Below are 72,089 nucleotides of genomic sequence, written 5' to 3'. Positions count from 1 at the left end.
CCAAAATATTTTCAGCCCTTAGCCCTTGTCCAACAAAGGGTGATCTAGTCATTTTGCCCTGAAGGCAAGATTCACAAGTTCAAGTAGGCTCAGAGCCCAATGAGGATAAAATCTCCATTTTCTCCAATTTGGCAATCCTATCTTCTACAACATGACCTAATCTTAAGTGTCAAATATATTTTGAATTTTGAGTTGATTTTCATCATGGCATTGCATTCTTTTAGATTACTATACTCTGGACAGTGGAAACACTTTCCTGCTGGCAGTGGAAACACTTTCCTGCTGGTAATGGAAACACTTTCCTTTACCTTTGTCAACTTTGATCTTTGTTTTCCTGTTTGGCTATCTTCATGGAAGGACCAGGAATCTGAGGTTTCTTTTTCTTATTGCCCTTCTTCTTGTTGGACTTTCCAGTAGAAGAAGATGCAATCAAAGCTACCTCTTTTCCTTTATTGCCCGGCATATTCTTTTAGGAAATAACCAGCATGTTGAGTAAACAAGCTAAGGTGCATTCCTGTTTAGTCATATGGAAATTTATCACAAAATTACCAAAAGACATAGGAAGGGACTAAAGGATCAAATCCATCTGTAGTTGGAAATCCATGTTGAAGTTAAGATGTTCCAACTGCTCAATCAGTCGAATCATCTTATGGACATGATCCCCAACATTCTGTCCCTCAGACATCCTCATGCAGAACAGCTACCTAGATATCTCATACCTAGCATTCCTGCTGTGCTCACCATACAACTCTTGTAGGTGAAGGAGGATCTCACTTGCACTCTGCATGTTTTCATGCTACTTCTGTAACTCATTACTCATGGAAGCAAGCATGTAACACTTAGCTCTCATATCATGCTCCTTCCACTTGTCCAAAGTTTCATGTTCCTCTTGAGTGGCCTCTGGAGGTAAGGGACCAGGAACATTTGAATCTAGAACATATCCTATATGTTCAAGGTTCAGGACAAGTTTCAAATTTCTTAGCCAATCAGAGAGATTAGGTCCTATCAACCTATTGCGATCAAGTATGCTTGCAAGGATATTGGATGGTGGTGGTTGTTCTGTGCTCATTATTATCAGAAAATTAACTACAGAAAATAACCAAATTAATTAGTAAATGTATCATGTAATTAACAAAAATGATTATGGTCTTTTTAATCAAATTGGTCCTCCCACTAACTTATCGAATCCTACACTTCCAAAGTACAAAACGGAAATCAAAGTTGGATGGATTTCTAGTGGGTGATTGAATTCTTATAATTCTATTGATCATCCTCAGGTACATCCATTATTGGAATTACAATAAACTATAAGTGAGCAACTCATTGCCCATCACATCTCATGTGAGGTTCAATCCTTTACCTAGCCCCTAATGCTCAAAATCTCAAGTACATCCATTATTGACTTATCTTGCATTAGTTAAGTTGATCCCATTGAGCCAGTAATTATGCAAATAATTTTAATCTCCTCAGGTACATCCAATATTGGCCACCAAACCATTTACATATTTACAACATCTTATGCTTAACAATTATTCTTAAGAAAATCTCTTAAATTAATTGCATCTTATGCAACTATTTAAAATTTCTGAAAATAATTGCCCCAATGGAGGGCCTATGTTATAATTACTTTAATTATAGCATTTCCAACTTAATCATTTGTTTGGAAGATTTTATAGTCATCCTAATTACTATTAAGGTCTCACTTTGTGCATTATCCATTTGGCATGCATATATCATATAATTGCATACATTCCCATACATCTCATGCGTTCATGGATAAGCAGCAAATATGGTATGATCATGGACTTTCTAAGGGATTCAATTCTGAGCCACCAAGAATTGAATCAGGGCATTCCTAGGTGCATTTCATTCATTCATTTTATAAGAGTTGCTGAAGGAGTACATAATCAACACTTGATCTTGAATTCCTCCTACTGGTCCCACCAATGCTCTTGACCTCCTTGAACTTCTTGGAATTCAATTACATAATAATCCTTGGCATATCAAGGCGAATTTACAAGAACTTAAATAAATGAAATTACAACCCAGAAACTATTACAAACTTAATAATACATGCCCAAAATAAATTAAAATCAATTAATTAATTTACAATCCCAAAGAAACATAAAAGAAATAAATCCAATCACATTGGTCTTTTATAGTCCATGATCATCCATCATGCATATCACTATTTAACAATTAAATAAAACATACATACTTAAATTAAATTGAATATCTCATATTCAACTTAAAAATCCAGATTTGAATATGATTCAAATAAATTTAAAAATTCATATTTGAATCTCATTCAAACAAATTTAAAAATTCAAATTTGAATCACATTCAAACAACCTTAAAAATTCAGATTTGAATCACATTCAAACATTTTTTAAAAAATTAGATTTGAATCACATTCAAACATTTTTTAACAAATTAGATCTGAATATTATTCAATCAACTTTAAAAAATCAGATTTAAATATGATTCAAACAACTTTAAAAATTCAGATTTGAATCACATTCAAATAACTTTTAAAATTCAGATTTGAATCACATTCAAACAATTTTTAAAATTCTGATTTGAATCATAATTTAATTATGTGATTAAAACTACTAATTAAACACTTTAATTAGTCAAAGAATAGGCCTTAGATCACAATACAATTGCAGAATTTAAAGCAAAACCTTGAACCACCCATGGAAGCCAAACCATGCACACTATTGATGGTGTTTTTCAAGCATGCCGCCACACCTCCATTGCAACCAGCAATGGATAAATCATCTTATGATAAAAACACACAATTAATTATATAATCAACAATCTAAATGGCAAATATAGTGGCTCTGATACCAATTGAAGGAACGAAAGCGTGAAAAACACAAGTTGATACCATTGAATTCAAAAATTTTCACCTAGGGTCACATGCATCATGCAAGATTTATTTTTATCTATTTGATTTCAATGATAAACAACATATTAAAACTCATTTAATATGTTTTTGGATCTGTATTTGCCATTTAAGATTTTAAAATTAATCAGATTAGTTTTAGAACCCTAGATTAAATCAAGAACGATTACACTAACCTCTTGATGCACTGCAGCGTGTCTGTGCCTTTGAGATTCCTCTTCAGGACACCAGATGTTGTCCCTCTTACTTGTCCACATCAAGAACACCTATGGCAGCTCTTGAACAGCTTCTAAAGCCTTTTTAATTAATTGGAAATTCCTTTTAAGAGATTAAAGATGTAAACAGGACACTAGAAACAATTTCTAGTGTTCTTAATTCAAGAGATTGATGGCTAATCTCTTTGAATTGATGAGAGATGAAGAAGAATAGATGGAGAGCCTCAAAATGGCGTGACAAAGGAGGAGTGGCCGCTGGTTGCTTTTCTTTTTTCATAACAACACTTATATAGCTAGGTTAACACATTAAACCCTTGCCACATGTCACCCTTTGATTAGCTCTAGGTTTAAGTGACCCAATCACATTGTGCCAAGTGTCAAACCTATATTTAATCTTAATATTAATCATCTTACATGATTAAAAACATTTGGCAAGCTTATGTGTAATCCCATGTGTCACCATCTCATGGTGCCACGTGTCACACTGTGAAATGACCAAAATGCCCCTATGTCTTAATTTTGGGTTCTCAATCCAAAATAATTATTTCTCTTCTTCTAATTAATTTATATCAAATATAAATTAATTAATTAATCTCTATTAATTAATTTCTCATTAACTAAATTCATAGTTAAACACTTTAAATATAAATTTAACTTGTACTACACATTCAATAATCTAGATTTGGTTTCAAGTCATGCTAGGGACTTTGCAATCTAATTGCAAACCAAACCTATTTAATTAATCAATTAAACTCTTTAATTAATTAATTAAATCATATTTAATTAGGTGATAACTTGTGTATGTGTGTGACTTACTAGGCTCGTCACTAATTGGCAATGAGACATGATATCAACTCTTAATATCATCAGAACTCTTTCTTACCATAAATGATTTCTCTAAATCATTTTATGCACCTCATAGACCATGGTTAACACCTAGCATAGCATGCCATGGCAGCCCAATTAGTAATAAGGTTTACCTTAAATGAACCTATAATCATGTGTTACCATGCACTAGAATCTCTCTGTTACAAAATCCCAACTCAAGCTAGAGTCATGCTTTATGTCAAACTCCATTTGCTATGAATATTATGTTCTCTTTTAATTCCAGTTCTTGATTAAAAGATTTTTCTCATCATAAACTCTTTTCTGAATAAATCTATCTGTCCTGGCCAGGAACTTGAAACATCAAGAACAATTAAATGAACATAGGATTTTATCTCTATTTACTTAGAGGAACAGATTCCATCTTGATCAACACCTACCTCCATATATAACTAGTAGGAGCCAACACATGCCCATATACCCAGACATTGTACAAGTATGAAAGCAGTATCAAACTCAAACCTCCTATATACAAGATAACTGTGCTATCTCAGGTCTAAAGATTATATGCACTGATATGATTTATGACAATACATTGACAAGAGTAAACTCCATGTGCTTGTCATAAGTGTCACTGGTTCGGCCTACTTATCGTTTATAAGTGCCTATCATGTTTGCTATATGGCATGAGACTCACCATCCATCTTATTTATATCTTATATAAATAACTTGGTAACAAACATGAATACAATCTTTCTAGATAAGTCATGTCCTTATTATGAAGTATCCTCGATTATGAACCTATTTATGATACTTTGTACTAGAAATACTATCACTCATGTTCTTAACAACTTAAGAATAGAATTTCTAACAAAATATCAATGGACCTTTTCTATTACACATAAATATATTATGTAAACGAAAAAGCGGAAATGCCTTTTATTAATAAAAATATGTACAAGATACATACTAAATGATATGCTCTAGGGCATACTACTAACAGGATAAAGCCCTTGTCAAGCAGCTCTTGCAACTGCACTTTCAACTCTTTCAATTCTGCTGGAGCCATTCTATATGGTATTATGGAAATTGGATCCACACCAGGCATGACATCAATCTCAAACTGCACTTCTCTTTCTGGAGGTAATCCTGGCAATTCATCAGGAAACACATCCAGAAAGTCACATACTGTAGGAATGTCCCTTAGTGTTGGTCTCCCCACTTGGGTGTCTATCACATGTGCCAAGTATGCTTCACACCCCTTTCTGATCATTCTTTTGGCTAGTGTAGCCGAAATGATGTTTGATGGCAGTAACTGCCTCTCCCCATGTATTACCACATCACCGTATATAAGGAGATCAAAAGTGACTGTCTTCAGTCTATAGTCAATCATGGCATGATGCCTGGCTAACCAATCCATGCCCAAGATAATATCATAATCTCTGAAGGGCATTTCAATCAAATCTGACAGAAAAACATGTCCTTAGATCACCCCAAAGGACAGTCTCTATAGATTCTATTGACCCGAACCTCTTCTCCTACTGGACTAGTTACTAGCACTTCAAAACCCATTTTGACACACAGAACAGCAAGTGAACTAACTATACTAGCACTAACAAATGAGTGGGTTGAACTAGGATCAAACAACACAAATACTAGTTGATCAAAGATAGAGAATGTACCGGCTACCACATCGGAAGTCTCAGCCTCTTCTCACTATCTCATCATATAAACCCTGGCTAAAGCACTGCTTTGTGCTGACTGGTTAATAGTATCCCTGATTACTAGAAGCATTGCCTCTACCTCTGCCTCTTCCTCTGCTAACCGGTTGTGAACCTCTGATAGCAGGACTCTGAATAGATCCTTCTACAGTAATAGGAGCTGGACCAAATCTAGGGGCACTGGTGCAGTCCTTAGCAAGATGGCCTTTGCCTCCACAGTTAAAGCAAGCTCCTATTGTCCAATAACATTCTCCCCTATGAACCTTACCACAAGTCTCACAGGGGCTGGTAGGATATGAACCCCCGGTCAACTACTGATTAGATCTAGGGGGTCTCTGTCTAGAGAATCTGCCCCTTCCAAACCGTCCACCTCGACCTCTGCTAGGTCCCCCAAATTTATTCTTCTTTTCCAGATGTACCACTGGGACTTTGTTCAACTGATTTTCCCCCTTTATCTTTCTTTGATTTTTTAGTGTTCTCTGATTTTTCTTTTACTGGGGTTGCTTTTGATTTAATTCTTTCCAACTCAAGTGCCTGAGAGATGAGCTCAGAGAAGTTACTGTGTATGAATCCCACTACTTGCATCCTCAAACTGGGCTTTAAACCAGTCTCAAATCTCTTGCACCTTTCCTTGCTGGTAGAAAGGAGATTCCCAACAAAGTGGCTTAAGCGGGAGAACTGTTAGTAGTATGCCCTAGAGCATATCATTTAGTATGTATCTTGTACATATTTTTAATAATAAAAGGCATTTCCACTTTTCCGTTTACATAATATATTTATGTGTAATAGAAAAGGTCCATTGATATTTTGTTAGAAATATTATTCTTAAGTTGTTAAGAATATGAGTGACAATATTTCTAGCACAAAGTATCATAAATAGGTTCACAATCGAGGATACTTCATAATAAGGACATGACTTATCCAGAAAGATTGTATTCATGTTTGTTCCCAAGTTATTTATATGAGATATAAATAAGATGGAATGGTGAGTCTCATGCCATATAACAAACATGATAGGCACTTATAAATGATAAGTAGGCCGAACCAGTGACACTTATGACAAGCACATGGAGTTTACTCTTGTCAATGTTTTGTCATAAATCATATCAGTGCATATAATCTTTAGACCTGAGATAGCACAGTTATCTTGTATATAGGTAGTTTGAGTTTGATACTGCTTTCATACTTGTACTATGTATAGGTATATGGGCATCTGTTGGCTCCTACTAGTTATATATGAAGGTAGGTGTTGATCAAGATGGAATCTGTTCCTCTAAGTAAATAGAGATAAAATTCTATATTCATTTAATTGTTCTTGATGTTTCAAGTTCTGGCCAGACAGATAGATTTATTGAGAAAGAGTTTCGATGAGAAAAATCTTTTAATCAAGAACTGGAATTAAAAGAGAACATAATATTCATAGCAAATGGAGTTTGACATAAACCATGACTCGACTTGAGTTGGGATTTTGTAACAGAGATTCTAGTGCATGGTAACATATGATTATAGGTTCATTTAAGGTAAATCTTATTACTAATTGGGTGGCCATGGCATGCTATGCTAGGTGTTAACCATGGTCTATGAGGTTCATAAAATGATTTAGAGAAATCATTTATGGTAAGAAAGAGTTCGATGATATTAAGAGTTGATATCATGTCTCATTACCAATTAGTGATGAGCCTAGTAAGTCACACACATACACAAGTTATCACCTATTTAAATATGATTTAATTAATTAATTAAAGAGTTTAATTGATTAATTAAATAGATTTGGTTTGCAATTAAATTGCAAAGTCCCTAGCATGACTTGAAACCAAATCTAGATTATTGGATGTGTAGTATAAATTAAATTTATATTTAAAGTGTTTAAATATGAATTTAATTGATGAGAAATTAATTAATAGAGATTAATTAATTAATTTATATTTGATATAAATTAATTAGAAGAAGAAAATAATTATTTTGGGTTAAGAACTCAAAATCAAGACACGAGGGCATTTTGGTCATTTCACGATGTGACACGTGGCACCATGAGATGGTGACACATGGCATAACACATAAGCTTGCCAAATGTTTTTTAATCATGTAAGATGATTAAAATCAAGATTAAATATAGGTTTGACACTTGGCACAATGTGATTGGGTCACTTAAACCTAGAGCTAATCAAAAGGTGACATGTGGCTAGGGTTTAATGTGTTAACCTAGCTATTTAAGTGTGGTTATGAAAAGAAAAATAACCAGCAGCCTCTCCTCTCATTTGTCACGCCACTTTGAGCCTCTCCAGCTATTTCTCTTCATCTCTCATCAATTCAAAGAGATTAGCCATCAATCTCTTGAATTAAGAACACTAGAAATTGTTTCTAGTGTCCTGTTTACATTTCTAATCTCTTAAAAGGCAGAACTTGAATTTCTAATTAATAGAAAAAGCTTTAGAGACTGTTCAAGGGCTGCCATAGGTGTTCTTGGTGTGGACAAGCTAGAGGGACAACATCTGGTGTCCTGAAGACGAATCTCAAAGGCGCAGACACGCTGCAGCACATCAAGAGGTTAGTGTAATCGTTCTTGATTTAATCTAGGGTTCTAAAATTAATCTGATTAATTTTAAAATCTTAAATGGCAAATACAGATCCAAAAACATATTAAAAGAGTTTTAATATGTTGTTTATCATTGAAATCAAATAGATAAAAATAAATCTTGCACGGTGCATGTGACCCTAGGTGAAAATTTTTGAATTCAATGGTATAATCTTGTGTTTTTCACGCTTCCGTTCCTTCAATTGGTATCAGAGCCACTATATTTGCCATTTAGATTGTTGATTATATGATTTAATTGTGTGATTTGATCATGAGATGATTGATTCATTGCTGGTTGGATCAAGAGGTGTGGCGGCACACATGGTGAAGCCACCATTGGTGGCGGCAACAATGGTTCCATGGGTGGTTCAAGGTTTGGCTTTTAATTCTGCAATTATTGTATGATCTAAGGCCTATTCTTTGACTAATTAAAGTGTTTAATTAGTAGTTTTAATCACACAATTAAATTATGATTCAAATCAGAATTTTAAAAATTGTTTGAATGTGATTCAAATCTGAATTTTAAAAGTTGTTTGAATGTGATTCAAATCTGAATTTTTAAAGTTGTTTGAATCATATTTAAATCTGATTTTTTAAAATTGATTCAATAAAATTCAGATCTGATTTTTTAAAAAATATTTGAATGTGATTCAAATCTGATTTTTTAAAAAATGTTTGAATGTGATTCAAATCTGAATTTTTGAAGTTGTTTGAATGTGATTCAAATCTAAATTTTTAAATTTGTTTGAATGAGATTCAAATCTGAATTTTTAAATTTATTTGAATCATATTCAAATCTGGATTTTTAAGTTGAATATGAGATATTCAATTTAATTTAAGAATGTATGTTTTATTTAATTGTTAAATAGTGATATGCATGATGGATGATCATGGACTATAAAAAACCAATGTGATTGGATTTATTTCTTTTATGTTTCTTTGGGATTGTAAATTAATTAATTTAATTTTTTTTTTGGGCATGTATTATTAAGTTTGTAATAATTTTTGGGTTGTAATTTCATTTATTTAAGTTCTTGTAAATTCGCCTTGGTATGCCAAGGATTACTATGTAATATTGGATTGCAAGAAGTTCAAGGAGGTCAAGAGCATTGGTGGGACCAGTGGGAGGAATTCAATATCAAGTGTTGATTATGTACTCCTTCAGCAACTCTTGTAAAATGAATGAATGAAATGCACCTAGGAATGCCCTGATTCAATTCTTGGTGGCTTAGAATTGAATCCCTTAGAAAGTTCATGATCATACCATATTTACTGCTTATCCATGAATGCATGAGATGTATGGGAATGTATGCAATTATATGATATATGCATGCTAAATGGATAATGTGCAAAGTGAGACCTTAATAGTAATTAGGTTGGCTATAAAATCTTCCAAACAAATGATTAAGTTGGAAATGGTATAATTAAAGTAATTATAACATAAGCCCTCCATTGGGGCAATTATTTTATGAAATTTTAAATAGTTGCATGAGATGCAATTAATTTAAGAGATTTTCTTAAGAATAATTGTTAAGCATGAGATGTTGTAAATATGTAAATGGTTTGGTGGCCAATATTGGATGTACCTGAGGACATTAAAATTATTTGCATAATTACTGGCTCAATGGGATCAACTTAACTAATGCAAGATAAGTCAATAATGGATGTACCTGAGATTTTGAGCATTAGGGGCTAGGTAAAGGATTGAACCTCACATGAGATGTGATGGGCAAGGAGTTGCTCACTTATAGTTCATTGTAATTCCAATAATGGATGTACCTGAGGATGATCAATAGAATTATAAGAATTCAATCACCCACTAGAAATCCATCCAACTAGGATTTCCGTTTTATACTCTGGAAGTGTAGGATTCGCTAAGCTAGTGGGAGGACCAATTTGATTAAAAGGCCATAATCATTTTGGTTAATTACATGATACATTTACTAATTAATCTGGTTATTTTCTGCAGTTAATTTTCTGATAAAAATGAGCACAAAACAACCACCACCATCCAATATCCTTGCAAGCATACTTGATCACAACAGGTTGACAGGACCTAATCATCGATTGGCTAAGAAATTTGAAACTTGTCCTGAACCTTGAACATATAGGATATGTTCTAGATTCAAATGTTCCTGGTCCCTTACCTCCAGAGGCCACACAAGAGGAACATGAAACTTTGGACAAGTGGAAGGAGCATGATATGAGAGCTAAGTGTTACATGCTTGCTTCCATGAGTAATGAGTTACAGAAGCAACATGAGAACATGCAGAGTGCGAGTGAGATCCTCCTTCACCTACAAGAGTTGTATGGTGAGCACAGCAGGAATGCTAGATATGAGATATCTAGACAGCTATTCCGTATGAGGATGTCTGAGGGACAAAATGTTGGGGATCATGTCCACAAGATGATTCGGCTGATTGAGCAGTTGGAACATCTTGACTTCAACATGGATTTCCAACTACAAACGGATTTGATCCTTCAGTCCCTTCCTGAGTCTTTTGGGAATTTTGTGACAAATTTCCATATGACTAAACAGGAATGCACCTTAGCTGGTTTACTCAACATGCTGGTTATTGCCCAAAAGAATATGCCAGGCAATAAAGGAAAAGAGGTAGCTTTGGTTGCATCTTCTTCTGCTGGAAAGTCCAATAAGAAGAAGGGCAATAAGGAAAAGAAACTTCAGATTCCTGGTCCTTCCAAGAAAATAGCTAAACAGAAAGGGAAGACCAAAGCTGATGAAGGCAAAGGAAAGTGTTTCCACTGCCAATAGGAAAGTGTTTCCATTGCCACTAAGAAAGTGTTTCCACTGGCCAGAGTATAGCAATCTAAAAGAATGCAATGCCATGGTGAAAACCAACTCAAGTTCAAAATATATTTGGCACTTAAGGTTATGTCATATTGCAGAAGATAGGATTGCAAAATTGGAGAAAATGGGGATTCTATCCTCATTGGGTTCTGAGCCTACTCCAACTTGTGAATCTTGCCTTCAAGGCAAAATGACTAGATCACCCTTTGTTGGACAAGGGCTAAGAGCTGAAAATATTTTGGAACTAATACATAGTGATGTATGTGGTCCATTTAAAGAAATGGCTAGAGGGGGCTTTCATTATTTTATTACCTTTACTGATGATAAATCAAGGTTTGGGTATTTGTATTTGATGAAATACAAACATGAATCTTTTGAAAAGTTCAAAGAATTTAAATCTGAAGTAGAAAATCAAACAGGAAAGAATATTAAAGCTCTTCGATTAGATCGTGGAGGTGAATATTTGAGTACTGAATTTGATGAATACTTGAGAGAGCATGGCATTGTTTCTCACCGACTCTCCAGAACGCCACAACCGAATGGTGTATCCGAAGGAGAAATCGTACCTATTGGATATGGTACGTAGTATGATGAGCTATATTGATATGCCAATCTTCTTTGGGGATTTGCATTAGAATCACTTTGTATATTCGAATAGGATTCCATCAAAATCAGTTTCTTCCACACCTTATGAGATATGGCATGGAAGAAAACCAAGTCTAAAGCATGTTAAGATTTGGGGTTGTCCAGCTTATATCAAAAAGCTGAACACTGATAAATTGGAGACCAGATCAGAAAAAGGTTGATTTGTTGGATATCCAAAAGATAGTTTTGGATATTATTTTTATTTGCCTACTTCACAAAAGGTTGTGATAAGTAGAGATGCCACATTTCTTGAACAACAGTTTGTTCAAGAAGGAGGCAAAGGAAGGCAAATAGAGTTAGAATTGGAGAATTCTGACCAACCAACAGATCAGATGGATATAAATCCATCTAGTCAACCTATACCCATTGATGAAACATCTACAGCTCTTCCTCGTAGAACAACCAGGGTATCTCACCCACCAATGAGATATGGTTTTCTTCATGAAGAAGAACAAGAGTTGTCTACTCATGAAGAAGTAGATCATGGAGATGATCCACTTACCTATGAAGAAGCTATATCAGATATAGACTCTTCAAAATGGATTGATGCTATGAAATCCGAGATTGATTCCATGTATAAGAATCAAGTTTGGGATCTTGTTGACCCACCTGAAGGTATTGTACCTATAGGGAACAAATGGGTTTTCAAGAAGAAAATTGGTTTTGATGGAAAGGTAGAGACCTATAAGGCAAGGCTAGTAGCGAAAGGGTTTCGCCAAAGGCAAGGAATAGACTATGAGGAGACTTTCTAGCCTGTTGCCATGCTTAAATCAATTAGGATTTTATTAGCAATAGCTGCATACTATGATTATGAGATTTGGCAGATGGATGTCAAAACAGCTTTTCTCAATGGATACATTGAAGAAAACATTTTCATGGAACAACCTAGGGGATTTGAATCCCAAGATGGTTCCAAGGTATGCAAGCTAAAGCGATCCATTTATGGGTTGAAACAAGCTTCGAGGAGTTGGAACATCCGTTTTGATGAAGCCATTAAATCCTTTGGTTTTATCAAAAATGAGGATGAGCCATGTGTATATAAGAAGGTTAGTGACAGAGCTATCACTTTCCTTGTCTTATATGTGGATGACATACTGTTGATAGGTAATGACACAGGTATGTTGACAACTATAAGGTATGGTTGTCAAATACATTCTCCATGAAAGACTTAGGGGAGGCAACCTATATTCTTGGGATTCGCATTTATAGAGATAGAGTGAAAAGAATAATAGGTTTATCCCAAAGTCTATACTTGGAAAAGGTGTTAAAGAGGTTTAACATGCTTGATTCCAAGAGAGGATTGTTACCAGTGAGATATGGTATCCATCTTTCTAAAGAGATGTCTCTAAAGACACCCGAAGAAAGAGATAAGATGGCCAGGATTCCATATGCTTCGGCTATTGGAAGTTTAATGTATGCAATGTTGTGTACTAGGCCAGATATCGCATATGCTGTTAGTTTGACTAGCAGGTATCAATCCAATCCAGGTTTAGAACATCGATAACAAATAAGAATATCCTTAAGTACTTGAGAAGAACTAAGGATTTATTCTTGATTTATGGAGGTGGAGACTTGCAATTAGATGGTTATACTGATTCTGATTTCCAATCAGATATTGATGATAGAAAGTCTACCTCTAGATATGTGTTCATTTGTAATGGAGGTGCGATCTGGAAGAGTTCCAAGCGAGCATGACCGCAGATTCCACTACAGAGGTCGAGTATATTCTCGCATCGATGCCGCAGGAAGTTGTTTGGATAAAGAAGTTCGTGATGTAACTTACAGTAGTTCCTTCCATTGAGTCAGCAGTTCCACTACACTGTGACAACAATGGAGCAGTCATACAGGCTAAGGAACTAAGGTCTCACCCAAAATCCAAACACATAGAAAGGCACTACCACATTATCAGACATATAGTTGGGCAAAGGCGATATAGCCATGCAGAAAAATAACATCAGCTGAAAAAAATTCAGCTGATCCATGCACTAAGCCTTTGTCACAAGCTCAGTTAGACTGACATCTTGAGAAGATGGGTCTAAGGTATTGTAATGAATGGCTCTAGTGCTAGTGGGAGATTGTTAGTAGTATGCCCTAGAGCATATCATTTAGTATGTATCTTGTACATATTTTTAATAATAAAAGGCATTACCACTTTTCCGTTTACATAATATAGTTATGTGTAATAGAAAAGGTCCATTGATATTTTGTTAGAAATATTATCCTTAAGTTGTTAAGAATATGAGTGACAATATTTCTAGCACAAAGTATCATAAATAGGTTCACAATCGAGGATACTTCATAATAAGGACATGACTTATCCAGAAAGATTGTATTCATGTTTGTTCCCAAGTTATTTATATGAGATATAAATAAGATGGAATGGTGAGTCTCATGCCATATAACAAACATGATAGGCACTTATAAATGATAAGTAGGCCGAACCAGTGACACTTATGACAAGCACATGGAGTTTACTCTTGTCAATGTTTTGTCATAAATCATATCAAGGCATATAATCTTTAGACTGAGATAGCACAGCTTATCTTGTATATAGGTAGTTTGAGTTTGATAACGCTTTCATACTTGTACTATGTATGGGTATATGGGCATGTGTTGGCTCTCGCTAGTTATATATGAAGGTAGGTGTTGATCAAGATGGAATCTGTTCTCTAAGTAAATAGAGATAAAATCCTATGTTCATTTAATTGTTCTTGATGTTTCAAGTTCCCGGCCAGACAGATAGATTTATTCGTAAAAGAGTTTCGATGAGAAAATCTTTTAATCAAGAACTGGAATTAAAAGAGAACATAATATTCATAGCAAATGGAGTTTGACATAAACCATGACTCAAATTGAGTTGGGATTTTGTAATGTAGAGATTCTAGTGCATGGTAACATATGATTATAGGTTCATTTAAGGTAAATCTTATTACTAATTGGGTGGCCATGGCATGCTATGCTAGGTGTTAACCATGGTCTATGAGGTTCATAAAATGATTTAGAGAAATCATTTATGGTAAGAAAGAGTTCTGATGATATTAAGAGTTGATATCATGTCTCATTGCCAATTAGTGATGAGCCTAGTAAGTCACACACATACACAAGTTATCACCTATTTAAATATGATTTAATTAATTAATTAAAGAGTTTAATTGATTAATTAAATAGATTTGGTTTGCAATTAAATTGCAAAGTCTCTAGCATGACTTGAAACCAAATCTAGATTATTGGATGTGTAGTATAAATTAAATTTATATTTAAAGTGTTTAAATATGAATTTAATTGATGAGAAATTAATTAATAGAGATTAATTAATTAATTTATATTTGATATAAATTAATTAGAAGAAGAAAATAATTATTTTGGGTTAAGAACTCAAAATTAAGACACAGGGGCATTTTGGTCATTTCACAGTGTGACACGTGGCACCATGAGATGGTGACACGTGGCACCATGAGATGGTGACATATGGCATAACACATAAGCTTGCCAAATGTTTTTTAATCATGTAAGATGATTAAAATCAAGATTAAATATAGGTTTGACACTTGGCACAATGTGATTGGGTCACTTAAACCTAGAGCTAATCAAAAGGTGACATGTGGCTAGGGTTTAATGTGTTAACCTAGCTATTTAAGTGTGGTTATGAAAAGAAAAAATAACCAGCAGCCTCTCCTCTCATTTGTCACGCCACTTTGAGCCTCTCCAGCTATTTCTCTTCATCTCTCATCAATTCAAAGAGATTAGCCATCAATCTCTTGAATTAAGAACACTAGAAATTGTTTCTAGTGTCTTGTTTACATTTCTAATCTCTTAAAAGGCAGAACTTGAATTTCTAATTAATAGAAAAAGCTTTAGAGACTGTTCAAGGGCTGCCATAGGTGTTCTTGGTGTGGACAAGCTAGAGGGACAACATCTGGTGTCCTGAAGACGAATCTCAAAGGCGCAGACACGCTGCAGCACATCAAGAGGTTAGTGTAATCGTTCTTGATTTAATCTAGGGTTCTAAAATTAATCTGATTAATTTTAAAATCTTAAATGGCAAATACAGATCCAAAAACATATTAAAAGAGTTTTAATATGTTGTTTATCATTGAAATCAAATAGATAAAAATAAATCTTGCATGGTGCATGTGACCCTAGGTGAAAATTTTTGAATTCAATGGTATAATCTTGTGTTTTTCACGCTTCCGTTCCTTCAAGAACTCCCTCTCATATTCTGCCACTGTTCTGTTGCCTTGTTTCAAACTAAAAAATTCTTGTAGTTTCTGATCCACAGCTAATCAAAGGGTGACATGTGGCAAGGGTTTAATGTGTTAACCTAGCTATTTAAGTGTGGTTATGAAAAGAAAAATAACCAGCAGCCACTCCTCTCCTTTGTCACGCCACTTTGAGACTTTTCATCTATTCTTCTTCATCTCTCATCAATTCAAAGAGATTAGCCATCAATCTCTTGAATTAAGAACACTAGAAATTATTTCTAGTGTCCTGTTTACATCTCTAATCTCTTAAAAGGCAGAACTTGAATTTCTAATTAATAGAAAAAGCTTTAGAAGCTGTTCAAGGGCTGCCATAGGTGTTCTTGGTGTGGACAAGCTAGAGGGACAACATCTGGTGTCCAGAAGACGAATCTCAAAGGCACAGACACGCTGCAGTGCATCAAGAGGTTAGTGTAATCGTTCTGGAATTAATCTAGGGTTCTAAAATTAATTTGATTAATTTTAAAATCTTAAATGGCAAATACAGATCCAAAAATATATTAAAAGAGTTTTAATATGTTGTTTATCATTGAAATCAAATAGATAAAAATAAATCTTGCATGATGCATGTGATCTTAGGTGAAAATTTTTGAATTCAATGGTATAAAATTGCGTTTTTCACGCTTCCGTTCCTTCAAAAACACAAACTAATATCATTTATTTTTAATGGACATTTAGGTCAAAAGACAACTCGGGATGTCAAATGACCACAATGCCCCTGTTCGGGTTGCATTCCCGAATTTTCGATAACACTGGGTTTTATCCGTTTTTCGATTTCTCACTTTTCTTTGTACTAATTAATTAATTTTTTTTTTGATATTTCTAATGGTATTTGTACTTCAATTGATGTCTCTTTAAGTCCTAAAAATATTTTCCAGGGTTCCCCGCGGTCCAGGGCTAGTCAACGGTCTACGTCATGACTTCCCGGTGTGGTTACCTATCGCTAGGGTTCTCGGCTCGCTTAACTTGGTTACATTTCTTTGCTATTATTTTTCCTTTATTTTTCTTGTATTTTCTTTTCTTGTATTTCATTATTTTATGTCTCCTCGCTCATATCGAAGTATAGTTCTAGGCATCCTAGCTGTCCGGGCAACACTGGTTATCGGAACAGTAGAACGCACTACCGAACATAGGGGTGTTACAAAATTTGGCAAAATTTTCTTCTTAAAAGTTATTTCTTTATGTGTCTTCTTTAATTTCCTTTTTGAATCACTCCAATTGGAGTTTTGTAGCTCAAGTTATGGTCATTTTATCTTAACTGGCCGGATTGACCTATACCCAAAATTTTTGGGCAATTTGGTTCTGCCAGATTTGGTGACCTAAGTTTGGTTGGCAATTTGACTAGGTTATGTTCAGAATTTGGATTTGTGTTATTCATGAAAGTTGTGGGGCTATGTCTCAGCTTTCTTCTGGTAAAATTTCAGATCAATTGGACCTTTCTACACAGAATTATAACCAAATGAATAAACAATATTTATTTAGTCATTTTGCCCAAGCATAATGCAAGTCACCCAGATTAGGGCAATTTTTAGGCCAATTTAGTTTGGTTTTTTGGGCAGGGTTTCTTCACCAAAGTTGCGCTATTATGTGTCTAGTTTCATGTCCAATTGCCCATGTACCAATTGAACCTATATAACTCCATTTATAGCTGCCCAAACCTGCTGGACTCAAAACTAGTCCTGCAGGTCACCAAGGGCAGCATGCCTAAGCTCAACTCCATTATCTTTACTCACTTCAATTCCTTCTCACGCACATTCAAATAGTCACTAATTTACCATTATAATATTAATATACCATTACATAAGGAAAACTCTAATTTTTCGCAAACCCTAATTCTCAAAGTGTTCATTTTATACTATCCATGCTATCTAACACATCCAATCACAAATACCTACTAAGCAACTCCAATAAACACATTTTGTTTCATTTAAATTCATCAATTCCCATAGGTAGACATGCTGACCAAAATTCTTCTTCTATCAAACATGAATAATTTCTCAATTTTTTTCTTGTAATTCTTTCCATTTTCATGCTGAAATTTAAGTTTACTAAAAGAATATCGAAGAAAGTAGCACTAATCTCTTTTAATCACTTTCTTGGCTTGTTAAAACTTTGAATTTTCTTCACTTTATGACAATCAAAATGTTACTCTTAATGTGGGGAAACTTAGGGAAAATCAAGCTCAAAGCTTAATGAAAATGGAGGTTTCTCTCTTCTCTCTTTCTCTTTTTTCTTTGGTGTGGGACTAGGAAGAAGAAGGCTGCTGGAATTGTTTAATTTTTATCTTATTTTTATGTCATTTTTATCCCTTTTAATTTACTTGTCAAATAGTGATTGGGTGGGGCTTTTTAAATGACATCATGTGATGTCAAAATTTCAATTTTCTTCATTTTTCTTTTCTTTTCTTTTCTACTCATTTCCAATTCAATTTTTAGCAATATTTATTCTTATTTTAGATCATAATAATTATTTACTTAACTGGACAAGTCGGCCAAAAATCATCTCTGAAGATGAAATGACCAAAATACCCTTCGTTTGGCTTATTGAGCCAAAATCGTCTGTACCGATCGAAAAATTTTTCTAAGCCTTTTCTTGGCATTCTAATGCTATAGAAACCTTGTAACACCCTAGGCAAATCCCACATCGGCAAAACATGGGAGAGATGCTGGGTTTATAAGTTGGTGGTTTGTAACCTCTAGTAACGCATTTTAAAACCGTGAGGGCTTCGGCCCAGAGCGGACAATATCACTAGTGGGCAGGGCGTCACTAGGGGTTACGAACCACCAACTTATAAACCCAGCATCTCTCCCATGTATTGCCAATGTGGGATTTGCCTAGGGTGTTACAATCCACCTCCCCTTATGGGACTCAGCAAACCTCACTGAGGTTTGCCCCACCATCGCCCAAGGTTGCACGCGAAGCGGCTCTAATACCACAAATGTAATGGCTCGGCCCACTAGCGATATTGTCCGCTCTGGGCCAAAGCCCTCACGGTTTTAAAATGCATCACTAGGGATTACGAACCACCAACTTATAAACCCAGCATCTCTCCCGTGTTTTGCCGATATGGGATTTGCCTAGGATGTTACAAACCTCAATGACTTTTCTTTGGAGTCTCAAAAATTATTTCATAAATTTTTTCCTGGGTCTAGGGCTCCTAGTTGTGAGAACCACAACTTTCCACTGGGTTACCCATCACTAGGACACCGGCTCATTTAACTTGATTGTATTTTATCTCTAAAATTTTTCCTAAATTTTTCTTATTAATATTTGAGTTAATTATGGTTCCTCACTTTAGTTTTAATATTTTTCCAGACGTTCTAGCTGTCCGGACTGATACCGATCACCAAAACAGTAGAATGTACAGAATTGCTACAGTGAGCGTGTTACAACTCTTCCCCTCTAATTTAAATTTCGTCCTCGAAATTTACCTGACTTAAGTAATCGTGGAGTTGCTACCTCCTTGCATCTTCACTTCTCTGTGTTATCATACTTCACTTTCTCCTTAGTCTCAATCCCATTCTCAAACAATTCTGTACTCATCCTTTTTCATCTTAAAAACAGTCTCCTTCTCATCTCCATTCGCTATCTCATTGTCTCATCACTCTCTTATTCCATACCTTAAGCTAAAATAAACGGGAAATACAGATCTGCAATAGTGTCACCTCAACTCTTATGAATACAATGCATGATATGCAATCTATCTAGCTCCAGAAACGCCTAAATCACGCTCTGATACCAATAAATGTAATACCCCTCACTCGACTACAGTGTAGCCAAGCAAAATGTACTACATTGGGTGCCGGAGCACCCTATCTTATCTTACTTTATTATTTTAGTAATTTTGAATTCATTTAATTTAATATCAATTATTTTTCTACGGAGAAACCAGCGGAGTATTTTATTCTTATTTCGCGCATTTCATTATTCACCTGCTTGAAAATTCAACAATATTTTCACAATAAAATCTTATCCATACTAATCATAATTATCTCATCAATTCGAATATCCTCTATATAATTCAATTTCATACTCATTTCAATTCATTCTCAACTCATATATGATAATTTTCAATCTTCATTAATTTACATGATATACAATTTAATTACATATGAAATAATCAATTTATAAATTTACATCACATAAATATTTCTTACAAATTCTTAATTTACATTACAATATACGAATTACAACATACGAAATATTTATAACATACAAAATACATAAAGTGATATACATGGGCCCTAGCTACATGCATTGCTGAGGAGGTGACAACCTTTGACACTCTGCAGATCTGGACTCCCAAAATTCCCAGTCAAGCGTCCATTGGGTTCTAGCTTCAGTACCTCCATGAAGGAAACAATTCTATCAGACTAAGCATTGCTGCTTCGTGGTGCACTAATATATCAAGGAAATAATATACAAATAAAGATAGAAACAAAATTTAGATAATTAAGATTTATTTATACTTCACTTGCGGTTTCTAAAATTTAATATGTATTATCCTAATTTAGTCTTTTTTTTGGAAGTGTTTATTTCGCTAATGTTACTGGGTTCATATGAAATTTGCCATACAGTATAATTTTTCATCATTTATGTTGCTCTCTAGAATGTCTTCTGTCATAAGTTTACAATAATCATTTATATAATGTGCAAATAAATCTAAATATTTAGTTTATGTTTATATTATTATGGAGGATGGATTTCTAATAATTAAATTCTTAATAGTAGTTTAATACCTTTCGGATTTTTCTCACTGATTTATTTAGTTTCTAATATTTTTAACTTATTTCAATAAATTTTTCTACCCAGGTAACCTATGACAGGCTGACTAAACTGGATAATGGGTCGTTGGCACTGGACACTGCGGTGCCTTGGGCCGTCATACCATGAGACGCAAAACTTCAACCACGTATGCAGTCAGTATGGCTAAAAAGCCATGATAACACATAATCAGGCATAAAAGCCATGAGTGCGGGCATAAAGCCATAAATACGGGCATAAAACCATGAGTGTGGGCATAAAGCCATGAATACAGGCATAAAACCTTTCGCAGTACTGTTAAAACAATACCCTATTGGCATGCCAATCTATCCAATCTGACACACGTGTCTAGGCAATACATGGGCACATAGTACCATTAAGAGTTTATATGTTTCATTATTTCATTATATTTTTTGTTCATATTTTTATAGCATTCTAATTTTGTTTATAATGAAAACATAATTTCCAAATTCACATTTCTAGGTAATTTATGCATTCATCGTAATATTTATACTAATTATAATTCACATTCATTTAATCTCATGTACCATTCACATTCAAAACATCTTTCCTTTCTCTCTTGATGGGAACCTAAATCCCAAATGGCACTTTTATCACATTTATTCATTCAATATTCTATTCATGTAAAGTACATTTCATACTTCAAGTTGTATTGCTAATAAATTATAAACTCCATTAGTGTTGGGAGTATAAGTCTCAACAATCTATCTAGGTTAATTTTATTTCATATTCAAGTGGTATCACTCATGTTTTATTAAACCTACTAGTAGTGGGAATACGAATCTTAATTATATATTCACATAACTTAAATGTTCATTAACTCATTTAGGTAAATTACTATTTCTATTCCAACTAATCCATGAACATTTCATGCATTCTAAATTTCATACCTTAATTTTCTCTACCAATTTAGTTCTTACATTTTGTGTCTTTGTACTATTATTCACATTACTATTCACTCAAATTGTTGACTTTTAAATACATAATAAATTTATTAAACCTAAGTTTACCAAGATACGACATTTTGCATTTTATTTTTGTTGGTATTGATTTCCAATACCATTTCAAAGCTTATTTTATGTTATTCAAAATTTTCAGATTTCATACCCTAAGTTTACTGTTCCATTGGTCATTATTACAGTGGAAATTTGGCAAAATTTTCTTCTTCAAAGTTGTTCCTTTATGTGTCTTCTTTAATTTCCTTTTTGAATCACTCCAATTGGAGTTTTGTAGCTCACGTTATGGTTATTTTACTATAACTGGCCGGATTGACCTATACCCAGAATTTTTGGGCAATTTGGTTCTGCCAGATTTGGTGACCTAAGTTTGGTTGGAAATTTGACTAGGTTATGGCCAGAATTTGGATTTGTGTTCTTCATCAAAGTTGTAGGGCTATGTCTCAGCTTTCTGATTGTAAAATTTTAGATCAATTGGACCTTTCTACACTGAGTTATGACCAAATGAATAAACACTATTTATTTAGTCATTCTGCCCATGCAGAATGCAAGTCACCCAGATTAGGGTAATTTTTAGGTCAACTTGGTTTGGTTTTCTGGGCAGGGTTTCTCCACCAAATTTGTGCCATTATGTGTCTAGTTTCTTATCCAATTGTCCATGCAAAACCTATAGAACTCCATTTATAGTTGCCCAAACCTACTGGACTCAAAATCAGTCCTACAGGTCACCAAGGGCAGCATGCCTAAGCTCAACTCCATTATCTTTACTCACTTCAATTCCTCCTCACACACATTCAAATGGTCACTAATTGACCATTACAATGTTAATATACCATTACATAAGCAAAACTCTAATTTTTCACAAACCCTAATTCCCAAGGTGTCCATTTTATACTATCCATGCCATCTAACACATCCAATCACAAATACCTACTAAGCAACTCCAATAAACACATTTTATTTCATCTAAATTCATCAATTCCCATAGGTAGACATGCCGACCAAAATTCTTCTTCCATCAAACATGAATAATTTCTCAATTTTTGTCTTGTAATTCTTTCCATTTTCATGCTCAAATTTAAGTTTGCTAAAAGAATATGGAAGAAAGTAGCACTAACCTCTTTTAACCACTTTCTTGGCTTGTTAAAACTTTGAATTTTCTTCACTTTATGACAATCAAAATGTTACTTTTGATGTGGGGATTAATTTTTGTGAAGGGTGTGTAGGGTTTTGGGGTGAAAAACTTAGGGAAAATCAAGCTCAAAGCTTGATGAAAATGGAGGTTTCTCTCTTCTCTCTTTCTCTTTTTTATTTGGTGCGGGACTAGGAAGAAGAAGGCTGCTGGAATTTTTTCATTTTTATCTTATTTTTATGTCCATTTTATCCCTTTTAATTTGCTTGTTAAATAGTGATTGGGTGGGGCTTTTTAAATGACATCATGTGATGTCAAAATTTCAATTTTCTTCAATTTTCTTCAATTTTCTTTTCATTTTTTTTTTACGTATTTTCAATTCAATTTTTAGCAATATTTATTCATATTTTAGATCATAATAATTATTTAAATAACTGGAAAAGTCAGCCAAAAATCATCTCTGAAGACAAAATGACCAAAATGCCCTCCGTTTGGCTTATTGAGCCAAAATCGTCTGTACCAGTCGAAAAATTTTTCTAAGCCTTTTCTTGGCATTTTAATACCATAGAAACCTCAATGACTCTCTTTGGAGTCTCAAAAATTATTTTATAAATTTTTCCTTGGGTCTAGGGCTCCTAGTTGCAAGAACCGCAACTTCCCACTGGGTTACCCATCGCTAGGGCATTGGCTCATTTAACTTGATTGTATTTTATTTCTAAAATTTTTCTTAAATTTTTCTTAATAATATTTGAGTTAATTATGGTTGCTCATTTTAGTTTAAATATTTTTCCAAATGTTCTAGCTATCTAGACCGACGCGGGTCACCGGAATAATATAATGCACGAAATTGCTACAGTGAGGGTGTTACAACTCTTCCCCTCTAATTTAAATTTCATCCTCGAAATTTACCTGACTTAAGTAATCGTGGAGTTGCTACCTCCTTGCTTCTTCACTTTTCTGTGTTATCATACTTCACTTTGTCCTTAGTCTTAATCCTATTCTCAAACAGTTCTATACTCATCCTTTTTCGTGTAACGCCCCTATGTTCGGTAGTGCGTTATATTGTTCCGGTGACCAGTGTTTGTCGGGACAGCTAGGATGCCTAGAACTACACTTAGCTATGGATGAGGAGACATAAAATAATGAAATATAAGAAAAGAAAATACAAGAAAAACAAAGGAAAAATAATAGCAATGAAATGTAACCAAGTTAAACGAGCCGAGAACCCTAGCGAGGGGTGACCACACCGGGAAGTCGCGGCGTGGACCGTTGACTAGCCCTGGACCGCGGGAAACCCTAGAAAATATTTTTAGGACCTAAATAAATGTCTATTGAAGTATAAATACCATTAGAAATATCAAAGAAAAATTAATTAATTAGTATAAAGAAAAAGTGAGAAATCGAAAAAACGGACAAAACTCGGTGTTACCGAAAAATCGAGAATGCAACCCGAACAGGGGCATTGTGGTCATTTGACACCCCGAGTTGTCTTTTGACCTAAATGTCCATTAAAAATAAATGATATTACACTTAGAAAATGTCATGAAAAATTAAATTGGTAGTACCTAATGTAAATAGCAAAAATTGGGAGTTAAATGAGGGAAAATGAAACTTTAGAATAAATAAATAATTAACCTTCACATAGTGCTCCACTAACTCACTTAAGTGGACCACTAAAGCTTCATTTGGGCAGAATATTCATCATCTTCCTCACCTCTCAAAGACCAGCCGAAATGGTGAAGAGGAAAACCTACATGGCCGCATGGTTTTGAAGCTTCATGCAAGCATGATCCAAACCTCTTTCCATGCACTTTCCTTCATTAAAAGTTGTCCATACACCTTGGGCAGTAGATAAGCAGCAAGAAGATCAAGTTTAGTCAAGGTTTTGAAGAGTTTCCAAAGTTGTGAGTAGGTATTTTTGATGCTTGCTTCATTAAAGTTTGTGTGGATGTTATGGGAAGTTGAATTGTGGAAAGATTTTTGGAGTTTGATGTTTTATGATGTTTTAAGAGAGATGTATATTTTTGGCAGCCATGGAAACTCCTTAAGAACAGTTTATCCTTGTATGTAAATGGTAGATTAAAGCGTTGATGAAGTTTTTATATTTGTAGGAATAAATTGGGTGATGTATACTAAGTATATGTGAATATACACTTGATTTTGGAAGCGTGGAAATTAATTGAGAGAGATGTATGAATCGGCAGCTTGAATTGTGAACCAAAATATGTTATTTCATGGTTTGGTTTATGGAATTTTATGGTTGAATTATGGTACTTGTTATGGCAGCATGTGTATGTGTATAAGAGTTTGAGTTTGGACATGTGAATGAGTTATATTATGTAGTTAAATTGTGTGTAATTTGGACTTGGTAAATTCTATACTACAAGGTGCATATTGAGTGCCATTACAAGCTGCCAAAATGACCAACAATGTGAAGTAAAATGTGTTTAGGTTATGGTACAAACCAGAATTGGCATGAATGTGTAACTTGGTAATGTTAAATGTGTCCTTTGATGAGTGATGAACAACGTACAATAGGGCAGTGTGTGTTTTAGCTTAGAACCTTAAGTGTGTGGCTCCAATTGGTATGAGACCAATTGGAGGTGAAACTAGGCACAAAAAGTGCCAACTTTCATGAAGGAAGCTTACCAAAATTCTACTTGGAAGGTAACTTGAAAAATGACCAAATCCGGATTAGTGCATTTAAGGCCTGAAAATTGACTATTTGGGCAGCAGTTAGTGTTTTGGCCATAACTCACTCAAAACAGGTCCAATTGACCTGAAATTTTTATGATGAATAGCTGAGACATATATCTACAAGTCTTATGAAGACACCAAAGCCCAGAAATGACCATAAGCAAGTCAAATAGCTTGTAGAAATTCGGGTCCAAAAACTGGCCGAACCAAAAGTGACCTAAAATGACCTAAAGTGACCAATTTGATGCATTTTGACCAGCAATAGTAAAATGACCATAACTTGGTCTAGTAAACTCAGAATTACCTGAAATTTTTCCCCGCGTGCAATAAGACATAGATCTACAAGTTTGTAGTTTTGACCGAAACCTGAAAACTAAGGGAACTAGGTCATCCGGTTAGGTCAAATTGGCATAACGAAATCTAGCAAATTACAATAAAACGCAATATACATGGAAATGAATTGGGTAACATGTACCAACCCTAAAAGGCTACAAATGTGACACATTGGTAACATTAAAACCTAATTCACCTAGAATGCATCGAGGGTCAACATCTTAGGTTGACTAAGGAAATAATAGAATTCAATGAATTAATTATTAAGCATTATCGTTAGAGACAGTTTAAATGAGTACTGAAACACTTCAAAATTGTGTTTCTCAGTTAGCAAAGACTCAGGGAAAGGGAAGGAAACACTGAGTCAGAGCCAAGAGACAGTTATCAGAGGTTTGTGCACAACTAGTTTTTAACTGATTTTGTTCTGAATATTTCATATGATTAAATGACATATTTTTCTTATGTATTATATTTAACAAGCATTGGATTTAATTCAATGATTATTGAAATTGTTATAGTATGTATGAATTTAGCTTTGTGAAATGGTATTTCCACAAGTATTAAGCATTGTTGTGAATTGAATAACTTATGTTTTGGAAAATTGTGATAGATCATGTTTTGAATTGTGATGGGCAATTTGCATGGAAAAATGCAAATTTATGATTTGAATTGTGATGAGCATAAAAATTTTTGGTTATTGGAATTAACTTTGAATCGAATTGCATTGTGATTTATACTCACTGAAAGGATTGTGATATTGTTTTATATCTCACTATAGATGCTTGACTAGGTTATTACCCATCTCTCTCATTTGTTGAGAAGACAATGGAGTTAGTTGTGTTTTGATTACCATGATACGTGCACAGGTTTAGATTCTCCTCTTATTAGAGGTTAGATCTAAGTTCTTATTTGTTATGGCCCTTGCGGAAGATTCATTATTGTGATGTGTACTGTGCACGATGATTGGACCTCCCCGACCATAGGGAGTTAGAATCTGTTTCGACCTCCCCAACCATAGGGAGTTAGAATCACCCCGAAGATGGCCCTTTTGGATTAGTCTTGCATAGTTAGTGAGATATATAATGGTTTTTTAGATACAGAATGCTTTTTGAGGTACAGAATGGTTTTTGAATAGTAAAGAATTGTGATTTCAATTATGATATATGTATAATTGATTTTGTTAGAATTACCTTAAATATTGGTTATGATTTGATAAATTGAATTTCGTATCAAAGTCATTTTATACAAATGATTCATATTATTTGGCAATGAATATTTTGAGTTTTGGAATTTGATGAATATCCAGATTTCTAAATTATTTGTCATAATTTTTGTTAAGGTATATTGTATTATGTTTTAAATTATAGTTGTGCACCACTGAGTTCACCACTCAACGATAGGTTTGTATGCTGTTGCAGGTGAAAAGAGCATAGAGCAATTGAGTAAACTTCTTTGAAGAGACATTCAGATCAGCTCCAGGTTTACCCATGTACACAGGTTTTGATGTATGCATGTAATAATATATATGTAAATTATTTGAGTAGTTGTATAAAGACTCTTGTAAAATATTTTGACATGTAATTAAATGTAAATTATTGTAAATATAAATTTGAGATTTCATTTACTTGAATAGTCTTGTAATATAAATTTTGAGCCTTGTAATCAATGAAATGTTTCTTTATGATGAGATTAGTTTGAAAATAAATAGATTGTTTATTGAGATTGAATTGTGAATTGAAATGAAGTTACTGGAATTGTATTTGAAAAAACATATTGGGAGCATTTTCTTTTGCAGGATCGAAGAACTGTTTTCTCAAAATATAGCCGGCACCTTGCCGAAATTTTGAAAAAATTTTATAACACTAGATTTTAATCGATGATTTAAATTTAACGAAAATTGTTTTAAAAGCCCTTATAATATATCTAATGGGTTATCGGTAGACGAAGTACGGTAATTCATTAGGTGTACTACGGGATCATGTTACATCTTATAGGGGAGTAGGGTGTGACATGTTTTGTGGTATCAGAGCAATGGTTTTAAAGTAAATTTCAAACTGAGAATTTGAAATCTTATTGTCGGTAACTACAACTGCTCAAATGTTTGATACATATAGTACATTTACATCATAAATATGAACTAATGGAGACAAATCTCCTTGTGTTGGTTATACAGGAATAGAAAATCTTGTGAAAAGATATGGAAGAGAAGAATGAGATAATAGAACAGTTCGTGATGGCAGAAGTACATGTTGAGGCCCTAGCTCCACAAATTGTCGAAGGCCCGACTGTACCAATTTTACTGGTACAAATTACTGCACAAATGGCCTAGTACATGGCCACTTTCTTTCAACAAATGGTTGATACTCTGTCAGCTCAAGCTCAAACACAAACCTAACCCCCACAAGGGCAGTGTGAAATAGAGAAGAGGGAGAAACCTATGGGTTAGAGCTCGAATAGTAATTTGGGAAGAGAAAAGAATTTGAGGAACCCCGAGCTCAAGGATATGACAGAGGCGGATGATCAGGGCAGAGAACACCAAGATCTAGTCGTCGAACAAAGAGAAGTTCCTATTCTGCTCGTTTCTGCCATGTTTGTGGTAAGTTACATGGAGGTATTTGTCATAAGGCCTCTAGAGCCTGCTACAATTATGGAAAGCTTGGAAATTTTGTTAGAGATTGTACTAGAGCACATCGATCTGCTCTCCGTGAAGGAACGGAAGCGTGAAAAACACAAGTTTATACCATTGAATTCAAAAATTTTCACCTAGGGTCTCATGCATCATGTAAGATTTATTTTTATCTATTTGATTTCAATGATAAACAACATATTAAAACTGTTTTAATATGTTTTTGTATCTGTATTTTCCATTTAAGATTTTAAAATTAATCAGATTAATTTTAGAACCCTAGATTAAATCAAGAACAATTACACTAACCTCTTGATGCACTGCAGCGTGTCTGCGCCTTTGAGATTCATCTTCAGGACACCAGATGTTGTCCCTCTAACTTGTCCACACCAAAAACACCTATGGCAGCCCTTGAACAGCTTCTAAAGCCTTTTCTATTAATTAGAAATTCAAGTTCTGCCTTTTAAGAGATTAGAGATGTAAACAGGACACTAGAAACAATTTCTAGTGTTCTTAATTCAAGAGATTGATGGCTAATCTCTTTGAATTGATGAGAGATGAAGAAGAATAGAGGGAGGGCTGCAAAATGGCGTGACCAAGGAGTGTGGCTGCTGGTTGTATTTTATTTTCTCATAACAACACTTAAATAGCTAGGTTAACACATTAAACCCTTGCTACATGTCACCCTTTGACTAGCTCTAGGTTTAAGTGACCCAATCACATTGTGCCAAGTGTCAAACCTATATGTAATCTTGATTTTAATCATCTTACATGATTAAAAAACATTTAGCAAGCTTATGTGTTATGCCATGTGTCACCATCTCATGGTGCCACGTGTCACACTACAAAATGACCAAAATGCCCCTGTGTCTTAATTTTGAGTTCTCAACCCAAAATAATTATTTTTCTTCTTCTAATTAATTTATATCAAATATAAATTAATTAATTAATCTCTATTAATTAATTTCTCATTAATTAAATTCATATTTAAACACTTTAAATATAAATTTAACTTATATTATACATCCAATAATCTAGATTTGGTTTCAAGTCATGCTAGGGACTTTGCAAACTAATTGCAAACCAAACCTATTTAATTAATCAATTAAACTCTTTAATTAATTAATTAAATCATATTTAATTAGGTGATAACTTGTGTATGTGTGTGACTTACTAGGCTCATCACTAATTGGCAATGAGACATGATATCAACTCTTAATATCATCAGAACTCTTTGTTACCATAAATGATTTCTCTAAATCATTTTATGAACCTCATAGACCATGGTTAACACCTAGCATAGCATGCCATGGCCACCCAATTAGTAATAAGGTTTACCTTAAATGAACCTATAATCATATGTTACCATGCACTAGAATCTCTCTGTTACAAAATCCCAACTCAAGCTGGAGTCATGGTTTATGTCAAACTACATTTGCTATGAATATTATGTTCTCTTTTAATTCCATTCTTGATTAAAAGATTTTCTCATCGAAACTCTTTTACAATAAATCTATCTATCTGGCCAGAACTTGAAACATCAAGAACAATTAAATGAACATAGGATTTTATCTCTATTTACTTAGGGGAACAGATTCCATCTTGATCAACACCTACCTCCATATATAACTAGTAGGAGCCAACACATGCCCATATACCCATACACAGTACAAGTATGAAAGCGAGATCAAACTCAAACTACATATATACAAGATAACTGTGCTACCTCAGTCTAAAGATTATATGCATCGATATGATTTATGACAAAACATTGACAAGAGTAAACTCCATGTGCTTGTCATAAGTGTCACTGGTTCGGCCTACTTATCATTTATAAGTGCCTATCATGTTTGTTATATGGAATGAGACTCACCATTCCATCTTATTTATATCTCATATAAATAACTTGGGAACAAACATGAATACAATCTTTCTGGATAAGTCATGTCCTTATTATGAAGTATCCTCGATTGTGAACCTATTTATGATACTTCGTGCTAGAAATATTGTCACTCATATTCTTAACAACTTAAGAATAATATTTCTAACAAAATATCAATGGACCTTTTCTATTACACATAAATATATTATGTAAACGGAAAAGTGGAAATGCCTTTTATTAATAAAAATATGTACAAGATACATACTAAATGATATGCTCTAGGGCATACTACTAACAATCTCCCACTAGCACTAGAGCCATTCATTACAATATCTTAGACCTATCTTCTCAAGATATTGGTCTAACCGAGTCTGTGACATAGGCTTAGTGAATGGATCAGCTGGATTTTCAGCTGATGCTATTTTCTGCATGGCTACATTGCCTCACCCAACTATTTCTCTGATAATGTGGTAGCGCCTTTCTATGTGTTTGGATTTCTGGTGAGACCTTGGTTCCTTAGCCTGTATGACTGCTCCATTATTATCACAGTGTAGTGGAACTACTGACTCAATGGAAGGAACTACTGTAAGTTCTGTCACGAACTTCTTTATCCAAACAGCTTCCTTTACAAAGATTCGATGCAAAGAATATACTCAGCCTCTGTAGTGGAATCTGCAGTCGTGCTCTATTTGGAACTCTTCCAACTGACTGCACCTCCATTACAAATGAACACATATCCAGAGGTAGACTTTCTATCATCGATATCTGATTGGAAATCAGAATCAGTATAACCATCCAATTGCAAGTCTCCACCTCTATAAATCAAGAATAAATCCTTAGTTCTTCTCAAGTACTTAAGAATATTCTTGACAGTTATCCAGTGTTCCAAACCTGGATTGGATTGATACCTGCTAGTCAAACTAACAGTATATGCGATATCCGGCCTAGTACACAACTTTGCATAAATTAAACTTCCAATAGCCGAAGCATATGGAATCCTGGCCATCTTATCTCTTTCTTCAGGTGTCTTTGGAGACATCTCTTTAGAAAGATGGATACCATGTCTCACTGGTAACAATCCTCTCTTGGAATCAAGCATGTTAAACCTCTTTAACACCTTTTCCAAGTATAGACTTTGGGATAAACCAATTATTCTTTTCGCTCTATCTCTATAGATGTGAATTCCAAGAATATATGTTGCCTCCCCTAAGTCTTTCATGGAGAATGTATTTGACAACCATACCTTTATAGTCGTCAACATACCTGTGTCATTGCCCATCAACAGTCTGTCATCCACATATAAGACAAGGAAAGTGATAGCACTGTCACTAACCTTCTTATATACACATGGCTCATCCTCATTTTTGATAAAACCAAAGGATTTAATGGCTTCACCAAAACGGATGTTCCAACTCCTCGAAGCTTGTTTCAACCCATAAATGGATCGCTTTAGCTTGCATACCTTGGAACCATCTTGGGATTCAAATCCCCTAGGTTGTTTCATGAAAATGTTTTCTTCAATGTATCCATTGAGAAAAGTTGTTTTGACATCTATCTACCAAATCTCATAATCATAGTATGCAGCTATTGCTAATAAAATCCTAATTGATTTAAGCATGGCAACAGGTGAGAAAGTCTCCTCATAGTCGATTCCTTGCCTTTGGCAAAACCCTTTCGCTACTAGCCTTGCCTTATAGGTCTCTACCTTTCCATCAGAACCAATTTTCTTCTTGAAAACCCATTTGTTCCCTATAGGTATAATACCTTCAGGTGGGTCAACAAGATCCCAAACTTGATTCTTATACATGGAATCAATCTCGGATTTCATAGCATCAATCCATTTTGAAGAGTCTATATCTGATATAGCTTCTTCATAGGTAAGTGGATCATCTCCATGATCTACTTCTTCATGAGTAGACAACTCTTGTTATTCTTCATGAAGAAAACCATATCTCACTGGTGGGTGAGATACCCTGGTTGTTCTACGAGGAACAGCTGTAGATGTTTCATCAACGGGTATTGGTTGACTAGATGGATCTATATCCATCGATGCATTGGTTGGTCAGAATTCTCCAATTCTAACTCTATTTGCCTTCCTTTGCCTCCTTCTTGAACAAACTGTTATTCAAGAAATGTGGCATCTCTACTTATTACAACCTTTTGTGAAGTAGGCAAATAAAAATAATATCCAAAACTATCTTTTGGATATCCAACAAATCGACCTTTTTCTGATCTGGTCTCCAATTTATCAGTGTTCAGCTTTTTGATATAAGCTGGACAACCCCAAATCTTAACATGCTTAAGACTTGGTTTTCTTCCATGCCATATCTCATAAGGTGTGGAAGAAACTAATTTTGATGGAATCCTATTCAGAATATACAAAGCTGATTCTAATGCAAATCCCCAAAAGGAGATTGGCATATCAATATAGCTCATCATGCTACGTACCATATCCAATATGGTACGATTTCTCCTTTCAGATACACCATTCAGCTGTGGCATTCTTGGAGGAGTCAGCTGGGAAACAATGCCATGCTCTCTCAAGTATTCATCAAATTCAGTACTCAAATATTCACCTCCACGATCTGATCGAAGAGCTTTACTACTCTTTCCTATTTGATTTTCTACTTCAGATTTAAATTCTTTGAACTTTTCAAAAGATTCATGTTTGTATTTCATCAAATACAAATACCCAAACCTTGATTTATCATCAGTAAAGGTAATAAAATAATGAAAACCCCCTCTAGCCATTTCTTTAAATGGACCACATACATCACTATGTATTAGCTCCAAAATATTTTCAGCTCTTAGCACTTGTCCAACAAAGGGTGATCTAGTCATTTTGCCCTGAAGGCAAGATTCACAAGTTGGAGTAGGCTCAGAGCCCAATGAGGATGAAATCCCCATTTTCTCCAGTTTTGCAATCCTATCTTCTGCAACATGACATAACCTTAAGTGCCAAATATATTTTGAACTTGAGTTGGTTTTCACCATGGCATTGCATTCTTTTAGATCACTTGCATTCAATTTGTGTTTGTCATTATTATCCAAATAATAAAGACCATCATTCATATAACCCGAACCAACATATTTATTTCCAAAATAAATATTGCAAACATCATCAGTGAACTGAAATTCATAGCCATTTCTAGTCAAACTAGATATAGAAATGATGTTCTTAAAAGCATCAGGTACATATAAAATATTATCCAAACACAAAACATGTCCAAACATGTAAAAAGATTTAGATCCTATGGCTAAAGCTTCAACAGTTGAGCCATTGCCAATCCGGACTCTAATATCTTGAGAACGCAAGTACTCTTCTTGTTTGCTAGTTCTGCATATCATTAGAAATGTGAAGCTGGAACCAGATATCTAAAACCCAAGTGTAGATGAACTATGAGTATCATCAGAATCTAAATAACAAGATATGGACATACCTTAGAAGGTGTATCCTTCTTGTCCTTCAGAGAAGCAAGATACTGCAGGCGGTTCCTTTTCCAGTGCCCATCCTTTTGGCAGTGGAAACACTTTCCTTTGCCTCCATCAGCTTTAGTATTCCTTTTCTGTTTAGCTATTGTCTTGGAAGGACCAGGAATCTGAGGTTTCTTTTTCTTATTGCCCTTATTCTTGTTGGACTTTCCAGCAGAAGAAGATGCAACCAAAGCTACCTCTTTCCCTTTAATGCCTGGCATATTCTTTTGGGCAATAACCAGCATGTTGAGTAAACCAGCTAAGGTGCATTCCTGTTTAGTCATATGGAAATTTGTCACAAAATTCCCAAAAGACTCAGGAAGGGACTGAAGGATCAAATCCGTCTGTAGTTGGAAATCCATGTTGAAGTCAAGATGTTCCAACTGCTCAATCAGCCGAATCATCTTGTGGACATGATCCCCAACATTCTGTCCCTCAGACATCCTCATACGGAATAGCTGTCTAGATATCTCATACCTAGCATTCCTGCTGTGGTCACCATACAACTCTTGTAGGTGAAGGAGGATCTCGCTCGCACTCTGCATATTCTCATGTTGCTTCTGTAACTCATTACTCATGGAAGCAAGCATGTAACACTTAGCTCTCATATCATGCTCCTTCCACTTGTCCAAAGTATCATGTTCCTCTTGTGTGGCCTCTGGAGGTAAGGGACCAGGAACATTTGAATCTAGAACATATCCTATATGTTCAAGGTTCAGGACAAGCTTCAAATTTCTTAGCCAATTAGACAGATTTGGTCCTGTCAACCTATTGTGATCAAGTATGCTTGCAAGGATATTGGATGGTGGTGGTTGTTTTGTGCTCATTTTTATCAGAAAATTAACTGCAGAAAATAGCTAGATTAATTAGTAAATGTATCATGTAATTAACCAAAATGATTATGGTCTTTTAATCAAATTGGTCCTCCCACTAACTTAGCGAATCCTACACTTCCAAAGTAGGAAACGGAAATCCTAGTTGGATGGATTTCTAGTGGGTGATTGAATTCTTATAATTCTATTGATCATCCTCAGGTACATCCATTATTGGAATTACAATAAACTATAAGTGAGCAACTCCTTGCCCATCACATCTCATGTGAGGTTCAATCCTTTACCTAGCCCCTAATGCTCAAAATCTCAGGTACATCCATTATTGACTTATCTTGCATTAGTTAAGTTGATCCCATTGAGCCAGTAATTATGTAAATAATTTTAATGTCCTCAGGTACATCCAATATTGGCCACCAAACTATTTACATATTTACAACATCTCATGCTTAACAATTATTCTTAAGAAAATCTCTTAAATTAATTGCATCTTATGCAACTATTTAAAATTTCTGAAAATAATTGCCCCAATGGAGGGCCTATGTTATAATTATTTTAATTATAGCATATCCAACTTAATCATTTGTTTGGAAGATTTTATGGTCATTCTAATTACTATTAAGGTCTCACTTTGCACATTATCCATTTAGCATACATATATCATATAATTGCATACATTTCCACACATCTCATGCATTCATGGATAAGCAGTAAATGTGGTATGATCATGGACTTTCTAAGGGATTCAATTCTGAGCCACCAAGAATTGAATCAGGGCATTCCTAGGTGCATTTCATTCATTCATTTTACAAGAGTTGCTGAAGGAGTACATAATCAACACTTGATCTTGAATTCCTCCCACTAGTCCCACCAATGCTCTTGACCTCCTTGAACTTCTTGCAATCCAATATTATATAGTAATCCTTGGCATACCAAGGCGAATTTACAAGAACTTAAATAAATGAAATTACAACCCAAAAATTATTACAAACTTAATAATACATGCCCAAAATAAATTAAAATAAATTAATTAATTTACAATCCCAAAGAAACATAAAAGAAATAAATTCAATCACATTGGTCTTTTATAGTCCATGATCATCCATCATGCATATCACTATTTAACAATTAAATAAAACATACATACTTAAATTAAATTGAATATCTCATATTCAACTTAAAAATCCAGATTTGAATATGATTCAAATAAATTTAAAAATTCAGATTTGAATCTCATTCAAACAAATTTAAAAATTCAGATTTGAATCACATTCAAACAACTTCAAAAATTCAGATTTGAATCACATTCAAACATTTTTAAAAAATTCAGATTTGAATCACATTCAAACATTTTTTAAAAAATCGGATCTGAATTTTATTCAATCAATTTAAAAAAAAAAAATCAGATTTAAATATGATTCAAACAACTTTAAAAATTCAGATTTGAATCACATTCAAACAACTTTTAAAATTCAGATTTGAATCACATTCAAATAATTTTTAAAATTCTGATTTGAATCATAATTTAATTGTGTGATTAAAATTCCTAATTAAACATTTTAATTAGTCATATGATGAACCTTTCATCCTCTAACAATTGCAGAATTTAATAACAACCAAGCGCACCATGATCTTCCAAAGCCATGCGCACCATGTTGGAGTTCATCAAGCATGCCGCCACACCTCTTGATCCAACCAGCAATGGATCAATCATCTCATGATCAAATCACACAATTAAATCATATAATAAACAATCTAAATGCAAATATAGTGGCTCTGATACCAATTGAAGGAACGGAAGCGTGAAAAAGCACAAGTTTATACCATTGAATTCAAAAATTTTCACCTAGGGTCGCATGCATCATGCAAGATTTATTTTTATCTATTTGATTTCAAAGATAAACAACATATTAAAACTCTTTTAATATGTTTTTGGATCTGTATTTTCCATTTAAGATTTTAAAATTAATCTGATTAATTTTAGAACCCTAGATTAAATCAAGAACGATTACAACTACAAAAATTATGGCTTTTAACGACCAATAATTAACGATAAAATAAAATTTTCCTCGTTAATGACATATAAATAACGAGCAATAATACAATTGGTCGTAATTATGTACAATTTTAACTACCATTTTAAAAAACCCTTGTTAAAAGTTAAAATATTAGTCGTTATATGTAAATTTTTATATAAATTTTAATTTCCTGATTTTAGAAGTCTATCACAAGGACAAAATTGTCCTCGTAAATGAATTTTTTTTAGATTTTCCTTTTACCTCTAGCGGTCTTTTCTTTCTTAAGAGGTTATTTCATAAAAGGTTTCTAATTAATAACTCCCGTATACTTGCGCAACTTGGAAAACTGAAATAGTCTATCACTGGCTTAATGAGTTCCTCCCGAGGGTTTTGCAAAATTGAAAGTCTATTACTCCCGATTCTCATTGGAAGCCTCTGCTGTGCCAAGTGTGGATTTGGAAGCTTCCTTCGCGCTGTGTGTGTCTTCCATATATAGGTATGCCTCACATTCACAATTTCCATTCCAATTGTTGAGTCCCTTTTGATGGTTAATTCATTTAGAAACTTTAGATTTTGGAAAAAAGTCTGTAATGGGAGAAATTGATATGATCCATGGTTGTACCCTTTTTTTCTTTTAATTTTGTTGGAATTGAAAGTGCTACAATCGGTGGGTTGATTCCCCATATTTGGTGCTGTTTTCTCCTAATTTTTTCTTTATAGAGATTCCTCGTGGGTTCTGTTGTTCTTTTTGATTTTTTTCATGTATCTGTTTTTACCCCTATTTTATGTAGACTTGGTTATATGTTTTAGCAACAAATTGTGGTTGAGGGTTGATGCTGGTTTATGAATTTAATTTGGTTGATTGTCACTAATTGTCTCTGTTCTTTTAAAATGCCTTTAGGTGATTTATTCAAAATCTTATATTGAAATGAATTTCTATTGGTAATCCTTTTAACTTTCGAAAGCCTCAAATTTATATTGATATTGGTAATTATGCCTCAAGTTATGTGATTTGGGAAGTTGGATTTATAGATGTTATTGACTAAGTTTTGACAGTAAAGCAACATCCCAAACAATGAGTGTTCTAGGGATAAGTATGCCATTATGGAGGGTGGTACTGTAGGAACAACTAGATTATGGTATAAACTTAAATGTGGACAAATGGATTAGAATGAAGGAAAATTAATTAGAGATTTATGAAAGATGACTTGTTAAGAGTGCAGCACATCAACAGTACCTAGTTTTATCTTTGATTTATAATAATTGCATTGTTAATCTTGGCTTATCTATTTTTTATAGAAACTCAAACTAATAGAGAGATCTGAGATACTAATCTGTAAGTATTTGTGTATATGGGATCCTATAGATTTGTTTCGCTTCCCTTTTAAGTGTTCTTTGTGTTCTACACGGTCACTTTTAGATTAGCTAATGGAAACCAAGGTTTATTTTTTCTTAATGAATTTCTTCCTTATTTTTCCAGCATTTGCAGTACCAGGAACCTAGGGTGCAGTTTATGGTGACCCTTCTATAGTTTGAAAACGTGGATTTGAAATTATTGAAAATGGATTCCTTTCAGAAAATTTGATTTTCATCGGATATTCTAATGCATTGTATCTTTGCTATTGATTAAAAAATGGAATAACTCATCTTTCTTAATCCTAAAACAAGTGGATTCTGCCATTTGTGAATTTACTGGATTTTATTTTGAAGGATGGAATTAGTTTAGTCATGGAGGTGCACATACTTAAGTTGTAGAATGAATTTTATTACTTGGTAGAGATTATTGCTGCTTTAAGTGTTGCTAGGCTAGCCTTCAACATGAATATAGATTATAAATCTATAATCTATTATTTTTGAGTCATAAGGAACTTTTAAATATTTTCCAGTCAAAATCTTGCATATCTATCCTTTGCTCAGTTATACTTTCTGTTTTAGCAAGAGAACCAAATGCATAACAGAGATGGTATTCAATTAGCAACTTATGATTCTAGTCATGTAGATGGATTGCACTTTGCCAAGCTTAAAAAAGATATCTTAAGACAAAAGGTAGTTAGGCTAAAGGGTTAATTTTGTTTAAAAAAATTATTCCTAGCAGATTAGATGGATTGTGTAACCACAAACTTATAAAGCTATGTTTCTTATTGGCCTTTTCATACACCTCATTCCACAATAATGGTTATTATTATGTAATTATAAAGTGCTTTGAATGAGACCCTTTAACTAGTCCAAAATATTGGTTATTTAAAAAAAATGTAAACGGGTTAAAATTTTAGTCCAAGCTCAAGCTACTAGTCCAGAAATTCTTTCTTGTTTTTTTTTTTTAATTTTAGAATAATATGTAAAATAGGACACCATATATATATATAATTTGGCCATGAAAATTGACTTCAAATGGCATCTACAGTTCTTGGTCATGTCCAGTGAAATTTGTCTTTGTTTTTAATGAAATTCTCCCTATGTTATTTGGATACTTTAGCAATGTCTTGTTTCTTGTTTACTAATTTGCATGATACTATCTTGGTTACAAGGGAATTGAAGATTGCCACTCTTATGCTTATTTAGTTAAACATTTGAATCAAGGTTAGTACCACTACAATAAACATAGCTTTTAATGATCAAGTATTAATAATAAAATTAAAATTTTCTTTCATGTAAAATTTTCTGAAGGACTAATTTAAACTTTTATTAAAAATAATTATAATAATATTAAGTTAAAAATCCATAATTGTTTTTAAATGTTTGATAATTATAAAATTTTAGTTGAAGTAATACCTATTACACTATTAATGCTAAGAAACTTCCCTTTCATGCATGCGTTTTCATTTTGTCTTTCAAAAAAAAAAATCACTATATTATTTGCACTTTATTACTTCTTTGCTTTATCTCAAAGTATACTTATTTTGAAATGAGTTGTCTCTCAATATCAATAATAACATCCATATACATTTTTCTTGACATAATTATGATTAAAAAAATTCAAGCTTCTTCATGTATTTTATAATTTTAATTAAAATTTATAATTTTTTTTGTTTTAATCCTTAATATTTAATATTTATTTTAATTTTAAATATTCAATTATCAAAACTGAAATTAAAATTTTTGTCCAAATTTAAAAATCATTTAATAAAACAAAGTGCTAGGTTTTCTTTGCTTTGCTTGTTGAGTCTGAGTAATTTCTTTTATCGTGTTTATACAATGCTTAGTGGCCTCTTTATCCTTCATGGCACCATCCTTTTGCGATCAATGTTATTTAATTTTTAATTTTTATTTATTTAATAATGTAACCTAAATTTTTTTCTTTGTCAAATGTGTTTGCATTTTTTTTAGGTTATATTTCTAACTATCTATTTATTAGATAATGGCTCCTAGTAAAGGATGGATGGATCTTGTTGGTGATCGTCTTAATAATATATATTTATGTGGAGTTGAAGAATTTTTAGACTATGCTTTTAAGAAGACTGGGAAGCATGGGAAAATACGTTGTCCATGTGTCAAGTGTAGTAACACGTATTCCGCCACACGAGAAGTGGTAGGGACACATCTCAAGGTGTATGGAATAATACGTAATTATACATTTTGGTATCACCATGGAGAAAGGGTAGGTGAATCTGAATCTAATTTAGAAAGTGTTGAACAAAGTGAAGATGAGCCTAGTAATGAGATGCATGACATTTTAAAGGGATTTATATCCGAGTTTTGTGGTCAAGATACAAATGATATGGATACGGATATCTTCGCTTGTGATATTCATAAAGAGGAACCGAATGAGGAAGCGAATAAATTCTATAGGTTACTAAGAGATTTTGAGCAACCATTATACCAAGGTTCTAAGAGCTCAAAGTTATCTTGCTTAGTCAAATTGCTCCATATCAAGAGCCTTGGTCGATGGAGTAATGAGTCATTTACTATGTTGTTGCAATTATTGAAAGATGAATTATTACCTCAAGGATCTAATTTGCCACAATCGTATTATGATGCAAAGAAAGTAATTCAAGATCTTGGTCTCTCATACAAAAAAATTGATGCATGTGTAAATAATTGCATGTTATATTGGAAAGAGGATGAGAGGCTAGATTTTTGTAAGATTTGCGGCTATTCTAGATGGAAGACTGATAAATATAATGGGGAAGACAAGGTTAAAACCAATGGGAAGAGAATACCAAAAAAAATTCTGCGTTACTTTCCACTAAAGCCAAGACTTCAAAGATTGTTTATGTCCACAAAGACAGCGTCTTTGATGAGATAACATAAAGATAAGAGGGTAGATGATGGAGTGATGAGACACCTGTGATTCAATGGCATGGATTTCCTTTGACAAACTACATCCAAATTTTGCCTCGGACTCGCAATGTGAGACTAGGCCTTGCTAGTGATGGATTTCAACCTTTTGCCAATTCAAAAATGCCATATAGTGTTTGGCCAGTTTTACTCATTCCATACAATTTGCCACCTTGGATGTGCATGAAACAATCAAATTTTATTTTATCAATGCTTATTCCAGGTCCTGAGGGTCCCGGAGATGCAATTGATATCTATCTTCAACCCTTAGTAGAAGAACTAAGAGAGTTATGGGAAACTGGCATTGATACGTTTGATGCATATGCACAACAGAATTTCAAGTTACATGCAGTTTTACTATGGACTATCAATGATTTCCCTGCATATGCGAACTTATCAGGTAGGAGTACTAAGGAAAGTTGGCTTGTCCTTGTTGTAATAAGGACACTGTTGGATGAGGTTGGCTAATGGAGGCAAGCAATGTTATATGGGTCATCGACGATATCTTCCTCTTAATCACAAATGGAGAAATGATAACGAATCTTTTGATGGCACAAGGGAGCGAGGGTTACCACCCAAGCCACTTTCAGGAGATGATATACTTGATCAAGTGAAAAATCTTGAAGGGGTCATATTAACTAAGGCTCCTCATATGAAGAAAGCAATCTCACATGATGGTAGGGGGGACAATTGGAATAAAAAGAGTATATTCTTTGACCTTCTATATTGGAGGACCTTATTGCTACGTCACAACTTAGATGTCATGCACATTGAAAAGAATATATGCGATAATATACTAGGGACAATCATGAACATAAAGGGAAAAACTAAAGATGGCATCAAAACTCGCCTTGACTTGCAAGCATTAAATATAAGGCCAGAGTTACACCCAGTACAACAGGGGAATAAAGTTGTGATACCTCCAGCATTGTACAGTTTATCTACTACTGAAAAATACAGGCTTTGCCAATTCTTGAAGCAGTTAAAAGTTCCAGATGGATTTTCATCCAATATTTCTCTTTGTGTAAACATGAAAGAGAGTAAAATCTCAGGATTAAAGAGTCATGATTGTCACGTTCTTCTATTACATATACTTCCTCTTGCAATACGTGGTTTACTTCCTAAGGTAGTATATGAACCACTTGTTGAGCTGTCATTGTTTTTCACTCATTTAGGAGCAAAGTCATTAAAGGTAGATGTATTGGAGCAATTAGAAAAGCAAATTCCTATAACTCTTTGCAAGCTAGAAAGGATCTTTCCACCTTCATTTTTTGACATTATGGTGCATTTGCCTATGCATTTGGCTAATGAAGCTAAAATTGGTGGACCAGTACAATATCGTTGGATGTACCCAATAGAACGAGCATTATATTCATTTAAGTCATGTATTCGTAATAGAGCTTGCGTAGAAGGTTCAATTGCAGAGGCATACATTGCAAATGAGTGCATGACTCTTTGCTCAAGGTACTTGCATGGCATTGAGACAAAGTTCAATCGAATGGAGCGCAACTATGATGGTGGCAGTAATAAAAATAAAGGAGGCTTATCAATTTTCTCCAAAGTAGGACGAGGATTAGGTGCTAGTAAAACTCGTGATCTTGATACACAGGAGTGGGAGCAAGCTCATATTTATGTATTAAAGAATTGTGATGAAGTCCAGCCATACATCGAGTATGATATTTTTTTTTGCTTATTCATATTGTATTTACTCTTTTTTTTTTAATTTATCACAATCGCCTATAATCCTCTTTTTTTTTTTTTTTTGCCCCTTAGAGAGTATTCACAATTGCCAGCAACCAATTTAGTCGGTATGTCAGAAGGTCAATGGAATAAAAATTTTGTTAGATGGTTTAAGACGAAAGTAAGTACACTTTAAGTTTTGTATGTATTTTGAGTAATTAATTATTTCAATTGTTTGTAACCATTAGGAATTGATTTTTCACTTTTTCAAACAAATTTTTTTTATAGGTTGCGTGGTTGCATAAAAATGACTCAAGTCCAATGATGGGAGCCCTACTCTCATTATCACGCGGTCCTGCTCGATATGTGACATCTTTTTATGGTTACATTGTCAATGGGTATAGGTTTCATACTAAATATCATGACCAAGGTTTGAGGACACAAAATAGTGGAGTTGTTGTAATTGGAGATATTGGTGATGAAGTTAACAACATAGATTACTACGGTGTCTTAACTGAGATTATTCAATTGCAATATCTTGGAGGAAGACGTGTGGTGTTATTTCGTTGTAATTGGTGGGATGTTTATGATCGAGTGAGGGGGGTTAAGATTGATGAATATGGGGGGGTTAGTGTTAACTGTAAACGAACTTTGAAAACAAATGAACCTTTCATTTTAGCTAACCAAGCATCACAAGTCTTTTATGTTCCAGACAATATTCACAAAGGCTGGCATTGTGTGATAAAGGCACATCATCGAGATTCTTATGACATCCCATTAGAAGAAGACATTGACCCCGTTGATTTGAATCAATTAGGTGAAGCATATCAAGCTGATGAATCACAATCTTGAATCTGGAGAAACAACTACGGTGATGCAAATGACCAAATTAGTTGGAAGAGGATGGATATAGAGCCACAAATAATTGATATATCTTCAACACAGAAGAAAAGAAAACATGGATCATGAAGTTTATTTAATTATTATTGTTTGAATGCTAGTGTATAATGTTTCTTTTCAAAATAAACTCTATAATATATACATAATTTATTTTGGATGTTTATGTGTAATTAAGTTATTCAATGTAGTTTACATTTCATTTTGTCTTTTTCCCATATTTTATTTATATTGTTTCCCATATTTATTTATGTCATGATATATTTTGTTGGTTTGAAAAAAAAAATTCACATATATTTGATGTGCTAATATTCTAGGTAAATGACACTAGAAATGGGGTCACAAAATAAGAAAGGACCTAGGACAAATATAGTGAAGAGTTCATTTATACCACTGGGTGCATTAAGAAGGGCAAGGGGACATGGACATCGATCAAGATCATTTTTACCTATGACATCCACACAAAGTCAAACTGCATCAATTGCACGTTGTTCGTTAGAGCCACATTTCAAGATGTTGATCATAGGGAAGAAGATGGTGGAGTACAGGAACAAATACCTGAACAAGTGCATGAAGGTTCAACTCCTATTTTTCTATTTTATTCAGGGTTATGAATTTAGTTTACATTAATAATTTACTTTTTATTTTTAATATTGATAGATTTTGATACTGCAGAATGTAATACAACAAGGCAACATCAAAGTAATAATAATCCAGCTCAGGAAGAAACACAAGAAGGTTCAAATAATTATTGTCATATGTATTATTAATAATTTATATTTATTATTGATGCATTATTTCTATATCATTAATGAAGTTCTAAGGACTTTTTTATTAAGGTATTTCCACTATACAAAAGAAGAGAAAAACAAGAGGAATGAACAAGGGTAAAAAGATTGCAGCACTTAAGAATGGAGAGAAACTGGATGTGGTTTTTTATAATAATCGAGTTGTTGGAGAAAATCATGCAGAATGGTCAAGACATTTGGGCAAAATAGTGCGTGACCCAAATATTTGTCCAATAAGAGTGCACTCATGGAAGCAAATTGGAGAAGATGCAAAAGATCATATGTGGGATTCAGTCAAGGTACCTTTACTTTTAATAAAACATTGGATTAATTTAATTTGCATCTATTCATTCATTCTTTTTTTTTTTGTAGGAGAAATTTAAAAATGTTGACATTGAGCTATATCGAGAAAAGACTTTAGAGCATATGAATCATTTGTGGAATAATTGGAGAGGGGATTTGAAACGCAACAATTTAAAGCCTTGTGGTTCTTTTCCAGAGATGTTGAAAAATGTTCCTCAAGGGATGCATCAAGAAGATTGGGAGTGGTTAGTTAAGAACCATTTTTGCACCAAAAAATTTAAGGTATGACATTTTATTTTACCAATATTAGAAATTGTGTAAATTAAATATAAGTATTTTTATCTTTAGTTTTATTATTTTTTAGAAGGGTTAACATAATGTTTTTAAATACTTTTTTTAATGTAGGAAACAAGTGTTCGAAACTCTGAAAATAGGAAAAATTTAACTATGCTTCATCGTACTGGTAGCAAACCTTACAGACAAATTATCTATGATTTGGTAATGTTAGTGAAACTTTTTCATGCTTTTGCATTTTAGAGATTAAATATATTATGCTATTGTGTAACAATATCGTATTTTGTAAAGGGAGGCAAGGATGGCAATCCACCAGACATTGGAACTATATTCTTTGAAACTCATAAGAAGGGTGCAAATTTGGTTGACTCTAATGTTCAAGAGAAATATGTATGTTATATTACTTTTATTGCAAATCTTTGTCTTTTCATAAATTGTTTTATTTGTGTTATTGATTAATCATAATTATTATAGGATCAAATACGTGATGTCATCCAATCCAACCCTTCTTTGTCTCATATGGAGGTTGTAGAACAATGTTTTGAAACACGACATCGTGATCAAGTTATTGGTTATGGGGGTGGAATAAAGGCAAAAGAAGTTAAGAAATCTCATTCCAACGTTGGCCTTCAAGAGGAGAATCGATTGCTTAAGGATCGTTTGTGCAAGTAGAAACTAGGATGAAATACCTGGAGGACTTATTATTGAGCCAATACTCTAATGCTCCATCTAGAACTTCTCTATCTACAGATCAATCTACTTGATTGTGATAAGGTAAATTATCTTCTTTTTCATCTACTATATTCTTTATATTGTTTTTAATATAGGTCATATTTTAAGTTGTACATTTACAAATGGAAATAAATATTCACTATTATATATTTATTGAAGATAAATGTATATAATTTAATTAAAGAGCACAGAAATCGGATTGGAAGTTGATGAATATTTTTGAATTTATGTTTTATGCAAGTTATGAATTTGAATTATTTGTTTGAAATTTTGAAAATATTCAAAATACAAATGGAATTTTGCCGAATTTTTTATTTGATATATTATACTTAAACTGTTTAGAAATAAAATATTAACAAATTTTAAGTTAAATGTGAAACTTATTTCAAGCTATTAGTGGATTTCATAGTTGTTGCAATCTAATTATATTTTTCTATTGTGGTGCAGATGTGATTATGCAAATAGTAAAAGCATTGAAGTAATTTTTTTGGGTGAAGGTGTTCAAAAGTAACTTAGAAGATATTGTTGAATTTTATTTCAGCCTTCACGTATTTATAGTTTTCTTATTTACATAAACAAATTAAGTGTAAATAATTAATATTAAACCGACATTTGAGACGGTTGTTATGACATTTTTCATATTGATGTATGAATGTTATTTTATTTATGAAGCATATTATTTATTATTATTAATTGCTTATTAAATTTTTTAGTGTTTTAAAAGTATTAATGATGATTTTTGTATTCATATTGATTGTTAATCACCTCTTTTTGTTATTGTTAATATGTTTTCACAACTATTTTTATGATTGTTAACCATTTTTAACGACCATTTTGCATCGTTGTTATCAATTTTTAATGTTCATCCTCAATTATTTTCAACGACTACTTTTTACTATCGTTAGTAATTTTTAACGATCATCATTTGCTCTCGTTAATACTTTTTAACGAGATTTTTTTTAATTGTTAATAACCATTAACGAGCATTATTTGCTGTTGTTAATATTTTTTAACGACCAATTTTTTCATTGTTAATAGTTTTTAGAGGCCGTTACATTGTAAAATAACGATCTTTTAATTTAAATTTGATGACCATTTTCTCCGTTGTTAATAACATTAACGACGGCTAAAATAGTCGTTAATACTATAATTTTAACAACCGCTTATTGTGTCCTCGTTATTAGTATCAACGACGAGTTATATAAATTCCTCGTTAAACTTTTTAACGACGGAGCCTATAACGACGACTTAACGACCAACTTTTGTGGTTGTTAATTATTATTAACGACCACTTTTTAACTTTTAACGATGATTTTTCCTCTCGTTAAATATTAATTTTCTTGTAGTAACCTCTTGATGCACTGCAGCGTGCCTGCGCCTTTGAGATTCGTCTTCAGGACACCAGATGTTGTCCCTCTAGCTTGTCCACACCAAGAACACCTATGACAGCCCTTGAACAGCTTCTAAAGCCTTTTCTATTAATTAGAAATTGAAGTTCTACCTTTTAAGAGATTAGAGATGTAAATAGGACACTGGAAACAATTTCTAGTGTTCTTAATTCAAGAGATTGATGGCTAATCTCTTTGAATTGATGAGAGATGAAGAAGAATAGAGGGAGGGCTGCAAAATGGCGTGACCAAGGAGTGTGGCTGCTGGTTGTATTTTATTTTCTCATAACAACACTTAAATAGCTAGGTTAACACATTAAACCCTTGCCACATGTCACCCTTTGACTAGCTCTAGGTTTAAGTGACCCAATCACATTGTGCCAAGTGTCAAACCTATATGTAATCTTGATTTTAATCATCTTACATGATTAAAAAACATTTAGCAAGCTTATGTGTTATGCCATGTGTCACCATCTCATGGTGCCACGTGTCACACTGCAAAATGACCAAAATGCCCCTGTGTCTTAATTTTGAGTTCTCAACCCAAAATAATTATTTTTCTTCTTCTAATTAATTTATATCAAATATAAATTAATTAATTAATCTCTATTAATTAATTTCTCATTAATTAAATTCATATTTAAACACTTTAAATATAAATTTAACTTATATTATACATCCAATAATCTAGATTTGGTTTCAAGTCATGCTAGGGACTTTGCAAACTAATTGCAAACCAAACCTATTTAATTAATCAATTAAACTCTTTAATTAATTAATTAAATCATATTTAATTAGGTGATAACTTGTGTATGTGTGTGACTTACTAGGCTCATCACTAATTGGCAATGAGACATGATATCAACTCTTAATATTATCAGAACTCTTTGTTACCATAAATGATTTCTCTAAATCATTTTATGAACCTCATAGACCATGGTTAACACCTAGCATAGCATGCCATGGCCACCCAATTAGTAATAAGGTTTACCTTAAATGAACCTATAATCATATGTTACCGTGCACTAGAATCTCTCTACAAAAATCCCAACTCAAGCCGAGTCATGGTTTATGTCAAACTCCATTTGCTATGAATATTATGTTCTCTTTTAATTCCAGTTCTTGATTAAAAGATTTTCTCATCGTAAACTCTTTCTCGAATAAATCTATCTGTCTGCCAGAACTTGAAACATCAAGAACAATTAAATGAACATAGGATTTTATCTCTATTTACTTAGAGGAACAGATTCCATCTTGATCAACACCTACCTCCATATATAACTAGTAGGAGCCAACACATGCCCATATATCCATACACAGTACAAGTATGAAAGCAGTATCAAACTCAAACTACCTATATACAAGATAACTGTGCTACCTCAGGTCTAAAGATTATATGCACTGATATGATTTATGACAAAACATTGACAAGAGTAAACTCCATGTGCTTGTCATAAGTGTCACTGGTTCGGCCTACTTATCATTTATAAGTGTCTATCATGTTTGTTATATGGCATGAGACTCACCATTCCATCTTATTTATATCTCATATAAATAACTTGGGAACAAACATGAATACAATCTTTCTGGATAAGTCATGTCGTTATTATGAAGTATCCTCGATTGTGAACCTATTTATGATACTTCGTGCTAGAAATATTGTCACTCATATTCTTAATAACTTAAGAATAATATTTCTAACAAAATATCAATGGACCTTTTCTATTACACATAAATATATTATGTAAACGGAAAAGTGGAAATGCCTTTTATTAATAAAAATATGTACAAGATACATACTAAATGATATGCTCTAGGGCATACTACTAACACTCCGGAGTTCACAGACCGTTAGTCAGAGTTGAGATAGAAATAGAGTTGGTACTCCTCAACACTATAACACAGTGAATCAACCCGAATATAGTAGCGCACTAGTCAGAGCGTCCACTATGCGCTAAGGAGAAAGAACAAAAACTTCGGATGTAGCTACTGGTAAGTTCTTAATTTTTGAAAGAATCAATTAGTTATTATTTGATCCCAGAAGTACTTAGTTATATGTTAGTGTTAGAACTATATGTTCTGTTGTTATTCCTTTACATAGGAATAAATTTTGATGCAGTAGTGATTAGCCCTTTAAGATAAGGAGTGTGATAATAAGTGAAATTAGTTCTTGAAGAGTTTATGAGTGAAAAGTATTTTCTAACACACCATAAATTATAAAGTTAAACGGCAAGCCTACTTAATGTAAGGCAAGACGACCTAAAAATAAGTTACAGTAATAGAATTGCTCTAGATGAGGGCAAAGATGTTACTGTTAGTAATTGTCAAGGGATATTGTAATTAGAATCGATTTAAGATATTAGTGGATTCGAGAAATATAAGATGTTAGAAAACCTAGTCCATGAGGTTATAATGTAGTGACTATGTAATGTTCTCGATGTTTGTATTATAAGCTGCAGATTACAGTAACGACATGGGATTGTTATATAGAGCTACGTGCTTCCTCGTGGTACAATAAACTAAGAATATTTATAAGTAATCTATAATTTGATACAGTTGCGCCCGAATAGAGTACTATTATGGGAAATAAATGTGAAAATTCTAGTAAGAAATTTAAAACTTCAGAACTAGCCTATCAAATGACTACACTTGTAAGGTAGCTAGAGTCAGTGACTCGGTTACATTAATGTGAACTACCTGTACCACAGTAATTGCTATAAGCTTAGAGATATCAGTATGACTTATCATCCTCAGACGGATGGACAGTCAAAACAAGTGATTCAGATAAATTTTGAAACTCATTGAGTTTCTATAAATAATGAAATGAAAAGATAATAATAACCTATAAAATGTAATAAGCCCTTGAGAATATACTGAGAACTTGTGTCCTTGAATCCGAGGGAAGATGGGACAGATACCTTCCACTAACAGAATTTGTATACAATAATAAGTGTCAAGCTAGCAAACAAATGGCACCCTATGAAACACTGTAAGGGAATGGATAACTATGGATTTTTCTTGATGAGACTTCTGAGGACATAGAATAGTCATGATGCAGTATGGGTCATAGTTGATAGACTAACTAAGTCTGCTCACTTTTTGCCAGTCCAGATGGACTATAGTTGGAGAGATTGGCCAGATTATACATAAATGAGATTATAAAACTGCATGGAGTGCCAGTATTGATTGTATCAGACAGAGATCCTAGGTTCACTTCTAGATTCTGTGGTAGTCTTCAGAGAGCCCTAGGAACTAGATTGAACTTCAGCACGGCATTCCACCCATAGATAGATGGCCAGTCTGAGAGGGTAATTCAGATATTGAAGGATATACTATGGGCTTGTGTGATTGAGTTTGAAAGTAGTTGGGATATACACTTGCCTTTGATTAAGTTTGCTTATAACAACAGCTACCAATCCAGCATTGGGATGCCTCCATATGAAGCTCTGTATAGTAGGAAGTGCAGAACTCCCCTAAGTTGAGATGAAGTAGGTGAAAGGAAGATGATTGGGCTAGAAATTGTTCAGCAGACAAAGGAAAAGACCAGATTGGACAGAGATAGACTCAAGGCTGCATCAAACCGTCAGAAGTCCTATGTTGGTCTGAAGAGAAAGAGATATTGAACATGTAGTGGGTGATAAGGTATTCCTCAAAGTTTCTCCTTGGAAGAGGATTATGAGATTTGGCAGAAAGGGGAAACCGAGTCCTTGTTTCATCGAACCATATGAGGTTCTGGAAAGAGTGGGTCCTTTGGCATATCAGTTGGCATTACCTCCAGAGCTAGAAAAGATACACAGTGTCTTTCATGTGTCCATGTTAAGGAGGTACAAATCTGACCCATCTCATGTACTATTAGTTAAAGAGATTGAGGTAAATCCAGACCTCTCATATAGGGAAGAACCCATAGAAATTCTAGCATATGAGGTGAAGCAACAGAGGAATAAACAGATACACCTGGTTAAAGTGTTGTGGAACCATCACTTAGACCAGGAAGCTACTTAGGAACGTGAAGAGGATATGAGGAGACAGCACCCACAGCTGTTCAGAGACTAATGCCAGGTAAAATTTTGAGACGAAATTTATTTTAAGGGGGGGAGAATTGTAACACCCCTATGTTCGGTAGTGCGTTCAACTGTTTCGGTGACCAGTGTCTGTCCGGACAGCTAGGATGCCAAGAACTACACTTAGATATGGACGAGGTGACATAAAATAATGAAATACAAGAAAAGAAAATACAAGAAAAACAAAGGAAAAATAATAGCAATGAAATGTAACCAAGTTAAACGAGCCGAGAACCCTGGTAATGGGTGACCGCACCGAGAAGTCACGGCGTGGACCGTTGACTAGCCCTGGACCGCGGGGAACCATGGAAAATATTTTTAGGACTTAAATAAATGTCTATTGAATTATAAATACCATTAAAAATATCAAAGAAAAATTAATTAATTAGTATAAATAAAAAGTGAGAAATCGAAAAAACTAACAAAACTCGGTGTTACCGAAAAATCGGGAATGCAACCCAAACAGGGGCATTGTGGTCATTTGACACCCCGAGTTGTCTTTTAACCTAAATGTCCATTAAAAATAAATGATATTACACTTGGAAAATGTCATGAAAAATTAAATTGGTGGTACCTAATGTAAATAGCAAAAATTAGGAGTTAAATGAGGGAAAATGAAACTTTAGAATAAATAAATAATTAACCTTCACGTAGTGCTACACTAACTCACTTAAGTGGACCACTAAAGCTTCATTTGGGTAGAATATTCATCATCTTCCTCACCTCTCAAAGACCAGCCGAAATGGTGAAGAGGAGAACCTCCATGGCCGCATGGTTTTGAAGCTTCATGCAAGCATGATCCAAGCTTCTTTCCTTGCACTTTCCTTCATTAAAAGTTGTCCATACACCTTGGGCAGTAGATAGGAAGCAAGAAGATCAAGTTTAGTCAAGGTTTTGAAGAGTTTCCAAAGTGGTAAGCAGGTATTTTTGATGCTTGCTTCATTAAAGTTTGTGTGGATGTTATGGGAAGTTGAATTGTGGAAAGATTTTTGGAGTTTGATGTTTTATGATGTTTTAAGAGAGATGTATATTTTTGACAGCCATGGAAACTCCTTAAGAACAGTTTATCCTTGCATGTAAATGGTAGATTAAAGTGTTGATGAAGTGTTTATATCTGTAGGAATAAATTGACTGATGTATACTAAGTATATGTGAATGTACACTTGATTTTGGAAGCTTGGAAATTAATTGAGAGAGATGTATGAATTGGCAGCTTGAATTGTGAACCAAAATATGTTATTTCATGGTTTGGTTTATGGAATTTTATGGTTGAATTATGGTACTTGTTATGGCAGCATATGTATGTGTATAAGAGTTTGAGTTTGGACATGTGAATGAGTTGTATTATGTAGTTAAATTGTGTGTAATTTGGACTTGGTAAATTCTGTACTACAAGGTGCTTATTGAGTGTGATTACAAGCTGCCAAAATGACCAACAATGTGAAGTAAATTATGTTTAGGTTATGGTACAAACCAGAATTGGCATGAATGTGTAACTTGGTAATGTTAAATGTGTCCTTTGATGAGTGATGAACAATGTGCAATAGGGCAGTGTGTGTTTTGGCATAGAACCTTAAGTGTGTGGCTCCAATTGGTATGAGACCAATTGGAGGTGAAACTAGGCACAAAAAGTGCCAACTTTCATGAAGGAAGCTTACCAAAATTCTGCTTGGGTGGTAACTTGAAAAATGACCAAATCCAGATTAGTGCATTTAAGGCCTGAAAATTGACCATTTGGGCAGCAGTTAGTGTTTTGGCCATAACTCACTCAAAACAGATCCAATTGACCTGAAATTTTACGATGAATAGTTGAGACATATATCTACAAGTCTTATGAAGACACCAAAGCCCAGAAATGACCATAAGCAAGTCAAATAGCTTGCACAAATTCGGGTCCAAAAATTGGCCGAACCAAAAGTGACCTAAAATGACCTAACGTGACCAATTTGATGCATTTTGACCAGCGATAGTAAAATGACCATAACTTGGTCTAGTAAACTCAGAATGACCTGAAATTTTGCCCCGCGTGCAATAAGACATAGATCTACAAGTTTGTAGTTTTGACCAAAACTCGAAAACGGAGAGAACTAGGCCATCCGCTAGGTCAAATTGGTATACCGAAATCCGGCAAATTGCAATAAAACGCAATATACATGGAAATGAATTGGGTAACATGTACCAGCCCTAAAAGGCTACAAATGTGACACATTGGTAACATTAAAACCTAATTCACCTAAAATGCATTGAGGGTCAACTTCTTAGGTTGACTAAGGAAATAATAGAATTCAATGAATTAATTATTAAGCATTATCGTTAAAGACAGTTTAAATGAGTACTGAAACACTTCAAAATTATGTTTCTCAGTTAGCAAAGACTCAGGGAAAGGGAAGGAAACACTGAGTCAGAGCCAAGAGACAGTTATCAGAGGTTTGTGCACAACTAGTTTTTAATTGATTTTGTTCTGAATATTTCATATGATTAAATGACATATTTTTCTTATGTATTATGTTTAACAAGCGTTGGATTTAATTCAATGATTATTGAAATTGTTATAGTATGTATGAATTTAGCTTTGTGAAATGGTATTTCCACAAGTATTAAGCATTGTTATAGATTGAATAATTATGTTTTGGAAAATTGTGATAGAACATGTTTTGAATTGTGATGGTAATTTGCATGGAAAAATGCAAAATTATGTTTTGAATTGTGATGAGCATAAAAATTATTGGATATTGGAATTGACTTTGAATCGAATTGCATTGTGATTTATGCTCACTGAAAGGATTGTGATATTGTTTTATATCTCACTATAGATGCTTGACTAGGTTATTACCTGTCTCTCTCATTTGTTGAGAAGACAATGGAGTTAGTTGGGTTTTGATTACCATGGTACGTGCACAGGCTTAGATTCTCCTCTTATTAGAGGTTAGATCTAAGTTCTTATTTGTTATGGCCCTTGCGAAAGATTCATTATTGTGATGTGTACTGTGCACGATGATTCAACCTCCCTGACTATAGGGAGTTAGAATCACCCCGAAGATGGCCCTTTCGGATTAGTCTTGCATAGTTAGTGAGATACAGAATGGTTTTTGAGATACATAATGGTTTTTGAGGTACATAATGGTTTTTAAATAGTAAAGAATTGTGATTTCAATTATGATTTATGTATAATTGATTTTGTTGGAATTACCTTAAATGTTGGTTATGATTTGATAAATTGAATTTCTTAATCAAAGTCATTTTATACAAATGATTCATATTATTAGCAATGAATATTTTGAGTTTTGGAATTTGATGAATATCCAGATTTCCAAATTATTTGTCGTAATTTTTGTTAAGGTATATTGTATTATGTTTTAAATTATAGTTGTGCACCACTGAGTTCACCACTCAACGATAGCTTTGTTTGCTGTCGCAGGTGAAAAGAGCATGGAGCAATTGAGTAAACTTCTTTGAAGAGGCATTCAGATCAGCTCCAGGTTTACCCATGTACACAGGTTTTGATGTATGCATGTAATAATATGTATGTAAATTATTTGAGCAATTGTATAAAAACTCTTATAAAATATTTTGGCATGTAATTAAATATAAATTATTGTAAATGTAAATTTGAGTTTTCATTTACTTGAATAGTCTCGTAATATAAATTTTGAGTCTTGTAATCAATGAAATGTTTCTTTATGATGAGATTAGTTTGAAAATGAATGGATTGTTTATTGAAATTGAATTGTGAATTGAAATGAAGTTATTGGAATTGTATTTGAGAAAACATATTAGGAGCATTTTCTTTCACAGGATTGAAGAACTGTTTTCTCAAAATACAGCCGGCACCTTGCCCAAATTTTGAAAAAATTTTATAACACCAGATTTTAATCGATGATTTAAATTTCATGAAATTTGTTTTTAAATCCCTTACAGTATATCTAATGGGTTATCAGTAGGCGAAGTACGGTAATTTATTAGGTGTACTACGGGATCATGTTACATCTTACAGGGGAGTAGGGTGTTACATTTCATCTTAAATACAGTCTCCTTCTCATCTCCATTCGCTATCTCATTGTCTCATCACTCTCTTATTCCATACCTTAAGCTAAAATAAATGGGAAATACAGATCTGCAATAGTGTCACCTCAACTCTTATGAATACAATGCATGATATGCAATCTATCTAGGTCCAGAAACGCCTAAACTGCCCTCTGATACCAATAAATGTAACACCCCTCACCCGACTACAGTGTAGCCAAGCAAAGTGTGCTACATTAGGTGCCGGAGCACCCTATCTTATCTTACTTTATTATTTAGTAATTTTGAATTCGTTTAATTTAATATCAATTATTTTTCTATGGAGAAACCAACGTAGTTTCCCCTATTTTTTTTCCTATTTCGCGCATTTCATTATTCACCTGCTTGAAAATTCAACAATATTTTCACAATAAAACCTTATCCATACTAATCATAATTATCTCATCAATTCGAATATCCTCTATATAATTCAATTTCATACTCATTTCCATTCATTCCCAACTCATATATGATAATTTTCAATCTTCATTAATTTACATGATATACAATTTAAGTACATATGAAATAATCAATTTATAAATTTACATCACATAAATATTACTTACAAATTCTTAATTTACATTACAATATACGAATTACAACATACGAAATATTTATAACATATAAAACACATAAAGTGATATACATGGGCCCTAGCTACATGCATTGCTGAGGAGGTGACAACCTTTGACACTCTACAGATCTGGACTCCTAAAATTCCCAGTCAAGCGTCTATTAGGTTCTAGCTTCAGTACCTGTGCGAAGGAAACAATTCCATCGCGCTAAGCATTGCTGCTTAGTGGTGCAATAATATAAAAATGAAATAATATACAAATAAAAATAGAAATAAAATTTAGATAATTAAGATTTATTTATACTTCACATGCGGTTTCTAAAATTTGATATGTTTTATCCTAACTTAGTCTTTTTTTTGGAAGTGTTTATTCAGCTAATGTTACTGGGTTTATATGAAATTTGCCGTACAGTATATTTTTCATCATTTATGTTGCTCTCTAGAATCTCTTCTGTCATAAGTTTACAATGATCATTTATATAATGTATAAATAAATCTAAATATTTAGTTTATGTTTATATTATTATGGAGGATGCATTTCTAATAATTAAATTCTTAATAGTAGTTTAATACCTTTCGGAATTTTCTCACTGATTTATTTAGTTTCTAATATTTTTAACTTATTTCAATAAATTTTTCTGCCCAGGTAACCTATGACAGGCTGACTAAATTGGATAACGGGTCGTTGGCATTGGACACCGCGGTGCCTTGAGCCGTCATACCGTGGGACGCAAAACATCAACTACGTATGTAGTCAGTATGGCTAAAAAGCTATGATAACACATAATCGGGCATAAAAGCCATGAGTGTGGGCATAAAGCCATGAGTGCGGGCATAAAGCCATGAGTACGGGCATGAAGCCTTTCGCAGTGCTACTAAAATAATACCCTATTGGCATGCCAATCTATCCAATCTAACACACATATCTAGGCAATACATGAGCACATAGTACCATTAAGAGTTTATATCTTCATCATTTCATTATATTTTCATTTATATTTTTATAGCATTCTAATTTTGTTTATAATGGAAACATAATTTTCAAATTCACATTTCTAGGTAATTTATGCATTCATCGTAATATTCATACTAATTACAATTCACATTCATTTATTGTCATGTACCATTCACATTCAAAACATCTTTCCTTTCTCTCTTGATGGGAACCTAAATCCCAAATGACACTTTTATCACAATTATTCATCCAATAATCTATTCACGTAAAGTACATTTCATACTTCAAGTTGTATTGCTAATATATTATGAACTCCATTTGTGTTGGGAGTATAAGTCTCAACACTCCATCTAGGTTAATTTCATTTCATATTCAAGTGGTATAACTCATGTTTTATTAAACCTACTAGTAATGAGAATACAAATCTTAATTATATATTCACATAACTTAAATGTTCATTAAGTCATTTAGGTAAATTACTATTTCTATTCCAAGTAATCCATGAACATTTCATGGATTCCAAATTTCATACCTTAATTTTCTCTACCAATTTAGTTCTTCCACTTTGTATCTTTGTACTACTATTCACATTACTATTCAGTCAAATTATTGACTTTTTAATACATAATAAATTTATTGAACCTAAGTTCACCAAGATACCACATTTTGCATTTTATTTTTGTTGGTATTGATTTCCAATACCATTTCAAAGCTTATTTTTTGTTATTCATAATTTTTAGATTTCATACTCTAAGTTTACAATTCCATTAGTCATTGTTACAGTGGAAATTTGGCAAAATTTTCTTCTTCAAAGTTGTTCCTTTATGTGTCTTCCTTAATTTCCTTTCTGAATTACTCCAATTGGAGTTTTGTAGCTCAAGTTATGGTCATTTTACCATAACTGGCCGGATTGACCTGTACCCAGAATTTTTGGGCAATTTGGTTCTACTAGATTTGGTGACCTAAGTTTGGTTGGAAATTTGACTAGGTTATGTTCAGAATTTGGATTTGTGTTCTTCATGAAAGTTGTAGGACTATGTATCTGCTTTCTTTTGGTAAAATTTCAGAGTAATTGGACCTTTCTACACTGAGTTATAACCAAATGAATAAACACTATTTATTTAGTCATTTTGCGCAGGCAGAATGCAAGTCACCCGGATTAGGATAATTTTTAGGTCAACTTGGTTTGGTTTTCTGGGCAGGGTTTCTTCACCAAAGTTGTGCCATTATGTGTCTAATTTCATGTCTAATTATCCATGCACCAATTGAACCTATACAACTCCATTTATGGATGCCCAAACCTATTAGACTCAAAGCCAGTCCTATAGGTCACCAAGGGAAGCATGCCTAAGCTCAACTCCATTATCTTTACTCACTTCAATTCCTCCTCACACACATTCAAATGGTCACTAATTGACCATTGCAATGTAAATATACCATTACATAAGGAAAACTCTAATTTTTCACAAACCCTAATTCCTAAAGTGTCCATTTTATACTATCCATGCCATCTAACACATCCAATCACAAATGCCTACTAAGCAACTCCAATAAACACATTTTATTTCATTTAAATTCATCGATTCCCATAGGTAGACATGCCGAACAAAATTCTTCTTCTATCAAACATGAATAATTTCTCAATTTTTTTTCTTGTAATTCTTTCCATTTTCATGCTCAAATTTAAGTTTACTAAAAGAATATGGAAGAAAGTAGCACTAACCTCTTTTAACCACTTTCTTGGCTTGTTAAAACTTTGAATTTTTTTCACTTTATGACAATCAAAATGTTACTCTTGATGTGGGGATTAATTTTTGTGAAGGGTGTGTAGGGTTTTGGGGTGAAAAACTTAGGGAAAATCAAGCTTAAAGCTTGATGAAAATAGAGGTTTCTCTCTTCTCTCTTTCTTTTTTTTCTTTGGTGCGGGACTAGGAAGAAGAAGGCTGCTGGAATTGTTTCATTTTTATCTTATTTTTATGTTATTTTTATCCCTTTTAATTTGCTTGTCAAATAGTGATTGGGTGAGGCTTTTTAAATGACATCATGTGATGTCAAATTTCAATTTTCTTCATTTTTCTTTTCTTTTCTTTTCTACTCATTTCCAATTCAATTTTTGGCAATATTTATTCATATTTTAGATCATAATAATTATTTAATCAACTGGACAAGTCGGCAAAAAATCATCTCTGAAGACGAAATGACCAAAATGCCCTCCTTTGGCTTATTGAGCCAAAATCGTTTGTACCGATCGAAAAATTTTTCTAAGCCTTTTCTTGGCATTCTAATGCCATAAAAACCTCAATGACTCTTCTTTAGAGTCTAAAAAATTATTTCATAAATTTTCCCCTGGGTCTAGGGCTCCTAGTTGCGAGAACCACAACTTCCCACTGGGTTACCCATCGCTAGGGCACCGGCTCATTTAACTTTATTGTATTTTATTTCTAAAATTTTTCCTAAATTTTTCTTATTAATATTTGAGTTAATTATGGTTGCTCACTTTAGTTTAAATATTTTTTCACACGTTCTAGCTGTCCGGACAGACACCGGTCACCGGAACAGTAGAATGTACGGAATTGCTACAGTAAGGGTGTTATAACTCTTCCCCTCAATTTAACTTTCGTCCTCGAAATTTACCTGACTTAAGTAATCGTGGAGTTGCTACCTCCTTGCTTCTTCACTTTTCCGTGTTATCACACTTCACTTTCGCCTTAGTCTCAATCCTATCCTCAAACAGTTCTGTACTCATCCTTTTTCATCTTAAATACAGTCTCCTTCTCATCTCCATTCGCTATCTCATTGTCTTTTCACTCTCTTATTCCATACCTTAACCTAAAATAAATGGGAAATATAGTTCTGTAATAGTGTCACCTCAACTCTTATGTGTCACACCCTACTCCCCCGTAAGATGTAACATGATCCCGTAGTATACCTAATGAGTTACCATACTTCGCCTACCGATAACCAATTAGATATACTACAAGGGATTTTAAAATAATTTTCATAAAATTTAAATCATCGATTAAAATCTGGTGTTATAAAATTTTTTCAAAATTTCGATAAAGTGCCGAATGTGTTTTGAGAAAACAGTTCTTCAAACCTGAAAAGGAAAACACTCCCAATATGTTTTCCCAAATACAACTCCAACAACTTCATTTCAAGTCACAATTCAATTCTCAATAATCAAATCAATTCATTTTCAAACCAATCTCATCATAAAGAACATTTCATTGATTACAAGACTCAACATTTATATCACAGTAATTTACATTTAATTACATACCAAAATATTTTATAAGAGTTTTTATACAACTGCTCAAATAATTTACATACATATTATTACATGCATACATCAAAACCTGTGTACATGGGTATACCTGGAGCTGATCTGAATGTCTTGTGACACCCCTTACCCGTCTACAGTGTAGTCGAGCAAGGTATGCCACACAGTGTGCCGGAGCACCAAATCATATTTCAATTCAATTTACCCCTTTTACTTATTTATTTACATTTTTTTTATTAATCTGAATTTTTCACAAATATTATAGAAAATCCAGCAGAGTGCTGGCTGTAAATTGGAAAAACAGTTCTTCTGAATCTGTTAAAAACACTTCCAATATAATCAAAATTTCAATCTCAGTCAACCACCAACATATTTTCAACAATTTCTCAAATCACTTCAGTATCTCAAAATTCAATTCATTCCATATCACACTCAATTCAATGAGAAATGCTCACTTTTATTATTGAACATAGTTCATAGATAATTACATCAAAAGCATAATTACATGAGTTTATAATATTTATTACAAAAGTTTACAAAATACAAAATACCAAAAGTGGCCTAATGTCCTACCAAATGCACTGCAAATGTGAGGTAACTCTGGACTCCGTGTGTAGATCTGAAAGTTCACCTTGTATGAGGTCTGCTGGACTCCGTGGCAAAAGCGACGCTCTAAGAAATTTTACTTAATGGTGACAATATAAAATAAAGTAACTAAAATAAAATAAATATGCAGAATGTAGGTTTTTATCTTTGGTAGATTTAATTTCTGATATTTATTGTAGTATTATTCGATTAAAATTTGGTAAGATTTATTATCATTGCCCGAGTAACCCATACTAGTCGACTGGACTGGATAAACAGGTAAACTAGCACTGGGTACTAAGTACCTCAGACCATCACACCATCGATCACAATGTGTCTCCTAGTGTGCAACAGAACAACTAATAAGCTGTAATAATTATCAGGGATAAAACCCGAATATAACAACTCAATCAACATAGCCAATGGCTATTATGTCATAGAATGGCACGTGAGGCCATAAAACACAGAATGGCATGAAGCCATATGCAGTACTGCTTATAGAACCCTATTGGCATGCCAACCTATCCAAACCAATCTTGCTAGGTGTACTAGGGCATGTTACACTCTTAAATTATACAATTTTTGAAATTCAAGTTTAGGTGTTACTATTCAATTCATTAGTCAGCAAAAATGTTGACTTTTATGTGGACAATAGGTACATTGGTTTTAATACTCCCAACATACCATATTTTGCATTCTAAAATTGTTGGCATTGGTTGCCAATACCATTTCTAAGCTTAATGTTAATCGTTCAAAATTTTCAGATTTCAAGCTTTGTTTTTACTGTTCCATTAGTTATTTTTTGCAGTGGGAATTTGGAAAAATGGTCAACATGAAAGTTGTTTCTTATTTTGTCTAGTTACATTTCTTTTTTGAATCACTCCATTTAGAGTTTTGTAGCTCAAGTTATGGCCCAAAAACCACAACTGGCCAAATCTATAGTATTTTGAGCAGTGACTACAGGTCACTTTTTGAATAAGTTATGGTCATAATTTGGATTAGGTTTCTTCATGAAAGTTGTAGGTCTATATCTCAGCTTTTTCTGGTAAAATTTCAAGTCAATTGGACCTCTCTACTCTGAGTTATGCCCAAATGACTAAATACTGTTCATTTGGTCATTTTGCCCAGGCAGAATGCAGGTCACTCGGATTAGGGCAATCTTTAAGTCAACTTGGTTTTGTTTTCTAAGCATGGTTTCTTCACCAAAGTTGTGTCATTATGTGTCTAGTTTCATGTCCAATTGGCCTTGAACCAATTGAACCTCTACAACTCCAGTTATTGCTGCCCAAACCTGCAGGATTCATGCCCAGTCCTGCAGGTCACCAAGGGTAGCCACACTAACCTCAATTCCCACTGCACAAACCACTTCATTTCTGATTCACACACAGCTAAATAGTTAATAATTGACCATTAAAACCTACTTTCACTATTACATGATAAAGTCTCAATTTCATCCCAAACCCTAACTCAACTATCTCAAACCATGCATTTTAATTTGCATTTCATTACTCCACTTAAGAGATTTATACTAAGGGCAGCCATACTACCAATTTAGCTCCATGAAAATCATCAAAACCTTACCACATCCAAGGCTGCTGAAAATATGGAATGGGCATACACATGGTATTTATTAAATTTCTTTGTAATTTTGCACTCAATCATACTCCTTCATCATGAATTTAAAGAGAAAAAACAAGTTTAAGTTACTAACCTCTAATGGAGTGAAATTCAAACTTGCTAGGGTTCTTCTTTTTCACTTCTTTTTGCTCCCAAAAGATTCACCAAGATGAAAGAATAAGTTTTTATGTTGGGAAACTTAGGTTTTAATGGGTGAGAACTAAGAAAATCAAGCTTTGGTTAGCTTGAAAATGGTGGGCAAGGTAGAGAGGTAGGACGGCAAGAAGAAGATGCAAGAGCTTTTTGATTTTTTTTTTCTTTTCTTTTCTGCCCATTAAGTCTTTTTAAACAAATTAGTGCCATGAGTCAACATTTGATTGGGTGGGAGAATTATAATGACATCATAATGATGTCATAATCCTCATTTTTCTCATTTTCTATCCTTTTCTTGTCTATTCATTTTTAAATAATTTTTCATCAATATTTGTTTATATTTTATGTCATATAATTCATTTACATAAATGGACAAGTTGGTCAAAAATCATCTCTAAAGACGAAATGACCAAAATGCCCTCCGTTTGGCTTAACGAGCTAAAATTATTTGTACCAATTGATTAAATTTTTCTTGTGTTTTCTTAACATTTTATTGTCATTGAAACCCCAATAATCCTTCCCTGAGGTCCCAAAAATTATTTCATGAGGTTTTCCCCGGGTCTAGGGTTAATAATGGCCTTCACCGTCACTTCCCCTTCGGATTACTCATCCCTGGGATTTCGACTCATTTAACCTTAGTGTATTTGGTTTCTAAAAATTTTCCTTGATTTTTATGAGCATTATTTGGTTTATTTATAACTCCTCACTCTAGTCTATTTATAATTTCAAACATTCTAGCTGCCCAGACCAATATTGGTCACCTGAACAGTAGACTGTATGGACTAGCTAAAGTGAGGATGTTACATGTCTCTTCAAAGAAGCTTACTCAATTGCTCTATGCTCTTTTCACCTGCGACAGCATACAAAGCTATCGCTGAGTAGTGAACTCAGTGGTGCACAACTATAATTTAAAACATAGTACAATATACGTTAATAAAAATTATAGCGAATAATTTTGAAATCTGGATACTCATCAAATTCCAAAACTCAAAATATTCATTGCCAATAATATAAATCATTTGTATAAAATGACTTTGATCACGAAATTCAATTTATCAAATCATAACTAACCATTTAAGGTAATTCCAACAATTTATTGGAAATAAAGATTAATTCCAATAAAATCAATTATACATAAATCCCATTTGAAATCGAAATTCTTTACAATTCAATAACCATTCTTTATCTCGAAAACCATTCTTTATCTCAAAAGCCATTATTTATCTCAAAAACCATTCTTTATCTCAAAAGCCATTATTTATCTCAAAAACCATTCTTTATCTCAAAAACCATTCTTTATCTCAAAAGCCATTCTTTATCTCAAAAACCATTCTTTATGTCAAAAACCATTCTTTATCTCACTAACTATGCAATACTAATCCGAAAGGGCCATCTTCGGGGTGATTCTAACTCCCTATGGTCGGGGAGGTTGAATCAGATTCTAACTCCCTATGGTCAGGGAGGTTGAATCATCATGCACAGTACACACCACAATAATGAAACTTCCAAAAGGGCCATAACAAATAAAAATTTAGATCTAAACTCTAATAAGAGGAGAATCTAAGCCTGTACACGTACCATGGTAATCAAAACAAAGCTAACTCCATTGTCTCCTCAACAAAGGAGAGAAATGGGTAATAACCTAGTCAAGCATCTATAGTGAGATACAAAACAATATCATAATCTCTTTGTCCTTTTTGTGAGCATAAATCACAACACAATTCGATTCAAAGTCAATTCCAATATCCAATAATTTTTATGCTCATCACAATTTAAAACATAAATATGTGTTTTCCATGCAGTTTGCCCATCACAATTCAAAATATTTTCTATCACAATTTTTCAATACATAATTTATTCAATCTACAATAATGCTTAATACTCGTTGAAATACCATTTCACAAAGCTAAATTCATACATACTATAATAATTTCAATAATCATTGAATTAAATCCAATACTTGATAAACATAATATATAAGGAAAATAACTTTATTTAATCATATGAAATATTCAGAACAAAATTAATTAAAAACTAGTTGTGCACAAACCTGATTTGAGTCGCCCCTAGGCCTTGACTCAATGTTCCTTATGCTTCCCAATATCCTTTTCAACTGAAACACACAATTTAAAGTGTTTTAGTACTCAGTTAAATTGTTTCTCACAATAAAATCCAATATCTAAATTTTCTTGATACTATTCTCTTCAATTCATTTCATTAGTCAACCTATAATGTTGAACTTTAATGCACTTTAGGTGACTTAATTTTAATATTCCCAATATGTAACATTTTAGAGCCCTTTAGTGTTGGTATATATTACCAATTTCATTTTCAAGTGTATTACATTTTATTGCAATTTACCAGATTTCGGTGTACTATTTTAACCTAGCCGGACGACCTAGTTTCTCGATTTTTGGGTTTTGGTCCAAACTACAAACTTGTAGTTCTATGTCTTATTGCACACGGGGCAAAATTTCAGGTCATTCTGAGTTGTGTAGACCAAGATATGGTCAATTTGCCAATGCTGGACAGAATGCACTAAAATGGTAGGCTTAGGTCATTTTCACTTCGGCCAGTTTTAGTAGATCTATGTCTACTATTTGGCTTGGTTCTAGCCATTTCTGGGCTTTGGTGTCTTCATAAGAATTGTAGATCTATGTCTAGACTATTCATGATAAAAATTTCAGGTCAATTGGACATGTTTTTAGTGAGTTATGGTCCTCCTAATGACTACTTTTCATAAGGTCAAAAATTCTGGCCTGCACTTACCTATTCCGGATTTGGTCAATTTTTATCCTACCATATGCACTGCGGAGGTGAGGTGACTCTGGACTCCGAATGCAGCTCTGAAAGCTCACCCCTGTCTGATGTCTGCTAGTCTCCTCAACTAGGTCTCCAGTACCTGCGCGTGGCAAAAGCGACGCGCTAAGCAATTCTTCTTAGTGGTGACAATATAAAATAAAATAAAATAAAATAAAAATAAGTATGCAGAATTTATGTTTATATTTTTTAGTAGACTTAATTTATGATATTTATTACAGTATTATTCGATTAAAGTTTGGTAAGTTTTATTAACATTGCCCGAGTAACCCATACTAGTCGACTGGACTGGATAAATGGGTAAACTGGCATTGGGTACTAAGTACCTCGGACCATCACACCATTAGTCACATTGTGTCTCCTGGTGTGCAACAGAACAACTAATAAGCTGTAATAATTATCAGGGTTAAAACCCAAGTATATCAACTCAAATAACATAGCTAAAGGCTATTATGTCACAGAATGGCATGGGAAGCCATGAAACACAAAATGGCATGAAGCCATATGCAATACTGCTAACAGAACCCTATTGGCATGCCAAGCTATCCAAATCAATCTTGTTAGGTATACTAGGGCATATTACACTTTTAAATTTCATAATTTTTGAATTTCAAGTTTGAATGTTACCATTCATTTCATTAGTCAACTAAAATGTTGACTTTTGCATAGACAATAGGTACATTGGTTTTAATACTCCCAACATACCACATTTTGCATTCAAAATTTTTTGGTATTGGTTGCCAATACCATTTCTAAGATTAATGTTAATTGGGCAGAATTTTCAGTTTTAATGCTTTGTCTTTACTGTTCCATTGGTCATTTTTATAGTGGGAATTTGGCAAAATGATCATATTTTGTTTAGTTGAATTTCATTTTTTGAATCACTCCATTTGGAGTTTTGTAGCTTAAGTTATGGCTCAAAAACCACAACTGGCCGGATTGAAATTTTTCCAGAATTTCCGGACTGACCAAATCTACAGTGTTAGGAACAGTGACTGCAACTCACTTTTTGAATATGTTATGGTCGTAATTTGAGTTAGGTTTCTTCATGAAAGTTTTTGGTCTATATCTCAGATTGTTGCTAGTAAAATTTCAAGTCAATTGGACCTTTCTACACCGAGTTATAGCCAAATGACCAAACACTGTTTATTTGGTCATTTTGCCCAGGCAGAATGCAGGTCACTCGGATTAGGGCAAACTTTTGGTCAACTTGATTTGGTTTTCTGGGCATGGTTTCTTCACCAAAGTTGTGCAATTATGTGTCTAGTTTCATGTCCAATTGGCCTTGTACCAATTGAACCTCCACAATTCAAGTTATTGCTGCCCAAACCTGCTAGACTCATGTCAAATTCTGCAGGTCACCAAGGGTAGCCACACTAAACCCAAATCCCACTACACAATTCACTTTATTTTTTATTCAAGCCAAACCAAATGGTCACTAATTGACCATTAAAACCTATTTTCATCATCACATGGTCAAATTCTCATTTTTCCACTCCAAACCCTAACTCAATATTACAAAACCATGCATTATCATTGTATTTCATCACTTCACTTACAAGATGCATATTATGGGCAACCATGCTACCCTTTTAACTTCATTAAAATCATCACAATATTGCCCTAACCATGGCTTCCAAAAATTATGGGTTGGCATACAAATGGTATTCAATAAATTTCCTTTATAATTTACACTCATACATAGTCCTTAACATGAATTTAAGGTGAAAACTAAGGTTATGTCACTAACCTCTGTGGAGTGAGATTTCCCCCTTGCTAAGGTTGCTCTTTTCCTTTTCTTTTTTCTCCCAAAAGAATCACCAAGATGCAAGAACACTTTTTTGTGTTGGGAGTATAGGGTTTAGTGGGGTGAGAGCTAAGGAAATCAAGCTTTGAAAAAGCATGCTAAGGTTAGCAATGGTGGATAGGTCACGGCAAGGAAGAGATGAGGAAGAAGAGTTTTGATTTTTTTTTCCAGCCCATTTGGTCTCTTTTAAACAAGTTTATGCCATGTGTCCACATTGGGTTGGTTGGGAAAACTTTAATGACATCACTATGATGTCATAATGCCATTTTCTTTCATTTTCTCATCTTTTCTTCTCTATTTAATTGCAATTAAATTTTTAACAACATTTATTCATATTTTATGTTATATAAATTATTTATTTAACTGGACAAGTTGGCCAAAAATCATCTCTGAAGACGAAATGATCAAAATGCCCTCCGTTTGGCTTAACGAGCCAAAATTGTCTGTACCGATTGAAAATTTTTTCTAAGCATTTCCTTGGCATTCTAATGCCATATGAACCTCAATGACCCTTCTCTAGAGTCCCAAAAATTAATTTATAATTTTTTTCCCGGGTCTAGAGTTGCTAACTGCCTTCACCGTCAATTCCCCCTTGGGTTACTCATCCCTGGTGTTTCGACTTATTTAACCTTAGTGTATTTGGTTTCTAAAATTTTTTCCTTAATTTTTATGAGTACTATTTAGTTTTCTTATAACTCCTCACTCTAGTCTATTTATAATTTCAAATATTCTAGCTGCCCGAACTGACATTGGTCACCGGAATAGTAGACTGTACGGACTAGCTAAAGTGAGGATGTTACAGTATCACTCATGTTTTATTAAACCTACTAGTAATGGGAATACAAATCTTAATTATATATTCACATAACTTAAATGTTCATTAAGTCATTTAGGTAAATTACTATTTCTATTCCAAGTAATCCATGAACATTTCATGGATTCCAAATTTCATACATTAATTTTCTCTACCAATTTAGTTCTTACACTTTGTATCTTCGTACTGCTATTCACATTACTATTCACTTAAATTGTTGACTTTTTAATATATAATAAATTTATTGAACCTAAGTTCACCAAGATACCACATTTTGCATTTTATTTTTATTGGTATTGATTTCCAATACCATTTCAAAGCTTATTTTATGTTATTCAAAATTTTCAGATTTCATACCCTAAGTTTACTGGTCCATTGGCCATTGTTACAGTGGAAATTTGGCAAAATTTTCTTCTTCAAAGTTGTTCCTTTATGTGTCTTCTTTAATTTTCCTTTTGAATCACTCCAATTGGAGTTTTGTAGCTCAAGTTATGGTCATCTTACCATAACTGGCCGGATTGACCTGTACCCAGAATTTTTGGGCAATTTGGTTCTGCCAGATTTGGTGACCTAAGTTTGGTTGGCAATTTGACTAGGTTATGTTCAGAATTTGGATTTGTGTTCTTTATGAAAGTTGTAGGCTATGTCTCAGCTTTCTTTTGGTAAAATTTTAGATCAATTTGACCTTTCTACACTGAGTTATGACCAAATGAATAAATACTATTTATTTAGTCATTTTGCCAAGGCAGAATGCAAGTCACCCGGATTAGGGCAATTTTTAGGTCAACTTAGTTTGGTTTTCTGGGTAGGGTTTCTCCACCAAAGTTGTGTCATTATGTTTCTAGTTTCATGTCCAATTGGCCATGCACCAATTGAACCTATATAACTCCATTTATAGCTACCCAAACCTGCTGGACTCAAAACCAGTCCTGCAAGTTGCCAAGGGCAGCATGCCTAAGCTCAACTCTATTATCTTTACTCACTTCAATTCCTCCTCACACACATTCAAATGGTCACTAATTGACCATTACAATGTTAATATACCATTACATAAGCAAAACTCTAATTTTTCACAGACCCTAATTCCCAAAGTGTCCATTTTATACTATCCATGCCATCTAACACATCCAATCACAAATACCTACTAAGCAACTCCAATAAACACATTTTATTTTATTTAAATTCATCAATTCCCATAGGTAGACATGCCGAACAAAATTCTTCTTCCATCAAACATGAATAATTTCTCAATTTTTTTCTTGTAATTCTTTCCATTTTCATGCTCAAATTTAAGTTTACTTAAAGAATATGGAAGAAAGTAGCACGGACCTCTTTTAGCCACTTTCTTGGCTTGTTAAAACTTTTAATTTTCTTCACTTTATGACAATCAAAATGTTACTCTTGATGTGGGGATTAATTTTTGTGAAGGGTGTGTAGGGTTTTGGGGTGAAAAACTTAGGGAAAATCAAGCTCAAAGCTTGATGAAAATGGAGGTTTCTCTCTTCTTTCTTTCTCTTTTTTCTTTGGTGCTGGACTAGGAAGAAGAAGGCTGCTGGAATTGTTTCATTTTTATCTTATTTTTATGTCATTTTTATCCCTTTTAATTTGCTTGTCAAATAGTGATTGGGTGGGGCTTTTTAAATGACATCATGTGATGTCAAAATTTCAATTTTCATCATTTATCTTTTCTTTTCTTTTTTACTTATTTCCAATTCAATTTTTAGCAATATTTATTCATATTTTAGATCATAATAATTATTTACTTAACTGGACAAGTCGGCCAAAAATCATCTCTGAAGACGAAATGACCAAAATGCCCTCCGTTTGGCTTATTGAGCCAAAATCGTCTGTACCGATCGAAAAATTTTTCTAAGCCAATCATTCATTTGGCTCTTAATTCTCAAAACCTCAAGCACATCCATTATTGGTTTATCTTGCCTTAGTTAAGTTGATCCCATTGAGCCAGCAAGCATGCAAATTAACTTTAATGACCTCAGGCACATCCATTATTGGCCATCAAGCATTCACATATTTACGACATCTCATGTTTAACAATTACTGGTAAGGAAATCTCTTAAAACAAATGCATTATTCCCATGTTTCTATAGTTAATAATCCAAGTGCTTAAAATTCCTTAAAGTAATTGCCTCAATAGAGAGCCATAATATAATTACCATAATTATACCATTACCAAATTAATCATTTAATTGGAAGATTTTGTGGTCAGCTTAATTACTATTATGGTCTCATTTTGCACATTATCCAATTTGGCATGCATATATCACATATTTGCATTCAACCATACACATCTCATGTATACATGGATAATCATATAAACTGGTATGATCATGGACTTTCTAAGGGATTCAATTCTGAGCTACCAAGAATTGAATTAAGGCATTCCTAGGTGTATTTCATTCATTCATATTACAAGAGTTGCTGAAGGATTACATAACCAACATTTTGATCTTTATCTCCTCCCACTAGTCCCACCAATGCTCTTGACCTTCTTGTTCTTCTTACAATCCAATTACATTGTAACCTTTGGCATACCAAGGTGAATTTACAAGAATTTGGACTTTAAAGTCCTTAAATAAATGAAAATACATCCTAAGTTAACACAACACTTATATTACATGCCACTATGAATAAAATTAATTGTTACATCTCAATGAAAAATAAAAGTAATTAATCCAATCACATTGGTCTATTCTTGTCCATGATCATCCATTATGCATATTAACATTTAACAATTAAATATTAATATACATGTTAAATTAATCTTAAACTTAGGAACCCTTCCCAAATTTGAATTTTATGAAACAATTTTCAAAAATTATTTGTATGATTGGAAATCCTAATTAAACTATTGAATTAGGTCAAGGCTTAATTTTGGGTCCCTAATTATGCAACAATTGCATAAAAAACCCAAAAATAGCCAAAACACGCCCCTATTTAAGAAAAACACGCCCCTGTTTAATAAAACATGGACTGAAACCCAGTAACATGGCCCGTGGGGCCAACCACATGGCCTGGGGCACAAAATAACACGGGTTGTATCGTGTGACTCTATCGGGCAGAAAGAAACATGAGTCAAAGCGCGAGAAAGCATAGGTCATGTACCTCTACACGCCCAGGCTGTGGTCACTGACTTCCAGAACACAACCCGTGGCCTGGGACATGGCCAAGCCGTGTTTTTTTTGGCAACTTGGTTTTCCTTGGGTTTTCTCCATTCAAATCTCATTCAAATGCACCCAAACCTCATCTAATCACACAATTGAGTCCCTAAATCAATCCTATTGGCAAATATAGTAGCTTTGATACCAGTTGTAGGGCAGGGAAGCACGGTTTAGGGCCATTAGAAGATTAGAATTCAAAATTTTATCTAGGGTTTCATGCATCATACCAAATGAATTATGTACCTAGCTAACTTTTAATGCCCATAGGCATACCAAAATTCTCTTTTAGCAAACATTAAGGGTTCATTTGCCATTAAAGATTGATATTTAGCATTTAATCTCATTAAACCCTAACTTAAAAGGATAATTGTTTTCTAACCTCTAAGGTGCAGAATCAAACGTCTTTATCCCTTTGGTAGTTTCCAAGAGCTCCAAGTGTAGCCCCTCTTGCTTGTCCACCACAAGCTTCACCAAGAGTCACCAATGGTTGCCCCAAATCCTTTTTTTGATTGCTTGTCAACCACTTAAATAATAGGGCCTTTTCACTTGGAGTAGGTATATGGATGTATATGCACTAGAAATAATTTCTAGTAATTTTAGTTCAAGGAGAAAAAGCTCTTCTCACTTGTTAATGGAAGAAAAGAATAAAAAGGGGAGAGAGCCCCTTGTGCCATCCAATAAGAAAAGAGGAAGAAGAAGAAGTGAATTTTCTTCTTCTTTCCTCATTTATATACATAAGATAAAGCATATAAATGTAGTGCCACTTGTCAATACATGATTTAATCTTACTTTATACTTTTCTTAATCTCATCAAGACAAGTGTCAAGCTTTAATTAAATCATCAAAAGGTAGTCTTCCATCATATGAAAACAAATGGCACACCTTAATGAGCGACACGTGTCACCATTTGATGGTGCCACGTGTCACTGTGTACAAAATTACCATTTTTCCCTTATTTATAATTTTGAGTTCTCAACCTAAAATTGTAATTTCTCCCTCAAATTAATTTATATCACATATAAATTAATTAATTAATCAATCTCCGTTAATTAATTTCACCATTTTATTTATATTATACATCTACCAACCTAGATTTGGTTTCAAGTCATGCTAAAGACTTTTCAATCTTATT

The 72,089-nt window shown here is 33.6% G+C and overlaps 3 protein-coding genes across 3 annotated transcripts; all 3 read left to right on the top strand.

Moving 5' to 3' along the window:
• The first annotated feature begins 40,048 nt into the window (after positions 1–40,048).
• Positions 40,049–40,936, top strand: LOC131169358 (uncharacterized). The gene has a single exon (XM_058128579.1). The coding sequence runs from the start codon at positions 40,049–40,051 to the stop codon at positions 40,934–40,936; it is 888 nt and encodes a 295-aa protein (XP_057984562.1).
• A 519-nt stretch (positions 40,937–41,455) lies between these two features.
• On the top strand, positions 41,456–43,500 carry LOC131169357 (uncharacterized). Its single transcript, XM_058128578.1, has 3 exons — positions 41,456–42,639; positions 42,742–42,829; positions 42,937–43,500. Exons 1-3 carry the CDS (start codon positions 41,456–41,458, stop codon positions 43,498–43,500), a joined length of 1,836 nt encoding a protein of 611 aa, XP_057984561.1.
• Positions 43,501–44,614: 1,114 nt separating this feature from the next.
• Positions 44,615–45,602, top strand: LOC131169356 (uncharacterized). Its single transcript, XM_058128577.1, has 5 exons — positions 44,615–44,632; positions 44,706–44,918; positions 45,042–45,134; positions 45,222–45,320; positions 45,405–45,602. The coding sequence occupies exons 1-5, from the start codon at positions 44,615–44,617 to the stop codon at positions 45,600–45,602; spliced, it is 621 nt and encodes a 206-aa protein (XP_057984560.1).
• The last annotated feature ends 26,487 nt before the right edge of the window (positions 45,603–72,089 follow it).

This window comes from Hevea brasiliensis, chromosome 10 (genome assembly GCF_030052815.1).
Source record: "Hevea brasiliensis isolate MT/VB/25A 57/8 chromosome 10, ASM3005281v1, whole genome shotgun sequence".
NCBI lineage: Eukaryota > Viridiplantae > Streptophyta > Magnoliopsida > Malpighiales > Euphorbiaceae > Hevea > Hevea brasiliensis.
This window is presented reverse-complemented; position numbering and strand designations above follow the sequence as displayed.

Coding starts and splice junctions, on each gene's coding strand:
- LOC131169358 (XM_058128579.1), top strand. CDS start 40,049: ATGGCTCCTAGTAAAGGATGGATGGATCTTGTTGGTGATCGTCTTAAT.
- LOC131169357 (XM_058128578.1), top strand. CDS start 41,456: ATGGGTCATCGACGATATCTTCCTCTTAATCACAAATGGAGAAATGAT. Junction 42,640..42,741: donor GAAGTCCAGCCATACATCGA/GTATGATATTTT, acceptor TTTGCCCCTTAG/AGAGTATTCACAATTGCCAG. Junction 42,830..42,936: donor TTAGATGGTTTAAGACGAAA/GTAAGTACACTT, acceptor TTTTTTTTATAG/GTTGCGTGGTTGCATAAAAA.
- LOC131169356 (XM_058128577.1), top strand. Junction 44,919..45,041: donor TTTGCACCAAAAAATTTAAG/GTATGACATTTT, acceptor TTTTTAATGTAG/GAAACAAGTGTTCGAAACTC. Junction 45,135..45,221: donor GACAAATTATCTATGATTTG/GTAATGTTAGTG, acceptor TATTTTGTAAAG/GGAGGCAAGGATGGCAATCC.